At 41.2% G+C, this 70188-nt stretch overlaps 5 protein-coding genes across 8 annotated transcripts in view; 4 read left to right on the top strand and 1 right to left on the bottom strand.

The window, feature by feature from the left end:
- foxn2a (forkhead box N2a) overlaps window positions 1-18227 on the top strand; it is a 22039-nt gene extending 3812 nt beyond the window's left edge. For both annotated transcript variants that reach the window (XM_004556034.5, XM_004556035.5), the window contains exons 2-6: window positions 7131-7705; window positions 10051-10175; window positions 11035-11084; window positions 11712-11780; window positions 14306-18227. In XM_004556034.5, the coding sequence (XP_004556091.2) occupies window positions 7145-7705; window positions 10051-10175; window positions 11035-11084; window positions 11712-11780; window positions 14306-14730 (1230 nt within the window). In that variant the 5' untranslated portion in view covers window positions 7131-7144 and the 3' untranslated portion in view covers window positions 14731-18227. The remainder of the gene's footprint in view (window positions 1-7130; window positions 7706-10050; window positions 10176-11034; window positions 11085-11711; window positions 11781-14305) is intronic.
- Window positions 18228-20838: 2611 nt separating this feature from the next.
- ppp1r21 (protein phosphatase 1, regulatory subunit 21) lies at window positions 20839-34590 on the top strand. 2 transcript variants are annotated; one of them, XM_012920430.3, is made up of 22 exons: window positions 20839-21537; window positions 22719-22787; window positions 23042-23188; window positions 23363-23440; window positions 23562-23726; window positions 23828-23886; window positions 25167-25261; window positions 25480-25532; window positions 25701-25850; window positions 26339-26440; window positions 26534-26622; window positions 26709-26845; window positions 27047-27139; window positions 27549-27676; window positions 28225-28374; window positions 29303-29395; window positions 29698-29952; window positions 30292-30327; window positions 30445-30561; window positions 31019-31117; window positions 31226-31354; window positions 33046-34590. In XM_012920430.3, exons 1-22 carry the CDS (start codon window positions 21478-21480, stop codon window positions 33073-33075), a joined length of 2334 nt encoding a protein of 777 aa, XP_012775884.3. In that variant the 5' UTR covers window positions 20839-21477; the 3' UTR covers window positions 33076-34590. The 2 variants fall into 2 exon arrangements, with proteins under 2 accessions (XP_012775884.3, XP_004556090.3); XM_004556033.3 differs by having other exon boundaries at window positions 23339-23440.
- An 826-nt stretch (window positions 34591-35416) lies between these two features.
- Window positions 35417-46819, top strand: ston1 (stonin 1). The gene is made up of 4 exons (XM_023153064.3): window positions 35417-35580; window positions 41737-43672; window positions 44196-44398; window positions 44514-46819. Exons 2-4 carry the CDS (start codon window positions 41821-41823, stop codon window positions 44577-44579), a joined length of 2121 nt encoding a protein of 706 aa, XP_023008832.1. The 5' UTR covers window positions 35417-35580; window positions 41737-41820; the 3' UTR covers window positions 44580-46819.
- Window positions 46820-47668: 849 nt separating this feature from the next.
- On the top strand, window positions 47669-52509 carry gtf2a1l (general transcription factor IIA, 1-like). Of its 2 annotated transcripts, none has more exons than XM_023153065.2 (9): window positions 47669-47827; window positions 48257-48358; window positions 48519-48639; window positions 48839-48888; window positions 49916-50009; window positions 50105-50598; window positions 51341-51574; window positions 51787-51876; window positions 51977-52509. In XM_023153065.2, the coding sequence occupies exons 1-9, from the start codon at window positions 47804-47806 to the stop codon at window positions 52082-52084; spliced, it is 1317 nt and encodes a 438-aa protein (XP_023008833.1). In that variant the 5' UTR covers window positions 47669-47803; the 3' UTR covers window positions 52085-52509. The 2 variants fall into 2 exon arrangements, with proteins under 2 accessions (XP_023008833.1, XP_023008834.1); XM_023153066.2 differs by having other exon boundaries at window positions 47772-47827; window positions 48464-48639; window positions 51977-52508.
- Window positions 52510-52794: 285 nt separating this feature from the next.
- On the bottom strand, window positions 52795-67180 carry LOC101467798 (lutropin-choriogonadotropic hormone receptor). The gene is made up of 11 exons (XM_004556031.2): window positions 66773-67180; window positions 66372-66443; window positions 63379-63453; window positions 63054-63128; window positions 59877-59951; window positions 59515-59592; window positions 59259-59327; window positions 58849-58923; window positions 56974-57162; window positions 56756-56809; window positions 52795-55201 (listed from the first exon to the last, which is right to left on the bottom strand). Exons 1-11 carry the CDS (start codon window positions 66940-66942, stop codon window positions 54052-54054), a joined length of 2082 nt encoding a protein of 693 aa, XP_004556088.1. The 5' UTR covers window positions 66943-67180; the 3' UTR covers window positions 52795-54051.
- Between the last annotated feature and the right edge of the window lie 3008 nt (window positions 67181-70188).

The raw sequence follows: 70188 nt of genomic DNA, 5'->3' as shown, positions 1-70188 counted from the left end.
TGCAATCCCTGTCATTACCAAGTACTTTGACTTTTTACTGAACATTTTAAATAGTTGGTGCTCGGGTGCTGTATTGGAAAAAGCTGAACAACTGATAACTGGCAGAATAAGGAAGTTTGGTTTCTTGAAGTGACTGTGTTACCACGATGCTGCTGTTGTGTGCATATTGCAAAGTTTAATCACATTTGAAAATAGAATATCTAAATTTTAGCAGGTGTTCTGCATTTTTTGTTGTTGTTGATTGATTTAAAGCCTAAAGTAAGTCTCCAGTAGTTTCAAATTACTTCTTTGGACCATTTTTTTTCCAACTTTAACTTGTTCAATTAAACAAATAATTACTTGAGATTAGCCACTAATCAGTGACCTTGAGTTCTGGCTGTTGACAGTGGCCTGCCTGACTTTATGCTTCATGCAGTTTTGTAATGGATAGCTTGAGTGATCACTTAACCAGAGCCCCTGATTAGTCATAAAGGAGGGGCATCCCCAGGAGTATGCTGTGTGTTGTTGTTGTTTTGGGTCTGTCACATTCTTCTAATCAAACATAGGGGGCTAGCTCTGAAGTGAGTTGTAAATGTCAACACCTGAAAAGACATGTTTCCACTCACACGCCCACTCGCTCCTGTGGCCTTCCTGGTCATTATTTATTTTTTCTGTCCTATTTGGGTGATCAGCTTGTCTGCTCTTTGCGATGTTTCACATTATTTAGTCTCTCTTGAGAGTTCACCGTGCAGCTAAATGGCATCTATTTTTATGCCCTGAGCTTGGCACAGCTGTTTTACAAACTGGCGTCAGTGTTGTAATTAATGTCACAAGCTGGCAAAAAGACAAAACAGGTTGATTCTGCGTGATCTGAAAATCAGTTTTTCCCTCTTTAAGCGTCTGTTTAGACGTCGCATACTGGCAGCGGTTATCTCCTTCTCGCGGTGCCCCTCTGTCTACTCTACTTATTGTTTTACATCTCTTGATTGACTCTATGGTGAGTCGCCTCCCTCTACAGCCCCCCACCCCCTGACTGCTCCTTTGCCTGTCTCATTTCTGACTGTGTGGACTCGAGACACAGCCCATTAGGGCCCGCCTCACTGAAAGCAACAACTGATGTGGCTGTTTCCTTGATTGAGAGAAAGGAAGGGGTAAGGACGGCCGTGTCCTCTGTCACAGTGGCTCTTTGTCTCATTTGCTTAGGCAGAAATAAAAAGATTTATTTAATTGATACGACAACAACAACACAGGCTTACCAGCTTGTCTGTAAATCCTCACTAAGTATCATATATCAGTGTCAGTTTAAGTGTCTCAGAATTTCTACAACTGTAGCTTAGGTGTTTGGACAAAGTCAAATGTAAATGTCAAACAGACTGACCGCCTTTAAATAAGAATTTTATACTGGGCCGTGTACTTTAAATGACTCAATCATAGAATAATTGATGAGCTTGTATTACTAGACCAAATCTTTGCTCTTTCAAAAAGCTGCATCTCAAAAAGTAAACGGCATTGGAATAACTAGATTTCTACTATGCCCTTTCACCATCAAGAATGTATATTCATTGTTTATAATAAACGGTAAATGATTACACTCGGTAGTTTCTCTGCTGCTGAAAAAAGCAAGTATTTTGTGACTTTTCACTGACCATTTTAAGTAGTTGGTATTCAGTGCTCTAATGGAAAAGGTTGAATAAGTGATGATTGGCAGAATAACGAGGTTGTTCAGCACTAATTAAGATGCAGTTATTATAATACTGCCTAATAACAATACTGAGTCGATAGTAAACAACTCTTGGTGACTATTGTTGCTGTTACCATATGGTTCATATTTATAATTTGATGTTAAACAGCAACACATGGAAAGCAGAATTTGTAAAGTCTGTAATGTATAAAGCAAGAGGTCAGCTTTTTAAGTGAAGGGTTCAAAACTTCTTATATATGGAGCGGGCAGAGCTCAGTAGCTGTGTGCTTATATTTGTTTGCCACGTGTGTGTGCTTTGGTCGATTAAGTCAAATGGGGAGATTCAGTAAATATTTTCATTCTGCTGGAGCTTCGTGGTTGACATGGATATCTATCATGGTTTTGTCAGAGCCCAATAATGTTTTATTTATTTATTTTGTAAAATCAGGAAAGAAGTCTTTCCTCATTTGAGTTCCCCGTGGGGCTTTTTTGGTGTTTTCTGCGTTTCATTTGCAAACACTGTTGTATTTTACTGCACATAGAAAGTTTTCTCATACTCAAGGACTGACCCTTGACAATTATAGAAACGTTCTAATTTCAGCCGTTTCCTACAAGACCGTGGAGCTGTGTTTGCAAGCATACAGCATGAAGTTGTTTTTTGTTGTTGTTGTTGTTTTTTTGTTGTTTTTTAATATTTGAGAGGAACTGAGGTTGTTGTGTGTGTCGGTATGCTGAACTTACAGGCACATGACTGGAAAGATAAGGTTTCAGTGTTGGCTAGGGACTGGCATGTACTTTGGAAGGCCTCACCTCTGTTGACAGTCAAAGTGCAGTCTTGAGCGTTTGACTCTGAAGTTGTTGGAGGAGGTTAGTGTCACTGACGAACATGAACCGAGCCATTGCCCGGCCTTTTGATCGCTTGTTTTTCCCTGAGTGATTTCATTAGTTGATACATTAGGTCCAGCCAGGGTGTTTGCCAGCTATCTGTAAGCTACACGAAGATGGAACTCCTAGATTGGCCGAGTAAATACTGTTGCTTCAATAGACGCTACCTTGTAGCCTCGTGCTGCTCGATTTCACTGTTTTTGTCGTATAGCGGGCCTAACTGTCTCTGTGTGAAGTCTGAATTTGTTGTCTGAAAATGAACTTCCTCAACAGGCAGGAGGTGTTTCCTTCCCTCCCGGTCCTCTGTTTGAAAGTGCGAGGTGAATACTGAGCACTTCGGAAACATGACTAGAGCAAAAACAACTGCTCCTTTGTGCGAGCAGAGTGTGGGGCCAGTTGTAATGCTTTGTGCAAGCTTTTTCATTTGCTTTCACCTCGGACGCTGAGGAGATCCGTTAAAGTCTTTGACAAGTTTTAGTCAGAAATGTATCGTTAGGGCGTGCTTTAATAGTAGCCTAATTTACCTTTCAAAGTAATAGATTCTTTATTTATTATGACACGGTTTAACCCCCACCCTTGTAAAATAAAAGAGCAGGCCACTTGGCTAACCCGCTCTGGAACAGCCTCTCTCTCTCTGCCTGCTTCTCCCACTCTAACTCAGTCCCCCCTCCTTTTGTTTCATTCACATTTTTAGAGCTCCAGCCAGACTGGGTAGTTGCCTAAATATCAGTTAGGGTTTCGAATAACAGCCATCACAATGGGGCTTTGCGGCACACCTTTGTGTATCTGTTGTAGAGGTGTAACTGGTTTGTGTCAACTGGTTTGTTTCTTTGGAATAGGGTGTGGTGTCAGCGTATGAACTCGAGGCTGTTATCTATACAGAGGTTGTTTTTCCTTTTTCTTTTTGTTTTGCAGAGGAGAATCGTATGAAAGCAGTTTGCTTAACAAAACAGATTTTTTGGGAGCATAATTTCTGTGTTATATGAAGTAGGCCTTAATAGCTTAGTCAGTAGTGCCGTGACATCCAGGTTGGCAGTGGCCTTTCTCGCCGCTCTTTGTCAGACAGGTTTGTGGAGAACAGCAGCAGACTGCTGCTCTCAGCATTTTCCGCCTGTATTGATCTCCCCCACATTAGCCCTCTCTTCATGCACAGACATGAGCACAATTGCTTCCCTTACAGCATTGGCTGCCGTGGCAACTGAGTCCTAATTGTGAGATTCGCTCCCAGAAAACATCTCAAAGCAGTATCTCTGTATTTTAATGCCACTATCATCTCCTTTAAATTCCACTGTACATATCTGACATCTCAACGGTTTGATTTCCCACTTAAAGCTATCTCCATATGTCTTTGTGTATTTTTGAATGGGCTAAGTGCTTAACAGGATAAAAGAGCAATTTGAAAGGGGAGAAAAATGTGCCTTGGCACCTGCTGTTAGCCTGCCTGTTTGCACATGAATATGATGAGGCTGGCGGATCGCACGGCTATTTTAACTTGCAGATGAGCCATCAGGTCAGCGCCATTGCAGCTTTGGTGTATTTTCAAGGATGAGTAGCAGTCAACAGGCCAGTCTGGCTTATTAGCTCCCTCTCCCCTCTCTGCTCTTTACATACTACTATCCCATTATTCAGTGGATTCCCAGCCGCCTCTCTTTGATGCCTTTTCATAAGAGCAATGATAACTGCAATCATTGCAGCAGCAGTGGTAATTGACCAGCTGCAGTCATGGTAAAACACTTCCTGTGTTTGGCTGGATGCACGACAGCCCTCTCATCCGTCCACTGTGCCTCTGTTGATATTCAAATGGCAAGTCATCAGGAGGAGCTATTTAAAAGAGGATAAGCTCTCTTTGGCACCCAGAGGCCCAGCTGAGAGGTCAAGTTTGGGAAGAAGAACTGAGGTGAAGCTCTGTTGTGCTTTAATGTTAATCCCTGATCTGATACTTTAGCTATATTACATCTTCTTCATGTCTCTCTGACATAAAACAGAATCGGGCTATCAAGGGTTTACAACCAACTGTGGCATATAAGTGGCCACACCTTTTAGTCAAACGAGCTGACGTATCTTTTTTTTTTTTTGCCACACCTTTGCTGACTTCTTCCCTCCTGTGACCTATATATTTATACTCACAAAAAAGGGCTTAGTTGTTGGTCAGCAGGCTGTTTTCCATTTAACTACATTTTAAAAAGACTGGGTTTCTTGTCATGAAATCCCCAAGTGTCCTTTCTATCACTCCTGCATAAGAACATACATAAATATTGAGAATCTGCTAAAAAATCTGCCCCAAATTGTTGCCGTTCACCTAATTTGTCTAAATGAACTAGATATTTGGCCCAAACATGGCTAAATGTATTTTAAGATGATATGTCCCAAAGAGCTTATCCTGAGAGAATAAAGTCAGTATAAACATAGTCTGTAATGCTTTTAGGAAGCATGAATAATATTTTCTTCTGAACATGTGCACTTGTCTCTCTGCTTCTTCATTTCTTTCTTGCTTGTTGACATATTTAATAACTTTGCTTTGCTGAGAGCTGTGATTCAGCCTAGATTGACGATGCCTTGCACAGCCTACCTTACTACCTCTAAGCCTCACTTGCCTCTCTCTCTGTCTTTCTCACATGTCTAGGTCTCTCTGTCAAACCTTCTGTCACGCTCGGTCCTTTCAGAAAAGTCTTCTCCCTATTGTTATCTCTTTCTGGGTTGATGCTGCCTGACACTTTGCCTTTGGCCTGGAAAACTTATTGACTTGCTTCCTTTTTTATCTGTAATTTAAATCGCAGACGTTTATGTGATGCACTAGAGCAATTCAGCTGCGCTGGAATATCCACTACCCGGGGAAAGAACTGAAATCCAGAATGCATGATAAATCTAAGACAATGTGCTGTTATAACAGGAGTATATACACATACACTGAAATGCACACTTTTATTGTGTAAGAAATCACAGACGTCTAGGCCTAGCTCCTCTCCTTGGCTCGAACACCTAGCCCTGCTCTCCTTGTGTCATTTCCCCCCCCCCCCCCCCCCCCAAATGTCCACTTGGAAGGCTAGACTTTTCTTCTTTTGAGCCCCAAAAGAGAGGGTCACAGTCATGGCCAAAAGGAGAGAATTGGGGCCATAACCAGAATAGTATCCATCTGCTGTAGGTTTATCTGCTTATTGAGAGTTTAAAGGTCATTTTTTAAATGCACTAATGCCTCTTTCCCCCCCTCCTGTCCACACTGACTGGGTTTGACAAACTGATTTGTGTGTATGTTTGTGTGCGCGCACACTCTCACTCCTGTCTTTGCCACTGTGCAAACACATGAGTTTGACCCAGTTCTTATCACAGAAATGAAAAGGCATGCCCATCCACCACCACGCTGCGACTTTACCTCTCTGACCGTCCAGTCTAATTCCCATCAAAGTCCAGATCCAGAACATCCTAGACCTTCCCAGAATCGGGACATGCTGTAGACCTCAGTAGAAGCATTTCTTTTCAGAGGCTTTCTTTTCAGTGATTTGAATGTGCCAGAGTCAGCTCAGGGTGGGTTAATTATTTTTCTTATGGATTCTTGCTTGTGGGATTTCTGCTCTTAATTGAAGGGATGGCAGGGTTGTCATGGTGACACCCAGGACATAAAGCTTGTTGTGAGCTGACACGCGGAGTGATCTCTTTGTGCTCTTGGCCTCAACAAGCAGTTCGATTCAACATTATTCACATAATAACAAATCACAATAAGTACTGCACACAAACTGCTGCTTGTATTTTATGGGGACAAAATTTATTTTCAGATAATGTGATGCTTAGTTTAAATTTCCAGTAATGTAGGTTTGTCTGTAGCCCAGATCATTTCTCACTCGAGCTTCAACTTAAACTGCGACAGGAACTCTGGTGTTTAAGATAAAAGGCCTCTTCAGAGCTCATGTTAAAAAGTATTGATAAGTGTACTCAGGTTCATTTTGTTAATGATAAAGTGCTCTGGCATTTCCCCGTGCTCCTAAATGACTGACAACTCTTAGGCTTGTAGCCTCTTTACACAACTTAATATGCCATGCGACAAATGCAGACTTGATCCTGGCTGAATGTATTTCGGTCCGTAAGAGCTATCCAATCTGTAAGATGGAGTCCTTGCACTTATTCCTGCAGTCGCTGGCTGGTTTCATGCTCATTTACACATAACGAGCAGCTGGGTCTTGTCTGAAACGAGGTAGGCGTTGAGGAGTGGAGCCTTAAGTCAGTTCACTTACTTGAGAGGATGTCCTCGAAGGTCCTCACGTGGAGTCGAGAGGAGGAGGAGGAGGGGGGCTGAGAGCCTCTTGGTCCTCGGCAGGGATGGATGAGAGAGGCAGTGAGAGGGCCATGAATTGCAATAGAGGCCGACAGCAACAGGGGGTGTGCCCCCAGGGAAACTTAAGAAAACAAGGCCAACGCTTGGAAGAGCACATCCTTCCAAAATGTCACTTTGAGTTATTTCATACTGCAAACTTTGCTTTTAAATTACTTTGAAATCTTCCTTTTTTGATGGTAATTTTTTTTAAAAATGTACCTTTTTTGGTCTTGTCTTTGCTGCTTGATATTAACAACCTTCTTTTTTCTTTCTCTCCAGACCTCTTTGATTTAATGGGTCCAATTATTGGGATGTCACCAGATAAGAAAACGGAAATTCCGGGTATGCAAGAGGAGCGGGCAGGGCTCAGAGGTGTCTGCGGTGTAGGAACGCTGCCCGAGGCGGAGTGCGCGTCCAGTCCGCTGGCAACTAGCGTGGATCGTACCGGAGGCACCGAGGATGAGGAGCTCACTAACCTCAACTGGCTCCACGAGAACCTGCTTCAGAACTTTACTCTCGGGGGCCCCGAAGCTCAGACGAGCGGCAGCCCCCTCTTTGACATAGAAGGAGACTACGGGTCGAACCAGGGCCCGTCGTCCTCCTCATCTTCGTCACACAACAGAGGCAGGGAGAGGGATTCGATGAAGTCGAAACCACCTTTCTCATTTTCCCTGCTCATCTACATGGCCATCGAGCAGTCTCCCAGCAAGTCGTTGCCTGTCAAAGAAATCTACGGCTGGATACTCGAGCACTTCCCGTATTTCTCCAACGCTCCCACTGGCTGGAAGAACTCAGTTCGTCACAACTTGTCCCTGAACAAATGCTTCCGCAAGGTCGAAAGGAGCTTGGGAAAGGTAGGTCTCAAAGTGACTTCAAACTTTTATGCACGTCACTTAGATTTACAGTTATCCTTCTGTAGTTGTCAGCATGCATCTGTTTGATGATGTGACATTTACAGTTACAGTGGCTTTGTTTAGCACTGTTAGCAAACAGTGTGCTAGAGTGTGAAGCTGCCACATGGCTCATGTGACACACAGCTGCACAGAACTCTGACTCGGCTATGATAAGGGTGGAATCCAGTCAAGGTCAAAGATCCTCCTCCTCCAGAGGATATGCAAACACCGCACACCGAGATAGGACAATATCTTTAGAAACACGTCAAGGTAGTGCAGCTAGAGAGAAGCCTCCCACAATCTGAACCCACACTGCACAAAGGAAGCAAACGCGACCTTAAGTCCTGAAAGTGCACAAAGAACAATCTTTGTCTACCTGGTCCTGGCAGACATACACATCATTTATGGTAGCTTGTGTTTCTACAAGTAGTGGCGACAAATAACAAGGGGAAAAAAGAGAAGCTGGCCTACTCATGTTCACATGCTTGTAACAAAGGGAAGAACACATACTGCATATAGTGTGCACACATGTCTGTGAATTTGAAAAGTTAGTAAAGCTGTGAATTTACTCACTAACGGCTGTTATTACGGTTTAGTCTGAAAGGGGGTGTGTGTGTGTGTGTGTGTGTGTGTGTGTGTGTGTGTGTGTGTGTGTGTGTGTGTGTGTGTGTGTGTGTGTGTGTAAAAAGTGTGGAGAAGTAGATTCCTGGATTCTTCTGTGTAACGGTAAACAGTGGCGGTGGCACAATACCCTCTAAACACCCAAGAAGTCTGTGTATCATGAGATTTTAACATTGTGAGAGGATGTGGTTTGAAGCCCCATGTCATGGCTGTATCTGGCTAAAACCTGATATTTGCCCATCTAGGGTGGGAATGGCAGTTTGCACTCAGCGTGTAGCAATACAATGCAGTATAGTCCGCTTAGCATGCAGGTGCATAGCATGAGCCCTCCGTCTGCTGAGACACTAGCACCAGTTTCACATGACACTGGCTGGTGGTTTCCGTTGCTATGGAGACATTTCCTTCTTCCTGCATCAGAGCTGGTTGGTAATCTGAGTCAAGGTTATTCTCCTCGCTGTATTCTCCCAGACTGGGCAAGAATACGCCACCATCAGATAAAGTGACACACACATCACCAGCAGATACAATTATTCTTCACAGGGAGCTGTTGAGTAAAAATTTCCTCTCATTGTAAAAGCGTTTATATTGCAAAGTTTGGTATTTGCTATTTTTCACTGTGGGACTGTAATGAAATTTGAATCATTGCTGCGGTCACTATAGTCCCACCAGCTCTGACAGCGAAACATTTCAGGAATTCTCATCATTTTTTCAACATTGCCATTTGAGCGTGTTGTGTCTAAAAGGTGCTGTGAAGCTTATAATTGAAAAGTGATTTGGAAATGAAGTGCATTTCCACAGTGACTAATCTCTAAAAGGTTTGAGTCACACTTGACTTTTTTCCCTGATAAATGATGATCTTGTCATTTGTAGTTTTGTGCAATTACTCAGCTGTACAGATCACCCAAATTGATTTTCAAGTCCTCATTAAGTCTTTAAAGGTACCCTGTGGATTATTATCTCCACTAGTTGCGGGCCCTGTTTTGTTTACATCTTGCATGAGGATACACATACCAGCCACATGTGGGATACATGGCCACACTGTTCTGCAGCAAAGCGGTGAAAAGGATTGTGAGCTACCAAACAGAAATATGAACAAAGCTTCCATTAAAATAATGATTATGTAAAATTTGCTGAGGTGGGAATTGCATGCAAATTGTTTGTAAGGCTTCAGTGATTCAAAATTAAAATTGTGTTCATTACTTACAGTTTTAATTGAACTCATGTGATCAAATATTTAATCGTACAAAGTGACAAAGCATGTTATTTTTACTAAAGACCTAACTCACAAACGTTTATAGCATGTTTTCGCTCTGATTTTTATTTATTTATTTGGATTTTTTTTCTGAAAGCCAGACCGAACATACTGTATTTTTGGTGTTTCTTTCAGGATAATGTTCTGCCTGCTGCTTTTCTTTTGTCAGTTTTGTTCTCTTGCGTTGAACCAAATAAATGACGTAACAGCTTTTGCTTAGTTCATGGGGACTGGGAATGTTTGGGCAACAGGATAAGACGCCATCGTTAAATCCTCTGAAAAGAAGATCATATGACAGGGTTTTTATTGTTTAACATCAACAGATCACCTCCCCCCTGACCTCTGCTCACAGTTTCTTATGTGGACTTTCTGGCAGCTTCATTACTTTGTAACAGGGGTTTAGAGATTTGACTGTCCCTGCTTTGTCCTACAGGCCAATGGAAAAGGGTCGCTCTGGTGTGTTGACCCTGAGTACCGCCCCAACCTAATTCAAGCTCTTAAGAAGCAGCACTTCCCAGCCGCACATGCCTTCTGCACACCACCCGCCTCCCCACCCAGGTGAGCGGTCATCACTTTAATCATTCAGTTCAATTTGTTGCTTATGATGGTCAAGGGAATTATTATGTCTCAAATATATTTTGCAGGGATTTGTTTTGGACATAAAAGGAAATACCTGAACTTTATTTAGAGCAGGCTTGTATTAGCGATTGGCTTTCAGTATGATTAAAAAAAGTGAACTTGGTCACATACCAACTCCAATATGCTTCCATTAGCTCCTTTAGACTTACAGCAATACACTTAGTGTACCATGGTGAGTGATGACTCACCCGTGACAGGTAGGAGCACAACAGTTTGAAACTCTCTGTTGTTAGTTTAACAACAAGAAGAGCATTATTCTCCTCACACTCGGATGTATATCAAACCAGCTCCTCCCTATGGTCACAATGCCACAGCTTTGCTAAATGTAACTAACACATAAGACGAGCAATTGAACCGTAAACATAATGGGGAAAAACTGAGAACAATTCATTTAGACAGAAACATGATAATGCCCAGAAGCTTCTGCAAACCCAGAACTTCCCCAATACTCACGCTTCTGGGAAGCTACAGTACAAACACTTCATGTAACAGTTTCATATACACCACCATAGCATTTTAGTAGACAGAACCCATATCTTCTGCTTTTATTGTGAAACATGGAGGTGGAGGTATACCATAAGGAGCAGCCTTGATTTCTTTCTCCTGACTTTAAAATCCCTTTTTTTTAAGCTGAGGAAATATTTTATCTTAACAGGTTTGTAGTCATTTGTAATTATTTGATAACTAATTCTTAATAAAAACACAGTTTTGAAAGGGCAGAATTTGGCTCTTCAAACGTATCATCTGACTCTTGGTGTCCTTTGTTTACTTTCTGCAGTGCCTCCTCACCCCCTCGTCATCTCTTTATACAAGGTTGCTCATTTAAAGGTGAGAGAAAAGCAAATTGATCAAAGTTTTCGTATTTGTAAGCTGTTTGCCCAGCAATGTGCAGATGTGTAGTGCAGTTTTGTTAGCGTGTGTTTGTGCACTGTTTTGATTATGTTGCCTTTGCACATTTCAGTCCCAGAACATTCAGCATCACTGTGCTTTTATGCTCAGCTCTTGGTTTGATTTGTTGCTTTCAAGTCATTGATGCCTCATGTTGACCATAATGTTGACAGCTCCCGTCGATGTCTCTCCCCCCCCCCCTTGCCTCTTGGATTTGTAACCTTGACGACGAGCAGAGGTTCTGCTGGTGCTCAGTATCGAGCACTCAGTCTCACTGTAATCATTAATAATTTAGAGCCCTAGAAGTGAGCTGTGAGGCTTTCAGACACTTTGTCAGATCTCATGAGATCAGATGCATTCTGAAAATCATGGGCTTATATTTACTCTGATTTGTTTTTGCGAGTCCTCTGCATATCCCGTGCGTTCTGTAAGCACTGATTGGATCGCCGAGTGTATAGCTTAAAAATAATGGAGCCCAGTCGGTCAAGCCAGTCCTAGTAGGGATGTCATGCTACCATGCTTTCACACCGTAGGACTGACCATCGTGCATGTTCTCTCCTCTTCCAGAGTCTGACATTGATGCTGCCACTGCCATGATGCTCTTAAACTCTGCCCCTGGGCACCACGTTGACCCATGTAAGACAACCTACAAGTAGCCATACTTTCACCTCTTCTTTTAGCTTTGTGTCCAACCCCTGACATACCACCCGTCATTGCTTAAATTTTCTTTGATGTTGTGTGTGTTCAATTCTGATGTACACAGCTGCAAGAAGAAGTTTGAATGTCTTTGAATCATCAGAATATCTGCTTTGTCTAATGATAGACAATGTGTTTTGTTTTTTTTATCTTCATCTAAGCTGCAGTAATAGACAGACAAAATCTCACCAAACTAAAACCACACAAATAGTTGTAGTTCACACTTTACACACTTAGTAATGAAAAATTAGCAATGAAGCAAAATGGATTCATCCGTATCTCCAAGATGTCTTGATTGAAGGGCCCTCTTTAGGTCATGTCAGTGTGTTTCAGATGGGCTAAAGTTAGGAATCAAAAGGTAAAAACATTTGTATATAAAGAAAAGGTAGATGAAGAATAAGGGTTTTTGTTAAATTTTAAAAGGGCTTTCTGTAAAAATAAGTTCTGAGAAGTGATTTAAAATTGGATATACTGATTTTGGTAAGTTCCTCTGGTAAATAGTTCAACACTCTGAGAGGAAATCAGAAAATGACGCAGGCTATAGGGCGGGTTAGGAGGCTCTGACCTGAAGAGCATAACCAGCAGCTTGGTTCATAAAGTCTGTTGAAATCTGATGTAGGTAGGAGCAAGCCTGGGTAAGGCTTTAAAAGTAATGAATAAGTTTTTAAAATCAATTCAGTATCTAACAGGAAGCCAGTGCAGTGTAGCCAGGATAGGAGTGATGTAGTCTGGTCTCTTTGATTTTGTTAAGAATCTGGCAGCTGAATTTTGAACAAGCTGGGGGCGGGAGATGAACCTTTGGCTGAGACCCGAGTTGAGGGAATTACAGTAGTCTAAACACGATGAGATGGTGGCATGGATGACTTTTTCAAAGGCCGCTTGAGATGGAAACAAAAAAATGTGTAAACTTTTGTAAAGTTTCTTAATTGTAGAAAGCAGGATTTTGGTGATTTGTGAGTCAAAAGAAAACTTGCATTAGAACCAGGTTTTGAGTGGAATTCTTGAAGTTGTAGGGCAGATTTAAGTCGCTTTAATTCAAACTTTATATTTAAATAGCACCAAATCACAATGGTCATTTCAAGGCTCTTTATATTGTAAGGTAAAGATCCTGCAATATTAAGAGAGCAGAGGGCACTAAGAAAGAGGGCCAGTGTTGAATAATTCAGAATGATTAAATGCAATAGTGGTGTACAAATGGGAAGTGAAGAAGAAACACATGGGAATCATGGGAAGCCCCCAGCTGCCCGGTTCTATTGCAGCATAACTATAGGTGGGCTAGGGTCACCTGATCCAACCCGAACTATAAGTTTTTTAAAAAAAAGAGAAAGTTTCAAGCCTGATCCTAAAAGTAGAGATGGTGTCTGTCTCCCAAACTGTCATAGGCTCTTTAGAAACTATAGCAAACGCAAGCAAGTCAGCAGTCTGAGAGCAAAGTGCTCTGTTAGGATCGTAAGGTACTAAGACGTCATTAAGATATAATCAGGTCTGATTATTCAAGATTTTAGATGTGAGTAGAAGGCTTTTAAATTAAATTCTGGATTTTACAGGTAATGACAGGGAACATAGTTCCTGTATTGTGACATCTATGATTTAACGTCAGAGAGACTTCTTAAGATTTGAGATTGTATTTATGTTGATACTTAGTAGAACAAACAACTGTGTATTATCTACATACATGACGGGGAAAACGCTTTATTTATGGATTACCTGACCCAATCGAAGCATGTAGATGGGGAATAAAAAAGGATCAAGAACAGACCCAGGGGAGGTGGGCTGAGGATGAGAATTCTTCCATTACAACAGAAAAAGGATCTGTTTAATAAATAGGAGTGAAACCTGGACATTACAGACTTCAACATACAACTGTTTGTGTTATTAGTTCATTGTTTGTCTATAACAAACAATGAACAAACTCAACTGAACCTCTAGCTCAGGCTTTTTTTTTTTCTTTAAAATGTATAGCAAGACAGCTTTAGGAAGTGATTTTAGTGCTTGATCTTTCAACAGGGCAAAAAATACCATAACAAATAATTTCATGTATTTGTTAAGGTGTATTTATTGAAATCACAGTTAATTTTAAAATCTCTCGTTTAGATTTTGATTTATTTTCTCAATGCAAAGTTTATATTTCCTCTTGCAAAGGTTCCCACAGAATCATTAAATGTTTACTTTTTCTAAGTTTCTACGTCTTTTACGTCCCCCCCCACGAGTTTTAATTCTGCTTTCACATTCATGCAGCAAGCTATTTTAAAACTACGTTTTCACTGCTGGTCCTAGACAAATCTTAGTTCTGCTTTAAACTTGTAAACAAAACAAGTTAAAGCCCCCGAGTGTCTTAATGATGGTGTCACTTTTTTTTTTTTTTTCTTTCAGAAATCTTATTTCAAACCAGTCATTTATCTCTCTGTAACAAGACATCCTCATGCACTGAACGGTCACTTATCAGGCTTTCATCCTCTCCTCAGGCAATTCTGACAGCCCTCTGGACCTCTCTCGGCCCGACTCTGTCTTGGTGAGCAGCGATCCAAAACAGGACCACAACTACAGCAGCGCAGCCCTGCAACGCTGCTCCTCTCGCTCCTCCTCATCTTCTCTTTCCTCCCTGGACGAAGGCGGCTGCGAACGTAGGCAGTCTCGCCGCGCCGGCAGCGAGGGTTTCCACAGCGACGAGGACTCCGACCTCTGGGACGAGAGGGGCGTTCACCAGACTTCTCGCCGTCCGCTCGCCGTCAAGTGGCCCCTTAGCAAGAGGGCGCGACGTGAAGTCAAGCCAGAGCTGGACGAGGAGCTGAAGGAAGCCGCCGGCTCCTTGCTGCACCTCGCCGGTATACGCAGCTGCACGGAGGGCTCCAAACGCACTGTCAAGAGCACAAAACTTAGCAGGAAATGAATTTTCTTTTACCCCCATAAGACCCTGGACCCAGTGAAACCCTAACCTCTGACCCCCTGTGTCCCAGTGTGCCTCCTTCTCCTAATCTGATCGTTCACTGGCCATTTTGAGCCTTTTTTCTTTTCCTTTTTTTTTTGGTTTGTTTGTTTGGGAGTATCTCTGTCCAACAAAACAAATGGCAATAGTATCGTTCACACAGGAGAACAAAGCCATATACATTAACTCGGGGGTAACTTTTGAGGGTGGGTGTTTGGGCTTATGGAGAACCATCAAGATACCTATCCAAAACGACCTGCCTGCTTTCTGTTGGATTAGAGGACTGTGATTCAAGAAGTTTCCTCTCAAAGACAAAAAGTGACACAAGAAGAAAAAAATAAATAAAACAAAAAAAAAGCTGAAAGCTGGTTTTATAACTCAAAGCGTTGCATGCTTCCTCTTCAAACCCGTATCCTCTTCCAAGTGAATCTATTTATGAAGCGAACGAGTGCATGTTTGTAACAGATGAAATCTAACCTCCTGGTGTTGACATTTTCTCCTTTTATTTTTCCTTTTTTGTTGGTTTTGTGCTAAAGGAAAAATAAATTACCACTGTTTGGAAAGGAGTTCCTGCTCTTGTAGAAGAAAAAAGAAAGAGATGCAATAATTAATCCTCAACCTTAACTTTCTGACATTATTCCATGGTGGCATATATCAGTCAAGTATGCTAGTTAAACTTTACAATTAAGCGAATGAACGGAGTAGTATTATGATCTTGTTATGCGATAAACTTACTACACGCGAGCCGCGTCTCGTTTTCAGGATTAGCAAAATGTGGATATAGTATTACTCTGCCACTGCCAAATTGAGTTGCAAAGTTAGCTAGGACTTTGCTTGATTTTGCGCGGCCATTGCAGCACAGCTGTTTTCTTTCGGTTTGTGTTTGTTCGTTTGTTTTCTTCCCAATCCACTGTTAATGGGACATCTTTTCTCATGTTTGGCGACAACCTATGCAAAGGGTACATCTGCCTTGTTTTGCCAGGTGTTCGCTGCGTGTTCATAGGTTATCCTCCATAAATTTTCTTTTTTGTGTGCACATACACATGTGCGTATCACAGTGCATGCTGACATCAGCTGGACCCTTGGATGACAGTCACGAGAAAGAGTTTAAAAATTTTTTTAATCCTTCTACTGACAAATACAATGAATATAATGTACTATCGTAATGACACATCTCCCTGCTACTGCTGTACTGTAAGAGCTGCTCGGTGCTCTGCTTGCTTTTGGGCTTTCTGAATGCAGAGTTGGCTAATAGTGAGGCGAGGGGGAAAACGGAGCGGATGGTAAATGACCGCCACGTCTCACGCCAATATTTGGATTTGCAGTTTGATTATATCTCTGGCCTTGTTTATGATACCTTGTACTTTAGATAATTACTAAGTTATACAGGTAATTTTGAGTTGGCTGATCTTGTGGCCAAGTTAATTCACATCTTGAAGGAAGGTGTGTGTGTGTTTTTTGTTTTGGGGTTTTTTTCTGTTCTGAGACCCACAGCATAGAGCATCCAAATGTAAATAACAAGAAGGGGGACAGTATAGTCACAAAGAAGTCAACTCTGTACACGCAGTTGCTCGCAGGCGAGATGCTGAAGACGCTTGTTTGTGCTCTGTGCTGTGCCCTCGGTTTTGGCTGGCTGCTAGTTTTTCGTCCTTGCTCTTCCTCCTAGAACAAAATAAGGAAGTGCACGTTCTCTTCTCAAGCTGTGAAATGGAGTGTTTATTGTCAGTTGATTGCACGCGGTTCTCTGAGGGGAAGTTGCGAGCCACTTGCATAGAAGGCCACAGTTTTCTGTTTTTTAAAAAACAAACAAACAAAAAAACCCAAATAGAAGCAGCGTACAGTCAACAGTAGCATAGATGAGTGATAGGATAACAAGCTGGAAAATGTATTCCCCCCCCACTGTACTGGATCACATGGTGTGACTGGTAGTATAGCGTGCATGGTCGGTGCCAAACATTTTGTCGTGCCACTGATGCAAAACTGCAAACTGGCTGCTTTGTTTTTTTTTGTTAATATCTATAAACCCCTCCTACTGCCACACTGTAATTGTGATCTGGAGTTTTTGAATCAGGAAACGGGCGATGACTCTGGTCAGTACGGTGACATAACCAATCTTTTGGTTTACATTTGTCGCTATGGAGTGGGAACTGCTCTTTGCAGACTAAGCCGCAGTTCTCAGCTGATAACCGAGTGCATACACTGGTCTTGTTTAGCTGTGGAAAAAAAAAAAAAAAAAGAACAAATTGTTGTTCATTAATCATCACCTTATTTATGACTTTAATTTATGGGACTTTTTCCCCCGAACGCATCAGACACTGGTTATTTAAAATAAATGACTAGGCACAGTAATTTTTTTCCCTTCATTCTGTGAACTTCCTTTAATAAGTATTTTTGTTTTTCTCCTTGTTTATTTTCAGCAACACACCTTCCTCCCCCTCCCCCCCCCCTTTTTTTTTTTCTGTCTTGTTACAGTGATTAAGTATTTTGCCAATGTCTGTTGTCTTTAGAGCGGGTGTGTTTTCAATTTAACCATGACTGCCAGGTTTTCTTGATGTTTTTGTTTTGCTTTTTGTTAGGTTGGATAGAAAACAGTTAATTAACATTGATCCTGAAACCTTTTTCTGTTGCCAAATCGATGTACAGCTGGGGTGTAGATAAATTTAAGATTGATGCACCCAATTCCCCCCCCCCCCCCCCCCCCCCCCCCCCCCCCCCCACACACACACACACACACACACACACACCACCCCATGCGCACCCCAAGTTCTTCTGGGCTCATTTAATCATATGGTTTTGTTTAGGTATTATGACTTAAGTAGTCAAAGAAACTGGAGATTAGCTGTAAGACTCTTTTATAAAAGTACTGCCACCCCATAACTCATGCTTCCAGGTTTTGTTATTGAATGTTTTTGAATATCACTGTAAAACTGGATCTGAGTTACTCAGTCTTCAAGCAGCTGCTGTGTAGTTTTCAGACCTACTCTTGAGTGTCGGGACAGCCGCAGAGAAGTTTTGGAGAGGCTAAAAAAAATCAGCCTCATCCTTTCTGTAGCACTTGAGAAATAAAAGAAATGTTTGTCTCAAGGTGACACCGAGCCAGTCGAGTCGATCTGTGGGTGAGCTACCAAAACATTTCTGGGTCCCAGGACTTGCACAATTCCAAACCCAGTTCCCTTATTGCTCAACAGCTGTTATAAAATATTAATTATGTGATTCTGTTGCATTTCCTAATTTCTTATGGGTGTGCTGAGCATTTTTTTTTTCTTGCATTTGACAAAGCTGCCAACCCAGTATGAGTTTGTGTCAGTTGTCTGCCATGTCCATTGGACCGACACACCTTTTTGGTTTTTGTATGCTAACCTCTGTTGATAAAATGTTTATAAGATTTATTTTCGCCAAAGATATGCAATTGCATTATATATGGTATTACAAAAATATTAATAAAAACCTGTTCTTGTTTATTGCCGTGTGCATCTTTTGGTTTCTTTGTGGAAAATGGGGCTTGACTTGAGTGGGTTTTTTTGGTTGATTTTTTTTTTTCTTTTTTTCCTTCTTTCTTTTTTTGTCTGTAAGAATTTTTTGGATCGATCTTGTCACCTGCTGCGAAAGCCACAAGATCAGCGATCCTTGACTCTGTGGTTCTCGGTTTTCACATAACAGTGCTACAGCTGGGAGATATTTCCCACCAAGTCCAGCAGTTTCTTTTGACTGCGCAGGCTTTGCTCAGCACTAAGTGTGGCAGCACCATGACACTTTCCCTTTCTGTCTTCTCCTTCATGTTTTTTTTTTCTTTTTTCTTTTTTTAAATGGCCGGCTGCCAGAAGTGCACCTCGCATTAATGTAAATTCCAGGGCTGCGCCAGTGATGGATGCATCATCAGATGTGCTAACGACACTCTTTGCTGTAAGTTAATTAGTCATGGAGGACTGTGGGATGAACACAGTGTGACCCTGAACAAGGGCTTGTCTGACTAGCCTCAGGCCCACTGGCACAGCTCTATTGTTCAATAGAGTCCTGTGTGTCGATGGGGAAGGGGAGGGGATGGGGATATTGGAAGGAGGGGGGACTTCTCCCTACTGACTGCCTCAATTCAGCTGGAAATCAGAGCAGCATCACCTCCCCTTCCCCTCTCCCACACGCCCCTAGCAACCACGCCACGCCGACAGTTGCCAGGCAACCAGACAATGCTGGAGCCACTGGCTGTGGTGTGGTGTGGTGTACGTGTGAGAGAGTTTGTGTTTGTGGCCGTATACATACATTTAAGATCGCTGATGGTGGAGACGACGACAGAGGAAAATAAAGAAATAGTATGCGGCCGAAAATCTAAAAGAGATTATTATGGATTAGGTGAAATTAATCGTGTAGGATTTGCGCAATGATGGGTGCATTAGCAACATGTCATTTCACTTCTAGTCTAAATGAGGTCATGTGTGTTTTAAGGGGGGAAATCACATCCTTGACAGTGCTACAACCCGCTTGTGATTTCTGACCTTGTTTCTGTTAATGCGACACACACGGAGCTGGGAAAAAACCAAAACAAAGCGAAACCGAGCAGTAAATAATTTATCACATCATTTTTATTGTAAATGGCATTAGGTCTCCTAATGGGAAAGCTAAGAGGAGAGGAAAGGATGTCTTAATAATGGAAAGTGTCTGTGTGTAGGCTACTGTAGGGAGAAAGGAAATGTATCCTATTGAAATAAATGATATTTAAAAAGAAAATACACTTAAATACACATTTGTACCCTTATAAATGAAAGCTTACAGTTATACACCATTCTGAATTTAATCATTAGTTATTATTAAACTCTGGCTCTCTTCCACAGCGTGTCTTTTGTCCTGTCTTCCTTCCATCACCCCAGCCAGTTGCTATACATGGCTGCCCCTCTACTGTTTCTGACCGAGGTCTCTTCCTGTTACAAGGGAGTTTTCGTTCTCACTGTCACCAACTGCTTCTTCATATGGGTTTGTCTGATTGTTGGGGATTTCTCTGTACATAAAGAGCTTTAAGACAATTGTTGCTGTGGTTTGGCACTATATAAGCAGAATTGAATTGAAGAGAAAGGTGGTTTAAACATACTACATCTACCTACCTACATAGGTGTAACAACCCTGTGCTAGCTCCAGGGCAGATATTTTTGCTATAAACTCACACCATCTTTCTCAACTAGACTACCACACACCCCAATCAGATTTAAACGGCTTGGTAAAGTAACATAACGACAACTCTGATGTATATAAGCACAGAACAAAGAAGACAAGCCCATTAGCCACAGGTCTTCACAAACTGATTGGATTGGGAGACTCATTTCTAGAATTCCTCATCATTTTCAGAGGACCAACTTCCAGACATGCCACACACACAGTATTATAGTAAGAGTATCTAATTTCAATGTTTGAGAAGTAACAATATTTTAGTCCTTTACAAAAACGCCAAATACAGTTTCATCATTTGGGTTATGTGATCAGCTGCTGATAGCCAAAGAACTGGCAGTATGCTGATTCTGTTCTCTTTCTCCTTCCTCTTTCCAGCACCACTTTTTTTCACTTTGCTTGCTAAACATAATTTAAAAAGCTGCTGCACCAGCTAATTACTTTTTAAGACACCCAAAAAAACATACTGATGCATTGTTGATGTCAACTGGTTCACAGTCATTTTGCGAGCTGACAGGAAGTAAGGTCAGGAAGTACAACTAATTCATTTGCCTGCATGCTCCTTCGTCATCAATACTTTTCACTATAGAAGTCTAGTTTAATCAATGGAGTGTGAAATGACTGAGAAAATCTTTGAAGAGCTATAATCAAATTAAAAGTCATTCAAATATATACTTCATAACAAAAAGAAAAGAAAAAATAACAATACAGTGTGCTACAATTTAAATGACAGTAAGTAAATGATATCTATCTATCTATCTATCTATCTATCTATCTATCTATCTATCTATCTATCTATCTATCTATCTATCTATCTATCTATCTATCTATCTATCTATCTATCTATCTATCTATCTATTTCTTCAAACGCTAGGTGGCGCCCTGCTTTCTCCTTCTCCCTTCTTCTCTGTTTTCTGCACTTTGACCTCGGTGCTCGCCTCTCTTGTTGGCTCAGACTTCAGGAGGATTTTGCGGGTTAGCTAGAAAATGAAAGTATTCCTTCAAATGAATGGGGATTTAGGGCTGTTTTGCTAGCCGAGCAGCCGCTACCTTTACTCTCTAATAGGATTTGCGGACGCCGCGGGTCACCGGCTCCTGTCAGATAAAACCACATACATGTGTCGCTCCTCGTCGGGGTTTGTTTTGCTACATAGCCTCTTCGCTTCGCTTAGCTAACAGGCTCTGTCGGCGTTACTGGTGCTAACTTGGAAAAAAAGGGGACATTACTGTTAGATCGGAATAAACACGTGTTTTGGGAAATGAACTGTTGACCACTGTCCGTTTTATTTTCCGGGACTGATGACAGACCTACTGTCATAATGTACCCGAGTTCAGTTCTCACAGGTAGCGGAAGAAGCCTTGTTGGATTAAGAAATTTTACCAGTGGGCTAACCGACCTGAGTTAGCCAGGTTACAGCTCACCGTCTCCGACGTCAACCTTGCAAGTAACTGACACCGTGAACTACATACTAAGCTAACCGGACAGCCTTTGGCCAGTCCGGCTACTGAGGATTAACGTTTCCTAGCATCACCGGTTGGCGACTAGATAGCGTCGCCATGGCTAACGTTACAGACCTGCAGACAAAATACAGCAAACTGGCACAGGAGTATTCAAAGGTAAAACACCGCCTCTGTTTACTGCTAACGATACCTGTTACCTGTTATTGCTAACAAGGCTACTACACAGAACCTGTCAGTGAGCTATCAGCGTCAGCTACCCGGTGTTTTGTGCCTTGCGTGAACTTGAACTCAATGGAAAACAACACCTGAGATATTTATGATTAGTAAAGTGAAGTGAAGCAGATCAGCTTGTCAAAGACATACACATAACTTAGACCATAGAACCTACTTTGTTGGGTATAGCAGAAGCTAATACAGTTCACCTGGAATAAGGTAGATTATCACAGATGTAGGCTAGCCGCCGAGGCTACACACACAGGTGTCATTATCAGCCTGTGTGTAGCTTTAATGCTTTGTTTGGTGCATTTTCCTTAGGCTGCGTGGGAAAATGTCTTGCATGCTGCATTAGAAATAAGCGGTGTTCAAAGGATGTAAACTATTGTTTAATGGTTAAACAGTTTAGAGACAGTAAAGCCTGTGTGGCCTTTGTTTCTGTGTCAGCTGACAGCTCCGGGAGCGTTATAGCTGTTTCCTGTTCCACTCTGCTCCTCCCCACCAGCAGCCAAACAGTGTATGATCCTCAGGAAATGCTGACTGTGTGATTGTTGCACAGACTCTTGCTGTAATAAGCATGTCTTTAGAGGCTACTGATCATACAGTAAAAAGCACTGAGTTCGGGTTTCTCCTGTATGGTCAGTACTCATAACTCATTACTTATAAATGTGGAAAAGTCACTCAGTAAGCAAACTTTTCTTGACTTGAACTTGAAGTATATTAAAAAAAGAACTGACACAAGCATGCCACAGTCTGACAGACAATACGTTTCTTCTTCATATTTATCTCAAACGTAATATTTTGGGCTTATAGAGAACGGTAAAAGTCACATGATTTATAACAGAAGGCAAAATGAGAGCAACACTGAAACACACTAATGGATTCATCTCAATTTTCTTGTTTTTGGAGTCATTAGGAGGCAAAATTGCAGCGGAGACTATTATTTGATTACCTGCTCTGATCTTGTCTACATAGAATTGAATAAAAAATCAAAACTACACATAATTATTGAGCAGAGATTTGCCGTGTACTCTTTATTTTAAAATTGCATTTGCATCTCAAACAGCAGTTTGTACTTTTTACATCTGAATGGTTTTTTTCCTCTGTGTGTGTGTACTTCACAGCTACGTGCCCAGAACCAAGTGCTGAAGAAGGGGGTTGTGGATGAACAGGCCAACTCTGCCTCACTAAAGGTACAATGATGTATATTTAAAAAAGAAAGCAAAGTATTGAGAAAGCAAGCATTGAAATGACATTGTAAGCAACTCTGTTTTTCATATTTGCAAACCAAATGTGATCACCAAGTCTGACCTGTACTTGTTGCAGTGTTACCATGAATTATGTTGCTGTCGCACAATGACAACAGAATGACTTCATGTTGTTTTAAAGGCTGTGATTTGCTTGCATGTGTTATTCATCAAAGTCATTACTTTCTTTCTGCCATTAGGAGCAGCTGAAGCAGAGAGACCAGAGTCTGAGGAAGCAGGAGCAGGAGATGGACAGTCTCAGTTTCAGGAACCAGCAGCTGGCCAAGAGGGTGGAGCTGCTACAAGAGGAGCTGGCTGCTAGTGAAGCTAAGGGCAAAAAGGGGAAGGTGAACATGAGGGGAAAGGGGGAAATGCGGGAGTGGCTACACAGCAGCATATATTTATTTATTTTTTTGTAGTGGTCTTAAAGTTATGGTAGTTTCACAGTAATGTTTGTCTGACAAGTTGATAGTTAATAGCCCCCCAATCTCCTCCAGAGTAAAGGAGACTCTCCTTCACAGCACGGCCTGCAAACCCAGAGTGTTTTTGATGAGGACCTGCAGAAAAAGATAGAAGAAAATGAGCGACTTCACATCCAAGTAGGCAGCCACGCGGTGCTTAGAGTGCATGTTTAAAATACAAATTTTACAGTGAATGTGTCTAGGATACGAGGGGAGGTCACGTATGTGACAGCTGTGCTTCCTGCTGTGTCTTTGTCAGTTTTACGAAGCAGACGAGCGGCACAAGAAGACGGAGGCTGAGCTGAGGGAGCGACTAGAAAAGCTGGAGAAGGATGCAGAGCAGCACCATGGCGTCGTGGACGGGCTCACCACAAAGTATGCAGAAACGATCGAGCGGCTGCAGAGTGACAAAGCACGTTTAGAGGTAAGGGCTCAGTGGGAGAAACATTGAAGTTGTTCACACAATTGCCAATTTTGATAACATTTAATTTTTAAAAAATTATTTTTTTCCCCCTGTTTTTACAGGTGAAAGCACAAACTCTGGAACGAGAAGCAAAAGAGTGCAGAATGCGAACAGAAGACTGGTAAATATACATTTTATTCGTAGTTTGAATGATTTAATTCTTCTATAACATTGTTCAGCATAGTAACTGTAAGTAACCATGTGAGTAGGGATGGGTATCGTTTAGGTTTTATCCGATACCGGTGCCAAATCGGTACTTTTGAAACGGTGCCGGTGCTCAAACGGTGCTCAAACCGGTGCTTAAAGAATGGAGAACACAAAATTGGTCCAAAAACCTCTCATGTTCAGCTGGTTTTTGTAAAAAGATAACAATGTTAGCCTTTTCTGCAGCTATGGGGCATATATGGCATCACTCTTGGCTGGAAGCAGTGCTTAATCAATGGAAAAAAAACACAAACTTTGTCCTAAACCTCTCATGTTTAACTGTTTTCCACTTTTTCTTTGGTCATTTTAGCCTTTTTTGCCAGGGTGAAGGGAGTATCTGCCATCAAACAAGAGGACAGCCGCATGTAGCTATGATGATGTTTGCTAGTTCACCTTACATGCATTAATGTAATAACGTGGTTAGCCTACTCAACGTAAATTAGCTACTCACGCAGAGAAGAACGGCTGCTGCTGCCATCATCATCCGTCATCATTTCTGCTACACTGGCAGGGCTAGGGGCCAGGACTCTCCTCTTCGTGTTTTTGGGGGATGTTGCATAACAGGCAACCCACCCGCAGTAGATGTGCACGGTGTGAGGTCTCGCAGCAAGCTATCAAATACGGCGCATTTCTGGGCTTTTAAAAAAAACGCTATGCGTCGCCAGGTGTTTCATCGGATTTGAGGTGTTACCTCCTTTGACAGTATCACAGTATCAGCTTAAAGCACTTGTTGCAGGCTGCTGAGTTTGCATATTTTGCTGTGAAGTACAGCCAGACTTTTGACCGCTTCGCCTTGGACATTTTTAATCTGTAGCTCTGCTCTAACAGAACGTACGTACCTGGCCCCGCCTACTATCCTCGGAAACGTAAAATGATTGGCTAGAATCTAAAGTGTATCACAGCTCAGGAAAAAAAAGCACCGAAATAAAGCACCGAAATGTGCGCTGCTTTTCGGTCTGGTTACTACCGTTTATGTCAGAACCGGTGCCATCATGGCACCGGACACCGGTACCCATCCCTACATGTGAGTGTTGAACTGACTTTGACAAATACAAGATATGTACATAATACATTTTGTAGAGCCATGATGCAAATCTTGCAGTACACATTTCTGCACATTGCATTTTTAAACTGAATTACACAAACTTGAAATGCATGTTGGGAGCAGCTCAACACTTCTTCGATCTCCCTCTGCAGCCAGCAGCAGCTGAGGCGGTGCCAGTCGGAGCTGAACAGACAGGTGAAACAAAGCAGCAGTGTTATCCAGGAGAAAGTGCCCTTTAATGACACCAGTGAGTATCTGGTACTATTTGAGAACATTTCCATCCTTGTCAGTGATACTATAACTACACGCTACCCTGGAGTAAGCACTGTAACGCTACACACGACTGTAACGCTGCGCCGACGCAACCAATTAAACTGTGTTTGCAAAGTTAATAAAAGTTCATTGCGGGGGTTGAAGTTCTGCTCTAGTTTACATGCTGCTTTTTTTTCTCCTCCATCTCTGCAGAATTTAGTGACTACAACAGCCTAAACGTGCCATCACACAATCGAAGGCACCAGGTAAGTGAGAAAACAAACACATTCGGGTGTATTGCAAGTACAGATTCACATCTCAAGTAACCACCTTTAAAAATATTACCTGTACAGCAATGTAGCGATAACACACTGAGTTGCCTTTAGGTAGAAAGGGTGGTAAAGTAGCGATCTGTGCACTGTGCCGCCTTTCAGCTGAAGGCCCGGGATGTAGCAGGCCAGGCCATGAGTTTCATCCAGGATTTGGTGGCTGCTCTGTTGAACGTCCACTCCTACACAGAGCAGAGAGTACACATCTACCCCCTGGACTCCTCTATTGAGACCATCTCCCCTCTGAACCAGAAGGTGAGGCAGCCATACAGGGAAGGTACAGGCATTCTGTCAAATACAATGCATGCTGGTGTTCAAAGCCATTATAGTTTTGCATTTTCTAATCGGCTCTTATTTTTTATTTCATTTTGACTTTTTATTTTAATTCAGTCGGTTTCCCGAGTGGGTTCCTTTGTTTCAGTTTAGTTCTCATTGATTGAAAATGTTTAGTTTTAGTTGAGTTTTTATTAGTTTGTTTTTTTTAATGACTTTTTAATGATTATTTTATTGAGGGTGTATGTCAGAGGCAAGATTTTAGGAAAATCAGTCTAGGTATTACAATAAAAAAGCAGTCTTGCAAACATACAAGGTGCCAGTAAACACATCCATCTAGGAAGTCGCAATAATTTTTTACCAGACTAACAAAGACTTTTCACATCTGGTTGTAGTTAACTATGCTAGCCTTATTGGTGCCAGATAAGGAGGTGCATTTCGTTTAATGTATGTTCCTTCTCTTAACCCAGTTTTCTCAGTATCTGCATGAGAATGCAGCCTATGTGCGCCCCCTGGAGGACAGCTTTCTCCAGTTATACCAAAGCATCACAGAGGACACTGTCACAGTACTGGTACGTTTTGGATGGAGGGTGTGGAGGTCATATGTTTGTTTAGAGACAGAAAACAAATTGACACTAATTGTGATTTTCTGTTTTGAATGAAAGGAAACTGTGGTCAAGCTGAAAATTTTTTCTGACAACTTCTCGTCATACACCCACTTTCTCCAAAAGATTCTTCCCTACCAGTTAAAAAGGTCAGCAGTGTGTGTGTGTACACGTGTGTGAGCTAGAGACAAATAGAGTGGAGGAGGCTATTGTGATGGGTGTCTTGTGCTTTCAGCCTCGAAGAAGAGTGCGAGGCACCTCTTTGTACTGCTGCCCTTAGTGCGAAAAACCAGGAGCTGCAGAGTGACATCAAGCGAGTGACATCTGTGTTTGAGAAACTGCAGAACTACATTAACCTTTTGGCCTTACCCAGTAGGTTATCACACAGCATTTGAACTCTTTTTGTCTAAAAGCTCTCAGTCAGTACTGTGCCAGAATAATTATATACATACATATTCATTTAAATGCTGTTTTTCCTGAAGGAATAGAGGAATTTGGTAGTATGTAAATACAGCAGAGGGTTTATGAAGTGACGAGCAGACATGTCTGACGAATGTGCGCGATGTGTCTCAGGTGTTCGGCAGGATGCCATGCCACACAGCAACACGTCAGCCGTCTTCACCCAGCTGGCCGCCTGCCTGCACAGTCTACATGATGCCATTAAAGGTGGGTGGATCTGTTTTCGTACACAGATTTCTTTATGTACTTCATTCATAAATAGTACAGCAAAAGCAGCTTTTTAAGGACTAAATATCCAGAAGATTCAGTGTAAAGTTTATTCAAATGAATCAGCAGACGGAAGCATAATTTTTTGCTCTTTGGAGAAGAGTCACTTTTGTAGGCAATTAGCTGTGAGAATGGGTTTCTGTAACAAGCGCCTTTGTTTGGGTATTTTAGTTAAATGTTCACTCAAATCTTGCAGTTTTAGTGTATGAGAATATTGTGAAAATCTGTTGGTTATTGTTAAAAAAAACACCGGTCAGGGAGCGAGGCACTGATTGAGCCACGTTTATTAAGCTAAATTTGGAACATAAAGCAAATCCTGCTGTTCTTTTTTTGCTCCTTGTGTGTCCAGAGATGTCAAAGCATTACAACCAGAAGGCCGACATTGAGCGGGAGCTCCCCACCGTCACCCAAAAGCTCTGTACCACCACAGAGTGCCTCCTGGGATCTCTGGGTTCTTTAACTAGCTGCACCGGCAAGGTATGGCCAACAGGGGGCAGGCAGCAGCCAGGTTTATATCTCCTGTAGTGTATGTTTAGCTTCAATACATAAAGGCGTAATTGTAAGTAGCAGTGAGTTGTCTCTGCAACTGGGTCACATTGGTAAATTGCCACAAATGGAAGAGCACAGAAGTGCGGGACTCAGGTGGGCAGCGGTTAAACGTTGAAAGACACAGTCCAAATTGCAGTCTGTACAGCTGCTCCCCAGCAAGAGCACAGGGATGAATGATTTTTGTGAATCGAGCGAATTGTCGGCTGAAGTGTGTGTGTGCCGATTGGATGACACTCCACTGGGTTGCAGCACAGCCCACGACATGTGGAGTGAGCTGCATTTTGCAAGCAGGCAGAGGCTTAATTGCTCCAACATTTATCTTCCTCAATACTTGGTGGTGGAATTGGCTCTCTGCTGTAAACACAGCGGCTAATCTCAGGGTAAACAGAACGCTGAGTGTCAGGGTTTCTTCAGCTGAGGAGATATCCGTTTTGTTTGAGAGATCTGACACGTGATGTCGCTGTAACTTGCTGCAGATTGCCACCTTCTTCAGCAACAACTTGGACTTCTTCACATCATCGGGCTACAGTCCGAGAGGCAGCACGGCAGCTCTTAACCCCGTGCAAGCAGAGAGTATGCTGGCCAACAAAAAGAAGGCAACAGCCTATATCCAAGCTGTCAAAAAGGTTAGTGTGTGTAGCATGCTATTTCCCACTTTATTCCCTTTTCCCTTAAATAGACTTTACTTGGGCTGGCTGAGAGGTTCTGTCTTTCAACTACTTTTAGTATTTATTATGCCTTTAAATTCATATTTCATGTTTTTCCTACTGGTTGGATCGTTGCAAGTGCTTAATATCATTTAGCCGCTTCCCAAAAGGGGATCTTGACTTGCGTTCGGAGTGCAGCTCCTCCGTCTTGTACTGCAGTTGGCAGCACAGGAGCAGTGGTCCCCGCCCCCTCACGTGCCCTGGAGAACCGCCCTGAGTCGGAGGGCCGCTTTAATCGACACCTGCAGCAGGTGGAGAACTGGTTCACGCTCCTCTGCGCTGACTTGCAGAGCAGAGCGAGGGCTACCGTCACCAGCTGCAGTCCGAAACAGTGGAGTTGATTCGCAGGAGAAACCCTCATCGGAGCAGCAGCTGATTATATTGCTGAGTTATTTACTTGTCACAGAGTACTTGGCAAATAAAATGTATGCAGAGGGGGGGGACGAAATGAAGCGCATATATGCACACACACGTCTCCCAACCACAAACAGGATTTGAATCAGTAGGAAACACTGAAGCCTTTCAACTTACAGCTCACAGACTTTAGATCAGTGTGCTTAGTGAGATTAAAAACACTGATTTGTAATATCTTTTCAAAAGCATTAAGAAAGTCTTTGTAAGTATTTCATCTCTCAGAGAGTCTCATATCTACATTTTACATCTTATAAATGTTTTGATCTGCTTTTACGTTGTTTTTATATTTTATAATTCCATTTTTTCATTTACTTTTAATCAATTTGAGTGTTATTTTAAGCCTGCTTCTGCAGAATTCAAATTCTTTAAAAATATTACATGGATTTTTAAAAATGATAAATGACTAAAATAAGTGTTTTATTCACCCATTAAGGCCAAGCCCCAGTCTGTTCCGTACAGAGAAGCCCTGTCAAACCGTCGCATACTAACCAGCTCCACTGAGAGCAGAGAAGGTCTCACTCAGCAGGTAAAAATACAGAGATACGGATAAATTGGTGATACAAGTAGAGAAAAAACTGTCCTGTCTTAACACAGTCGTGTCATGTATTATCTGAGGTGTGGACAGCTAGCAAAGCTGTTGATGTTTTACTTTTTAAAGTGCCCAATGTTTCACATAAATGTGTCACTTTATCAAAGTGCGAAGCCATATAATAAAACCCAGTGAGGATTATTGTATAGTTTCCTTCTTACAACTCCTAACCTTTGCTCGTTTCCGTATCCACAAGCTCACTGTCCACTTCTCTCCTTCTCCCCATTGGCCTCCTGCAGGTGCAGCAGAGCCAAGAGAAGATTGCTCGTCTGGAGCAGGAGAAGGAGCACTGGCTGCTGGAGGCCCAGTTAGGGAAGGTGCGGCTGGAAAAGGAGAACCAGCGCATTGCGGAACTGGAAGCGCAGCTAGCAGCAGCTCTCGGGGGAAGTCCGAACTCGCAAACGGCTGCAGCCGGCGCACTCACGCGGGGCCACGAAGAAGCAGCGGCAGAACTGAAAGCTGCAGAAAAAGAGCCGACGCTGTGCACGAGCCTGGTACTTCTCCGTGACCGCTCGGTCTGCTGTTTGCTTTCACTTTGCAGGGGAAATTTTGTGTCCTTGGCACTGATTTGTTTCAACAAAGGGAGTATTATTGTTGTTTTCTTCTGGCTTCCACACTAAGCCGGTTAATAAAACACAGACGTCCAAGAGCTGATGTGGCAGAGTAGGAGAATGCTGTTGTTATTCAGTGCTGAGATTGCTCTCATAATGTTTGTTTCAAGTAGCTGTAACACGTGTGTTGTAGTTAGTAGCTATATCCTGCATGTCTGTTTTTGTGTTTTTCTTATATATTTTACATTTGTCTTACTTTTCGTTTCTTTTTTTTGTCACCAGGTTGGAATGTTGTGCACAACACCTACAGATGAGCATGTGAGTGTCCGTACATCTGATTAAAATATTTAAGTGCAGAATTTGTACCCATCTAATAATGCTCCCTCCAAGGACAACAAAATCTTGTGTAGCTTGATGTTGTGTCTGACTTTGCAGGTGGGAGACGAGGAGTCTAGGGAGCAGCTGATAAAGAGCCACTACATGGCCAGAGTAGGAGAGCTCACCACCCAACTCCAGATTTCAGATAGCAAAGCTGTGCACTTTCACTCTGAGGTGAAGATCTTACTGAAAGTTGTTTATCAAAGTAACTGTGTGTCGTAAGAAAGACCGTTAGTTTGCCTTACAAGTACATATTCTCTTTGTGCTTTGAAAATGGTTCTCGAGTCGGGGTTATTACCATCTCCACTGAAAAACCGACACTAAATATTTTAAGTAATATGTTGTGTCTTACCCTCGATGTAAATGACTTGTTAAAGTTACTGTCACTTGCCTTAGTTTGGCATTATAGCAACAGAAATGCGCCTGATGTCGAGTTAGACGTGACGGTTTAACAGCAGAGACTAATATTGTGGATTTCTTGCAACTTTGACACTCTTCTTAAATAAACCTACTTTTCAAAGAAATCCTTCCTGTTATTGCAGCTTTTGAAACCGATCTGTAAAGCCTGCCAGACATGCTTTAAAATCATCAGGGCACAGCAAGTTGTTTACTTTTCTCTTTCCCTTTGTAGTGTCGAGCTTTGGCTAAGAGATTAGCCATTGCAGAGAAGTCGCGGGAGACTTTCAGTGAGGAGGTCAAACTGGCTAATCAGAATATCACACGCTTGCAGGTATGATGCACTGCCAAAGAGCTTCCAGTTATAGCATAAAGTGTAAACATTAGCGTCCTTTCAAGTCAAAAAGCATTCACTTTGTAACTGTTTGGGCCTGACACGCAGGATGAGCTGGCTACGACTAAGAGGAGCTACGAAGACCAGCTTAGCATGATGAGCGACCATCTGTGCAGCATGAACGAGACTTTGAGCAAGCAGCGAGAGGAAATCGACACGCTCAAAATGGGCAGCAAGGTATAACCTTTTGAATTCCAGCTTCTTTTGCAATATTTTCTTTTTAAAATTTTGGTTCCCTCTCAGGGTTTGCTCTCAGCTGTGAGGTGCTGCCAGTCTCCAGTTAGGTTTCTGAAATGTTTGGGCGGTGATATCATTTGAATGCGTATGTCAACGCAACAACATTAATGTGTAGACTTTGCTTACGTATATACATTCAATTTGGCATTAATTAAGCAAGTTAAAGTTAAATAATTTCCCCCAGGGATCAATAAAGTATTCTGATTCTGATTCTGATTCTGATTAAAGTTCTGGAGTTGATTCTAGTTCACGCTGGCATTTGCACTTTTCTGTGAACACTAAAATGTGTGGTCAACGTCAGCTGGTCCAAGTGAAGAAGGTCATCGTTACAATGAGAAAACAACACAAATCCACCAGCCGAATAAACAGTTCGATATATTTTTGAGAGGTTAAATGGTGGATGATCACAGGATCATTTCCATAAGCAGAGGAAAAAAGCCTTTAAACATCCTGCTGAGTGAAAAACACTCTTCCAGGAGGTAGGCGTATCGTTTTCAAAGTCTGCCATAATGAGAGTAAAAGGGTTCACCACAAGGAGCAAACCGGTGATTAGCCACAACAGTAGAAGGTGCAGATTAGACTGCCAAAACACATCTATAAAAGGCCGACCAGCTCAGGAACAATATTCTTTGGACAGATGAAGCTAAAATCAACTTGTAGCAGAATTAAGGGGAGAAGAATGTAACGGGGCGGGCTGGGATCAGCTCATAATTCAAAGCATTAATGTGTGATGGTGTGGTCACGCTCGGCTTACAGTAACGATGGGTCACTATGGTTTATTGGTGATGTGACAGAAGGTAGAAACAGCTGGGTGAATTACGGAGTGTATCGAGCTATACTCTCTGCTCAGATTCACACAGATGAAGCAGGGTTGATTGGATGGTGCTTCACGCTACACATGGACAGTGACCCAAAACATACAGGAGTTTTTTAAGGTAAACAAGTGGAATATTCCGCAGTGGAAATCCGTCACCTGATCTCTACGAAAGTGAGCGTTCATGTCAGCGAAGCAAATGTGTTTGGCACGTGAATAAAGCTGACAGTAATTCCTCGTTGAACATTTACAGACCAAACCGTACCACCACCCTGTCCCTCCAAATCTCGAAAGAGAAGCGATACGGCCACGTGGAGTGTGAAGGATCAGCCGCTAGTGAAGTGTGACATTGTAAAGTTTCTCAGTTATGAGGTGAAGTGGGAGGTCAGCGGTGGCGTTGCGGTTGTTGCGAGGTTTAATGGGAAAAGCACCTGCCGCAGACGTCTGAAAAAGCCATTAAGCTACAGGAGCAGTAAAGGAGAGGGCTTTTTTTTTTTTTTTTTTTTTTTTTTTTTTTTTAAAAGAAGAAAAAACGTGCATGCCCCTGCTTGTGCGCACACGGATGGCTGCATGCTGGGAAGTTTCAGGACCCGGCATGTTTGTGATCTAAAGGGGCGATTTTTCTCTTGAAGGCCAGCACACCAGCCTCAGCATGTTTTTCAGTTTTTGAAACTGAATACGAATTTTGTCTGTCTTAGTCACTGCACTGAAATGCAACACAGAGCGTTAGCTTTTGCACCAACCCTGGATATGGCTTGCTTTGAGTTTAGAGGACTGAGCTCACTTTTTTGTGTGTGTGTGTGTGTTTTTTCTTTAGGGAAATGCCAAAAAGAACAAAGGCCGCTAGTGCTGCTCCTCAAAACTCAAGCTCCATTTGACGCCACTATAAAGGCACCCTGGGAGAAAACCTGAACCTCGAAGCCTCCCTGCAGCGTCTTGGTACCAACACTGTCACCAAACCACAGGATAACCACCTGAGCCTGCAGTTCCTCCACTTGAAGGCAGTACAAAACTGTTTGGAGGCTCAAACACATTTGACTGAAAATGCTTTGTTTTTCCTTCCCCCCCCTTTCCTCGTCACAGAAGTACATGAAACAAAACAATTTGCTAAAAAACAAAAGCTTTCCAAAACTGGACCAGAAGTTACTGCTTGACCTCTGTGTCAAACCACGCTGCTTTCCCAACAGAAGGAGCAGAAGAAGATAAACAGCTGCAGCAGCTGAAGTTTTTAATACTCACTGAAGTCAAGACTTGAAGACCAAACCCTGTTAATCAGTGCGTGTAGTCGTCCAGCTTAATGTGCGTATGAGAGACGGTGGAACTGTGCATTTTTTATTGCTTATCTGTAACAGTACGTGTGTGTGTGTGTGTGCGCGCTTAGACTGTTGTGTCCTCGTGTGACTGTAGCACCAGGCTTTACAACGTAAGTAATGTTTTACAACTACCTTTTTTTTGTTTCTTAGATCAAATTTGAGATAATAATCCCCCCACGTCCCTTCTGACACTAGCATATAACACAAGCTTCTGAAAAGAAGGGCTTTAAAATCCCAACCATAACAAAGATATGCTTAAATTCATTCCTCATTTTTAAGAAATCTTCAGTCGTCTAGGAGTGGAGGAAAGAAAAGATGTCTGCCTCGAAGCACTGATTAACCGTGTTTACTTTAATGGGAAGGGACGGACAAGTTGGAGCTTGTGAAATGATGTCAATTTATCTCTGTGAAATTATGCTGTAACAAGTCATTTTTATCACCAAAGTAAGTGCGGATGTGCACTCAGAAGCCTGGCGGGGAATGGCAGTCTCTCGACGTTGTATGACGTGTGGATAAAAAAGGGTTTATGTGAATATAACCTCATTTAAAATCATGTAATTGTACTGTACAATGAGTAAAAAAAATGATATAGGCCTATATACAAGAGGCATTTATTCAGAGGTTAAAAAACTTTTATTTTCCACAAATTTTACAAACTGACATCTGTGGCTAGTTTAGTGTGTGTCTCGTCTAAGGCTACAATACAGAGATGTATCGCAGAGGGATCGGCCCACACTGGAACTGGTGCTCAGAAAACTTTTGAGTCATGGCAGAGGGCAGTTAAAGTTTACACTAAAATTGTACTTACATGAGGTAAAAGGAAGAAAAGCCCAGAAGTGATTGTGAGCAGTTCATTTAAATCCTTTTGTTTGCCAGTCTACAGCTGCCAGCAGACCAGCAGACCTTTGATCTGACAGGTTTGCCAACGCCCTCTAAACATATTTAAAAAAAAAAAAAAAAGCAAGAAACTTGTATTCTCACATTGTAACTTGTTGAAAAGCACACATCAAATATGTGACGCAAAATAAAGAGCTTGCTCAAAACATAAATGTGTCATGTATTTAGAGTCACTTGGTTATTAATCACTCCTAAAATTGACCTAACTTTACCTGCTGCGTTTATGGGGGGTGAGGGAGACTGGGAATTGTAAGTTGTGTATAATTTAAAAAGGCGAAAAAGCAGCCGCTAACACACCCAAACTACTGGGAAATGAGGCACAGACGTGGGGACTAGAAGAGCAGTTTCTGATGCCGTCACTTGTTTTGAAAAGAAAAACGTCGTTTTATAGAAATTCGCGATGCTTTCAAGTACTCTTGGTACATGACTGAAGAGTACAGTAGCTCTAATAAGAAGTTTGTATAGGCTGCAGAATTACTATACATAATACCAAAGGCATTTATATTACTGTAAAGTTAGGCGATTTAAACACCCTGCTTGAAGTTGTGTGTTTTATACAACTTAAGTTTTTACGTGCTTTTGTTTTGTAAACAGCGGTGAAAGGGCAGACGAGATTCTCTTTTTGTGTGTGATGAAATAATGATCAACTTGTCTTTTCTTTTTTAAAATTATTTTTTTAATCTTTTGCTAAACTGAATAACTATCACAAGGCCAAAGGTTGTAATGACACACTTTATATAAATGTGGCAGTTGGGTGCTATGTTTATGGTTAGCTTTGAAACATTGTCAACCGTATCTGAACTCTGATAGTTACTGAGTGAGCATATTAACATTAATTTGTCGAAATATGAACTTAGTAAGTTAACGTATGTCCAGAAATAGCCAATATTCTGATGTGTCCCACCGCAGTGAACGCAGCACTGCTGTGTTCAGTCCCACAGTGTCCCGTCGGAGGACAACCATCAGTCTGAACTCGGGAGGGGGAAGCGCTAGGCTGTGCAAACTCCCAGGATTTACACTCTGCCATTTTGATCAGGACCGGGCCGACGTCGGAGTTCAGACGTGTCCATCAAAAAACAAACAAAAAAAAACAAAGCAACAAAAAGTCATGGCCTGAATTAGTCACTGCTGCTGCTAAGTTTGTGAGTATGTTTTCCTTTTCGCTTGTACTCAGGGAGCTGTGTTTAGTTCAGGTCACGTTGTATAAACCAAATAAACTGTTTTAGTGTACTCTTTTTTTTTTTTTTTTTGTAAGTGTCGACCAGGTGTGCTGTCGTGTCGTCGCTCGGTCGAGAGTGACTGGCGCGTGTGGTGCTCACCTAAAAGTGCGCAAAGCCAGAGCACGATAAAAGTAAACTCAGGGTGACAACTTTACTCCTTCGAGCTCGTGCGTCAAAACAAAAGGCGCGGAGCTTTATCCCAGGATTGGGCCTCTCTGTCCGGGACGCGGGGCTGCCTCTGTTGTGGATGACAGCATGCTTGGTACTGTTTTGTGTGTCCAGTCTTGAGTTGCCATGGGACGAAAAGAAATGTTGTTTTCCAGCAACTAGTGTTTGTGTCTGGCAGCCAACTGACCGCGCGCTGGGTGTGACAATGAAACAGTGTATCAAATAAGTGTGATTTAACAGGAGGCATACAGTTTATCTGCGCATGTAGATGATATTAATAGGAAATGTGTAGCCTTTTTTTAATACAGTAAACTTTTAATAAGTATGGCTAAATGTGAGATTTTGTAACTTTTGCTGGACTGTAGCCACTTTAGCAGTGAAGAGACCAGTGCGAGAGTCATAAAGACAGTAAAGTAGCCCAATCATAGTCTACTAACATTAGATAACATCCTCTAGTAGCAATCAAAGCTGCTACAGCAGGAATGTTAAACTCATTTTACAAGTATTTTGATTACATGTAAATCTTCCCGTTTAATTTTGTTACATAAGTACAATTTATAAAAATAAATGCATTTGGACAAGTGAAATGTACTTGGTAGAGGGATTTCCAACTCATTTTACAATGTAAGCCACATACAGCCCACTTTGATTTGAAGGGGAAAGAAACTGTTTAACTATACATTTAATCTCTGAGATATTTTAATGTAAGAATAAGAAGAGCAGTTTAAACAGGACATGCCAGATTGAGGAAAAAAAATGCTGCTCTAGGTAATGAAAGGCATCTGTTAGCATGTCTTTTTGGGCTTACGTGTAAGAAATGAAGGTGTAAAATTAAATAAAAGGTTTTGGTTGCTTTTGCTCAGAAAGTTTTTGTTAATTCACAGTATTTGTTTCCTTGTGGACTCACTGTGAAATTTCTATAGTAGATTGTGGGGGGGGGGGGGGATGGGTTTTTTCCTTTATTGAGTGGTTTATTCATTACTCAGGAGTAATGGAGGGGGTCATTATCAGTAGGAAAAGCTGTAAAACCAATGAAAATGCAGTTAAAAAAAAAGTTCAAAATGTATGCTGTCTTTTACATTTTCCAAAGCAGTTCAGTGGGATAGATTTGAGTATTTTCCAGGTCAACTCTGGCCTGTGGGGCTTATGTTTGTCAACCCTGTACTAGAGACTGCAGCTTAAACCCCCTGTGTACTAGAACTAATATCTATACATTTTAATTTATTCTATTATTTGTTTTCATACTTTAAGCACAAGTTTATAATAGTTTATCCCTTCATTCCAGATGAAAGGAAAGCATAATTAAATGAGTAAACTACATCCACAAACATCCCCCCATTCATTCCTCCTCATTCTGTTCCCAGTCATGCTTGTCTGAACTGGAACAAATTTCCACAATAAATGCGGCAGGGAATCCCGGGATTAAAGTGTATAACTAACATAACGCCGATTCATTCAACGTGTGAGGAGACAAAAAGAGCTGCGGCACCCACACTCGCTCCTGTGCTTTGTGTTAATGGGAGCTCACTTTGCACACGATGCCACTGCTGCCACTGGAAATGGGTCATCACATTTTCAGCTCTGCACTAGTCCATGCTCTCATTGTGGTTACAATGGTAGCAACCTGCCCTCTCATTTTAAAGTGTCTTATTTTGTTTATTTATATATACAAGTTTTATTTCGAAGGAAAAATATTCCAGGCTGTGGTGTGAATGTACAGGAAGTGGCCAGAGAATCCAGCAGGAAAGTGTCTTCTTTAATCAGGAAGCATCTGTCTGCTGAGTTCAAGCCCTGGTGTGTGTGTGTGTGTGTGTGTGTGTGTGTGTGTGTGTGTGTGTGTGTGTGTGTGTTTTCAAATTCAGCAGTTTTGTTGAACCACAAGACTTTCCACTCAGTCATCATTTATCAGTAATTAACCATATAAGCAATACTATTTTCAGTTGTTTCATGGCTGTTCCCCTTTGTGGATTGCATGTTCTCATGCTCCATGCTTAATTTTTCCACTATCTGCCAGCTGATCTGTTAGCGCGTGTATTCATCCTCCCATGCAGTTTTGAAAAAACCAATATCAAAATGCTCTGCGCGACTGGCGCCTTTTAAAGCTTACATTTTCAGCAACTAGCGAGGCCAAATAGCTGTGGTTAAGCAGCATTAGACCTTGTTAATGTCCATGAGGTGTGCAATTTTTTTTTTTTTTTTTTTTTTTTTGCCTACCCTTGGTTTAGCAAGCAATTTAAATAACTACAGTAATGATCAGTAATGATAAACTTGAGAAGCCGGATGGTCTTTGTTGGCTGTTTGTCATAACTGCAGGGCTGTAATTTAAATGCAAACCAACCTGTACAGGGAGCCTGACGTTGCCCGGCAGAATTACAGGTCTTAACTTTGCATTGGTTTTTAGCTGGTAGAAATCTGATGAGGTCATCTTAAGTCTCGAAACAATAATAAGTCAGTGTAAAAATCCTCATGGTAGTTCCGACTTGTTTTTGTTTTTAAAGTACATAATTAGTTTCATAAGGCTCTCTTAATCCCCAGTCTCTTTTCGCTGCGCTTTGGCAGTAATAAATAATCAGACCAATCCAAATTTATGACCTGTAGAACTGGTGGATTTTTGAAGTGTGATAAACTGACATTAAGATAATATTTGTTGTCAGTTCACACGAATACAGCAGCCTGCTATTTCCTGTGTGCAAAGCGGCTTGTCCCAGAGGAATGTGTGGAATGTATTCTTTTGTCCTCTGTTGATTTAGCAGAGTCTCATTTCTGCATTGCCTGCTGGAGAGCCCAGGAAGAGATGGCTGGCTTGGAAATGAGTTTGAAAGACTGTCAGTAACCCCCTGTGGAGATTTCCTCCTCCTCTGTGAATCGAAGCAGATGGATTCTATAAGTTGGAGAGACGGATGAGCTCGTGGAAACGTCTGCGTAAAACCTCGCAAACATCCTCTCATTAGAAAGATGTTCTTCACTGTTTGACTGAGGAGTTGTCAGTCCACTCTTCTGAATCAGAACACCCTCCCTTACTCACACACACACTTCCATGTTTATTTGTAGCAAGAGGAACTTTCCACTCCATGTCTCCTCCATGCAAGTCATGGCTGCGTCTTGGAGCGCAGAGGGAGCCTGTAATTGAGGCTTTCTGTCCCCCTTTTTTTATGGGAAGATGAAGCGTCTGTATTTTGTAAGGGGGCTTCACTGAGCCGGATATTACTGAGAGCTGAACTGCCAGCGCATCAAAAGGCAGATTGTGATTGAGTAGCTGGAAAATTAACTGCGAGATCGCATAAAGATTACAACATGTTTACTCTCTAACCACTGGCAGATTAGCCTGAACGTCATTCCTGTTTAGCAATATCGCCATACTTTTTCAATATCTCATTCATATATTAAAATACCATCCACCATAAAGATGCCATGCACACTTTGTCCCTTTTTGAAGCCTCGTATGGAACTAGATGAGCCCCAGTGTACCTGCTTCTCTCATCTGACCTCATGGTTTGTTTTTTTTTTTTTTTTTTTTGGTTTTTTTTTTTTCCTAAATGACATCAGAAACAGCAGTATGCGACATTACGTGATGGCAGAGCTTCAGTTCATCCTTTGTCATTTTTTTTTTTTTTTTTTTTAATAAATAGGACAGGGGGAATGAATGAGAGAAAGAGGGGGAGAGAAAGAAAGAAAACCAAAGGGGAGAAGAGACGGTGAGAAGGGGGGGGAAGAGAGAGAAAAAAAAAAAAAAGAACTCCTGGGTCACCTGTATGGAGAAAAAAAAACAAACAAACAAAAAAAACAAACAGAGGAGACAGCAAACAACAAAGAGTAACATAATAATAGAGAAAACAAAGCACCATCACAATAAACTAGCTAGTCATAGATATCAATATTTACTAAATAATAAACGATATTGTGCAGCACGCAAGATAGACAGCGCACAGTGTGCTTTGAGGCAGCAGCCAAGAAAGCTTTAGTCCGCGTCTGTGAATACCCATGTGTGCATACCTGTGTGGATCAGCATGCTTGCATTCCAAAGGTTTCTCCATGTAATGATCTGCTAGGGAGTGTGGGGGGGCCACAGCCCCGTCCTCCAGGGTGTGAAGCGGGTATGGAGGAGATCAAAACTCCAGACATCCAGAGGCCCCCAGAACACAAGAGACCATGGAAGACCAACAGAGGGGCAGCCGCGCCACTGTTCCAGTAAGAGCTGAGGAGAGTCCCAGATGAGGGCTCGCCCAGCAGCCGCGGAGCAGAAGTCAGGGGGAGTTGCAGTGACGCGCCCGTGAGCTCCGCCGGCCCCCAGCTGTGCCTGAGTGACCGAGCCCCAGGCCGAGAGGCCGGGGGCACCCCACCTCCAAAGGGGCCCGAGCGAGCCCCAGGCCCCGACAAGCGGCCGCCAAGGAGTGAGCCGGTGTGTACCCGGACGCCCACCCCCAGACACAAAGAACCACCAACACACCGACACCTGAGGGAGTCCGCCACCGGCAGGGGAAGTGGTGGTGGGTGGAGATAGGCCTCCAAACCTTGGAGGGCCTGAGGTGTCCCCAGAGAGGTGGCGTCTGATACCCAACCTGACATATAGACACAGACATACAGGCACACACAGACACAAACATCCATTCCCACCCTCATGCTCTCATATGCACTCACTCCACACTCAACCAACGTGGAGACAGACATAAAGAGACACTGTACACACAATCACACTCCCCAAGCGTACTCTACAAACCGGGTCTAGGTACCCTTGCCCCTGGAGGGGGGAATTGCACCCAGACCCAGGTGGTGTTACCCTTTTCCCTGCGGTGGGGAGAGGCAGACCACCCCGACTCCGCAGCAGCAGGGAGGCCCCACACCCCAGACCGCAGTCGGACGGCCAACTCCTCCTACTAGCCCTCCCGCTCCAGCAGGCCGCAGAGAATGGGGGTGGGAGAAGACTCCAAACCTCATGGTTTTTTAACGAGGCTGGACTTTTTCTGCCATGGCTAACTTTTCTCCCACGCAATTTGGAGCACGCTGGCTTTGAAATATTTAGACAGCACAGCAGGTCTAAAATACACCTTTTTACATTGCAGCAGCTTTGAACTGCCACATCTCTGAAGTCTTTTGCTTTATCCTCTATGCATTTAAAAAAATTCTGAGCTACAGAGAGAGAGATTCTAAAAATCCTTTGAGAAACTGCGATGCAGTGTTTGGTTTGCATCGACAGCTTTCCAAAGTCTTGCTATTTTGACTAAGAAGAACAGATTTCTTCACCCATTTCTCAGGCTCACACTTTGTATTGGGATATTGTTAGAAGAATAAAGACTGTATCATTTCTTGTATTGCTTGCACAACTGATCTAAATGAAGGAGGTGGTCTATGTGTGAGAGTGAGTGAGTTTATTAAAGTTGCATAAACATGCATGAAATCCCTGTTACAATTACCGGTGTAAAGACGAATCTGTCAGTGCAAGAATTCCCTGCAGTCTCCTGTCACCATTCCTTTAACCCTCATCTTTATAGCTAAAAGATAAAACTCCGGGAATGAGTTTTCATGTTCTATGATGGAATTACTTCTGAGAGTTTCCAGTTAATAAATGTCTATAAAAAAAATAAATCTGTGGTGTGAGAAACTCGACTCCCTCTTCGCCAACACTGGGCTGCAGAATGCTTATTCAGCTGTCACGTCAGCGAACCTTAGGTAATTGTAATAGAGAAAAAAGAAATGAACTTTTTCCGGGTCAGGTGTTGATTAAGCTTTAATGGAGTACTTTAAAGACATGTTTTATTTATGTCCTCGAGGGCTCTCTCTTGTACCGATAGCAAAGGTTTCAGTTGTTCGTGCTTTGACATGGGAGCTGACTTTAGAGATTTGATCTAAATTAGTTTTACATTTGAACTTGGGTCAATAGTGTCTCATTCTTCTTTCTTTTTCTTCTAACAGAGAAGAAGACTTTTGAATTCGGGGACAGTTAATCCAACAAAGGAGGAGCTGTCGTTTTGAACCGGTCTGCAGACCTCTTTGGCCATGTGCTCCACAAATCACTCAAACTGGGTCACGTTTGAAGATGACAGCACACCGCTATCGTCACCTCAGAAGCCTCTGCAGTCCCCAGGACTTATCAAAGCATCAGTGCCGCGTCCCAACGGCCTGAAATTAGTGCTTCCTCCAATCAAAGATACTTCCTGGAGCTTTAGTAGTTCCCTGGAATCGCCTCAAAGTCACTCAAGTCTTAGCGGAAGTTCCTGTGTACCATGTAGCACACCGTTTAGCACTCCTGAAGGTGGGGTTCCTAGCAGCGCGTCACCATTTTACTCCAAAACATGGGACAAGAAGGACTTCTCAAGGAGTTTTTCCAGCCCAGTTACCACCTCTGTTTTCTCTCCTGCACCACAGGCCCTGAATCAAACATCAGATGGGCCAAGCCCTTTCCCTTCTTTCAAGGGTAATTCAGGACACTTTAACCCGTTCTGGGATGGACCTAGACTAAATACGGATGCGGGTAGCTCCTCCTCAGACTCTGAATCGGACAACAGCCTTCCACGTTTCTTTATACGGACCAAAGATGGCAGTGAGCCTCAGCGTGACCAGCTTTCCTTCTCTGTTGTTTGCAACAAACTGGAAGGCCTACATACAAAAACCGACAGCCAGACAGAGACAGACAAAGAAGGGCAGAGGCGGCTAAGTTGCAAAAGTGAGGTGTTAAGTGAAGGTACATCTCAGTTTGCACCTCGTGGTTTGTTTCGTAGTCAGAAGAGAGACGGTTGGTCTATCATGCTCAGGATTCCTGAAAAAAAGAACCGCATGTCCTCGCGTCAGTGGGGACCGATCTATCTCCGCTTGTTGCCGGGAGGTGTGCTACAGATGTTCTATGAGAAAGGGCTTGAGAAGCCATTCAAAGAATTTCAGCTTCTCCCTCACTGCAGGCTCTCGGATCTTAAACTGGAAAGCTACAGCGAGCCCCGCAAAGTCCTCACAGTCAAGGTGGAACATTTCTCCTACACAGAAAAGAAGCGCTTTCACCCAAAGTTCGAGGTTAGTCACGAAGCTGAGGTAGAGCAGCTCCTCAAGTTTGGCTCCACAGTGCACGATGAGATCGAGGACCTGGTGGTCTCCATGGAGGAGGAGATCTTCAAACTGAGTGTCCCCCACCAGCAGAGGCGGCACTACGAGGAACAGGAGCTGTCGCTGCAGATCACCGATCACATCTGGATACAGCTAGATAAGTGTGGGGGCGTAATGGAGCAAACAGCCTTCACCCAGATTCACTGTCTTGCTTTTCTGAACGGACTAGGAGACTGTTTTCTTGCCCTTAATGACCTCGGGTTGCTGCACTTTGACTCCAGCTATGGCTCAGAGGAGGGCAGTGAACTCTGGATGGAGATTGCAGGCTACCATTTCCACAAATGCGTGAATGAGATGGAGTTTCAGAGGTCGCGACTGATCAAGTTTTTGCCTCCTGATGCATGCAGAGTGGAGCTGATGCGCTACAAAACAAGGGTCCTAGGTTGCACTGAAATTCCCTTCTCAATCAAAGCTACGGTAACGGTTCAAGGTGCCTACGTGGAGCTCCAGGCCTTTCTCAACATGTCAACCACGTTCCTTTCTTGCATGAGGGAGTCTGACACTCACTACCCGCTGTGTGAGAATGTTGTGATCCGCGTTCCGGTGCCAGGCGACTGGGTCAAAGTGACACAGACGGTGGCCTTACTGCGACAGAGGTCTTTAAAGGCCCGCATGAACAGAAATGCCTGCTTGGGCTCAGTCACCGCTGCAGATTCACAGCCTGTCATGCAAGTGTCGATTGGCACCGTCAAGTACGAGAATGTATATTCGGCGATCGTGTGGAAGATCGACAGACTGCCTGCAAAGAATATGGGTAACGCTTATGACAGGTCAAAAAGGAACCTGTTATACTTTTCCAGCTGTATATAGTTTTAAGCTCTGTCAATTTGGATAGTTTTCTGTGATTACATGCTTCATTGGTGCAAAGTCTGAAACATGCTGTTTCCGACCCTTTTTAGCTAGCTTTCTTATGATTGGCTGCTCCTTGTAAACAGAAGGTTTGAACAGCAGCTTTAACTTTAATGTCCACAGCCAGGGCTCTGTGAGACAAGAGACAGGACACCAGTTAAAAAGAGTATTTGGTGCAGTCTGAAGCTTTACACATACATTGACCTCATTATTTGAAAGTGTAGCCATGTTTAATCTGAGACTACTGTAACAGTACATAAGTGACAGAAATAATGAGGAGCATGATAGGTCCCCCTTAACATTTAGCCTTACACATCCTTTTCTCATACTGCTTTTTACTCTTGCCTCCTTCTGCCTATGCACAGTATGTTTGTCGTGCTGTGATGTACGACGACAGCTGCAAGTGACCTTTCTTTCCTGCTTTGCAGCCTTGGATCATCCCCACTCATTTTCCTGCAAACTGGAGCTGGGATCTGATCAGGAGATCCCAAATGACTGGTACCCTTTTGTCACGATGGAATGTGAAATTGTGGGCGCGGTTGTGTCACAGACCAGGGTTAAATCCTTGGGCACTGTGAATGACATCCAGCCGCAGAAACATGTGACCAGTTGGACGCGCTATCACTGTCAGGTGAGATGCTTCAACGGAAAAATAAAAATATCTTCATCTGTGCTTAATTGTGGATCGATTTTTTTTTTTTTTTTAATTTATTGGAACTAACTTTTTTCTTTCTTTCTTTTCTTAGGTGGAAGTGGAAAAGAAATGGATTGAAACAGAGTCACAGAGGCAGTCTGGCTGTATGACGCAATGATGATTAAAGACACTTAGTAGAGGAAGTTATTCCTATAAAATGTTTTTCAAAATCTTAAAGGTGAAGGGATATTAAAAATAGCAGGATGAAGCGAGACTTTCTGCTTATATCTGGTTTTAGAATTCATAAAATCATGCAGTTTGGTAGCATTTCTGATGGAGGTTCTATGATTTTTATATCCTTTAACTGAGACTGAACTTGTTTAGCCCTAATAAACAATTTAACACAGTCCTTATACCTAGCACTTTACATTTAATAGATTTATAAATTGTATGAGATTTACAGCTTATACGATTATGCTTTCATCTGCAATATCTGCACTGTCCTCCAGAATTATCAACATCAATTAATAAATGCACGCCAAACACATTGTCTAATATAAGCAACTTAAGTAATGGCCTTTTGAGATCATTACTTTAGAGAGAGGTTAAATATCAACCGATGCTACGGGTGGTGCTACTGTGTTGTCCATCTATATTTAAAGTTGGCACACTTTGAATTTTTTTTTATTTGTACAAAATCTTTGTGGAAATGGCACGAAAATGTTGGATCGTTGTGTTTAAAAAATGGTGATGTTTAGGTAACGTCACAACATATATTGGGTACTGATAATATATAAAGTGAGATTTCTTTTTGTCTCAAGCAACAAAAGTATTGTTTATCTTGAGCGGACCCTTTGACTTTATACTGAGGTTGTGTTGTGTTGGAGGACTGTAATTTTATTTAAACAAATCAATTCTGTATCTTTCTGCTCTCTGGGTTGTGAATCGGGTTTATATATGATAATAAAAAAAGGGGTGAAGGGCCATACTGAACAAAAAGGTGCTTATTGATAACTTTTATGTATGAAGTACCTGGCTTAAGCTGGATATTATATACATCAAAAGTAAAAAAGAAAAAGCAATTAAACCAGAATGAGTCATGGTAGTACTTCTTTCACAGCTGTTATCTCGCACTCGTTTTTTTCTCCACACTTGGTAATTTACTCAACACGGGGGCAGAGCAGTTATAAACCTGCACCTCACTAAGATTCAAAACAGTGTGAAAATTAAATGCTTCCCATCACTGCAGGCTTTTGCTGAGACGTATGATTTGTAGGCCATGATAAACTGCTGCAGGCAGCTGCATGAAGTTGCTCAGAACGCCGGTACAGACAGAGAAGTCAGTAAGTTTCAGTATTGTTTCACTACACTGCTGGTGTTTTATTATGCAGTATGTTTTATAAGGGCATCTGTGTTTATGAGTCATTCTCAACCAATGCCTCAACATGCAATCTATTAAGTCTCTCCCTCTTTAAAAGAAAACGTGTTCTTCTTAAATCTGTAAAATGAGTTTTACTGCCCTTCAGCAACACTTAAAGTCCAGTTATGATTTTTTTTTTTTTACAAATTTTGTCACTGACAATCATAACTCTTAAGTATAGTCTTAAAATATACACTCTCTTTGTTAGGTACAATTGTTCAACTCCTTAATCCAAATGTCTAAGCCAATCGCATGACAGCAACTCCGTGTGCTGAGGCATGTTCACACTAAGCAAGGTGATTTATGTGACTTTGAATGTGGTACGGTTGTTGGTGCCAGACGAGCTGCTCTGAATAGTTCACAAACCGCTGATCTAGTGAGATTTTTCTATAAAACCATCTCTGGAGTTTATAGAAAATGGTCTAAAAAAGTGAGTGGCAGTTCCCTGGGTCAATATGGTTTGTTGATACCACAGGTCAAGGAAGAATTGCCCCATTCTTTGATAAGAAGGCAACAGCATCTAAATTAACGACTATTTACAACCAAGATGTGCAGAAGAATGGTGAATGGACTGGATCTTAAACTGTGCTTTTCTACTTTGCCTGTGCTTCAAAGCACTTTATATTATTGAGCTCATTCACATGCTGATGAACATGTGGAGAACAACTTGGGCTTAAGCATCTCACACTGGATCAGCCACAGATCAAACTACCAAGCTCCTTGCAATTAGTGGATGACCGCAGAAGACCATTCCAGGTACTACTCCTGTCAGCTAAGGACAGGAAGTTGAGAGTGCAATTTTCACAGGTTCAACAGAAGATTGGAAAAACTTTGCATGGTCTGAGGAGTCTGCATGGGTGCAGAGGAGGTGTTTGTGGTGTCATGGTATGTTTTTATTTCATTGGCACACTTTGGATCCCTTAGTACCAACTGAGCATTGTTTAACCGTCACAACACGGCCTGCCTGAATAAAGGTTTTCCACTGAATAAATCCAGTCTCAAGTTTAAATTACCCCATACTTTCTTTGTCTAAGGTTAAAAAAAAAAAAAAAAAAAAAAAGCTCATCGGAGAGCTATTGCAGCAATGCCTCATTTCAATGTGGAAACAGGGCCTTTATTTTCTTTTAGTTCAGGTGAGGGCTCTATGCGAGTCCACAGTAGCTTTGTAGTGAAGTGACAGCTAAACCGCCTGTTTACTTCCAGCAACTGCAGTATCCACAAGGGTGTCTCGTGTTGCTGCTTTTCAGCTGCATCGCTCTCATCCTCATCAGAGCTGTCAACCAACAGTGTTGAAAGAGTCCCAGCATCGCCAAAACAGACAACTTGCAAGAAGCAGGGGTCACGGCTCCCGCTGCTGCTCTGAATCTATTGAACACCAAGTTCAAACAGTGTTTTGTAAAGGGTGGAATATTTTTAACTACCGGCATTGTGCACTCCTGGGATCAGGAAAAGTGCACTGATTTCCCAGCACTGTGCCAGCTGTGTAACTTTTCTACTGAAAGTAACCAGGAAACTAGAGAAAGAAGAGGTTATTAGTGCTGGACAGGGATATTTAAGGGACTGCTGACAAGTTAAGTCACCTCTCCCATTTAATCTTAGATCACAGGACTTGTGTGCTCAGATTTTAGAGTTGTTGCCATAAAACATGCTATTTGAGGTCCAGCAGCCACCAGCCCCTCAACCCAAACCTCCACTGAAATAAACCTCTAATATGACAAGTGCACTTAGGAAGCCCTGAACCTTCATCTTGTTTGAAGCAAGAACCTGAAATCACATTTTAAATCAATCACTTTCCCCTCCTGGGAAAAACAAAAAAGAAACCTCACGTGCTAACGCACCTGTCTGCGCGCCTGATGCTGATTGCGGTCACCTGCGCGTGTATGCCTCGTGTAAAACAATGCGACTTAATCACAGTTAATTGTCTATTATGTTTCCAAATGGGTAGAAGTCTAGTGTGAAAGTTCCCCAGTCATTCTCCAAGGATGCTGACCGACACAGGCCCAGTGGTAAGAAACGGAAACGTTTTAGTTAATCGGGTCGAACTGATCGCGAACTGTGAGTTAAATTAATGCGCTCAACAAACAAAAGGCAGTTAAGATCAGCTAGGTTTTTGTCCAATAAGAAGCCTGCTCATAATATTGTTTTACTATTTTATTTTATTTTTACTTGACTATATCTGCAGGGATGCTCAGTAAGATGTGCAATAGTGCGTTTGTTATGGCAAATGGCAGATTTATCTCGCCTGTTTATGTCACACGGATTGAAGAGTGGCGTTGATATCCTTAGAAAACCACCTCGGGTCTATATTTTCCAGCACTGAGGCACAGAAAACAATCGTTTTTGACTTGTTATGGATGTTTTCATAACAACTAGTTTCTGTGAAGGATTTTTAGCCACCGACACCTTCTGACTTGCTCTTTCGTAAACAACTTCAGGCCAAGCTCTACTTGTCCATAATCGATGACGTGATTGACAGCGTGAGAGAGCTCTTCTTGGATGAAGGAGTTGAAGACCGCGTCCTGGATGATTTAAGACATGTGAGTTTAAATAACCCTACACTACTACTGCTATTTTTCCTAAAAGCATAAATATAATGCACTCTTGACTCAAGTTGTCAGTGACAGCAAAGTTAATCCATCTAGTGAGGGAGTGTGCACCATACCTGGAAGACATACTGCTGTGTCTTCTGCTGTTCAGCTCTGGGAGTCAAAAGTGATGCAGTCAAAAGCAATGGAAGGCTTAAGGAAAAACGCCAACCCATCCAACTTTGTGCTCCAGCTTCCTGCCAGCTACACTCAGAGTGATCAAGAGCTCACGGGTAAGCTTAAATTGCTCACCAACAAAAGAAGCACCTTAACTCTTCTTGTAATTAATACAGCTGCAAGCTTTGTGCCTTGAATATTACGGGGGGATCTTAAATGAAGACAAAGGTCAATAAATTTAATTTGAATGGCTTTTTGTACTAATATGTACACAATAGCCAAAATTACTCACTTTTTTGGTAATATTTCTTTCAGCCTCAGTTGTCATCCCTGGAAATCAAAATATCCGCAGCTTCCCGGTCAAGGCAAGTGTGATTGAGATTTACATCACCTCCATAACGTGTAATAATTACTTGCATGAGGGATGCACATGACTTGAAAGGCACTCAGAAAGGCAGTCCTCCAAGGTCTTATCTTACACCATGAAAGAAGGCAATCATACTGGCACCAATATTTAGTTTGTTCTTCCGCTGCCTATCTCCACCTTTTATAACATGATTCTGCAGACACACCCTAAAAATTTTTTAGTTTGACAGCCTCTGAATATAGTTTTCTCATTTGGATGACATGTTTGGTGTTTCATAGTAAAGTTCTATTAATGTAATGTATCTAAATTGTAATGATTGAATTGTTATTTTTCTTAAGCTGAATTCTTTGATTTTTATGTCTAAATTTGAAAACCAAAAAAACCCTTCTCATTAGTTATCACAGTTCCTCTTTTCGAGTATTGAAATGATTTCCACTTCACTGACAAATTCTCAGAAAAGTCCAAGGAACTCGGTAAAGATCTAAAAAAGAGAACTGTAGATTTACACAAGATGGGGAAAGTCTGAAGGTCTCCTGGAGCTGTTTCTCAACAACCTCAGATTCCAAGATCATCAGTTCAAACAACTGTACGCAAATACAAGTTACCTGGATGCATCACTACTTTTCCAAGGCCTGAAAGAAGACCCAAACTGTCACAGTCAGATAGGAAGAACTCCATGTGAGCTGTCAAGCGTGGTGGTGGTATCATGCTCTGGGACTGTTTTGCTGGACCCTGTGTGTGTGACCCTGCTGTTCAATCATCTAACCTGGAAAAAAAACAGTTCATAGAAATCACTGAAAGCCCTGAATTACTATATTTATGCCCATGATGAGTGTTGGTAAACTTTTGACCACAACTGCAGGTGGTTTTATAATGAAGCAAACCTCAGTATTCGTTAGTTACTTCAAGAGATAAGACTCGCAGTGTATAATTATTAAGTCTATATTTTGGAGGTGATTGTACAAAAGCTGCTATTTAATATACTTAGTCTTGTATTTTCCTCACAACATAATGTTTTATTTCAGAACAATTCAGAGACACTTGCTACCTTTTCCCTCCCTGCTGGATTGGCTTACCCCGTGCAGATACCAGCAGGAGTCACTCTACAAACAGCCTCTGGTATGGAATGACTTTACAGCTTAAATCAGTTTTTATTTCCAGCCTGGCCAGGCTTCTCAAAATAACATTTCACTCTTTTGTATCACCTCACTAAGGTCAACTTTACAAGGTCAATGTTCCTGTTGTGGTTACGCAGGCCCCAGTGGGTCAGCAGCCTGCAACCCAAGCCATGCAGAAAGTCACTGAATGGAGGGAGGCTTCTGCCCCCCAGCCCACTGCAGTCCCACCAAATCCTATTGCTCCCCACGAGGTAGAAACATCCTCTGTTCCAGCTCAGTCTGTCACACAGCCAAAGACCATTTTACCCTCCAGTAAGGAGGGCAGCCTTCCCCTGCAGTCTACAGAGCCAGATTTCCCACAGGAAGAAAATGAGCCAAATCCACAACCCAACCTCAGCACGACCGCCTCACCTTGCACTCAGTTATTAGACTACCAGATCAGAAGAGAGGAGGCTCTGGCACAGATGGCTCAGAGCAGAGACATTGATGACATCCTGAAAGAAGTTATTGAGGAGGAGAGAGAAAAAGCAGAATGGGCAAGGAAGCTAGCTCCTGTGGAGTCTGACAGCCAGTCTGAAGCGACTCTTGGGGTAATTTGGAAAGAATTCTCAGTCTAATATAGCAAATATCACTTTAAGGCATAGAAAAGATCAGGTCATTGAAGTGTGGATGTGTATTGTCTAAAGAGTAGTTCTACATTTTGGAAAATGCACTCATCACTCTGTATGCTGGATAAGGCATATAGGCTTGACTACAGCTGCAGCTTTATGCTGTTTTTATGTAACATTTAATGGGCTGGCACAAAGTACTGCCACATGAAATCAAAAAGGGGGGAATGTGTACAAAATATCAGACTCTTAGGAGCACTTTAAGTGATTTAATAAAGTGGTGAAAAGTTTAAGATATAGCTATTTGTAAGCTGGAGAGGGCTGTAACAGTTGTAGTATTTAGGATGCTTGACCCACAAGAGAGACTCAAAAAATGTTTTTCTGGTAGATCAATATTTTGAACTTTTAAAAGACAGATTTTGGAGTGCCATTTTCCTTAATTTGAAATAATGGTTTACCTTGTATTTTAACATCTGGATTCAGGTAGCATCAAGTTTATCAGCCTCTCCCCAAAGCTTCTAAATCATCAACGTAGTCTGCATTCGTATCTTAAATTCATTAGCGGTACAACACAGATTGCTGTGCTGTCAATTTGAGACATTTTATGTTTCTGATATTAAATTACTGAAGCAATAGTCATTTTATTAGGACAGTTGCTCCCTTTTATAAGCTTGATTTCTCCGAATTCACAACTGTGATGTTTCTTCTTGCAATTCATTCTCAGTTGGATCTGGGCTACAGCCAGTTCTCAGACATCGTTCAGCTCGATGGGCCTGCAGGCAACTCTGACCTCGAGGAGGAAGAGGAGGTTCCCCTGGAAGAGAATGACTTTCTGGGTATAATCAATGCAGAGGCCATGAAGGCCCTGCAGGAAGGAAATGAAAGCAGTGATGGCAACAGCATCTCCTCCAGCAGCGACGGTGAAGGTGCAGATGAACTCGCTAACATAGAGGAGGAGGTGAGAGAGTGAGTTTGAAATGCATTTTCATGAGTCATGGCTTATTTCTTTCCATTAAAAGAAAACTTTCTTTGGAGAGCTCCAGTAGATTCGTGCATTTCTCCCTAAAATTACATTTTTCAGTTATATTTTTGCAGGTGGTTTTCCAAAGAGCATATCTTGATTGCATAACTTGACTATTTGTTTCCTCCATTCCGCACTCTGTTGATTAGGACCCTCTGAATTCAGGTGACGATGTGATTGAGCAAGACATCCCTGACCTTTTTGACACTGACAATGTCATTGTTTGCCAGTATGACAAAGTAAGAACTGCTGTCTTTTTATTAGCCATTATTTTCACCTCATCAAAGCCCACTGCTGAATTTTAACTGAATATTGTACTCACTGCTTTTGCATTTGCAGATTCACCGCAGTAAGAACCGTTGGAAGTTTCACCTGAAGGACGGAGTGATGTGCTACGGCGGCAGGGACTACGTGTTTTCGAAAGCAGTTGGGGAAGCAGAGTGGTAATGAACCTTAGTCCCCCTGAACAGATCAGGGAAAGAGAAACTATCATTTAAAAATGAATTTAAAATTCTTAGTTGTAGTAATGTGGCTCACAGAGCAGTTTGTGACTACTGTGCCAGATAATCATCAGAGCAATGCTACAAGTCACTTATATCATCCAGTTGCATAAAGCATTCCTTATAAATACTGTTTACTGAGTCAAACAGCATGGATTTATGTTGTATTGCACTTTGTGAAAATATTCTTTACAAGCAGAGTAAACCTTTTATTTGACCTCCAATGATTGTTTGAGGATAACAAACGTGCTGTTTGATTTTCAAACATTGTCACGTCTCTTTAATTATGCTCCAAATATACTGACCTGTACTGTGGTGCTGCGTTTAATGAGCCCTCTTCTTTCTGTGAAAACCACTTCAAAGCCTGTGACACATTTATTATTATTATTATTATTATATATATATATATATATATATATATATATATATATATATATATATATATATATATATATATATATATATATATATATATATATATATATATATATATATATTTTTTTTTTTTAAGCAATTGTATTTTTTTAAATTAACAACAGATTATGTACAACAAGATGAGGAAACAGAATTTTGGAAGACCTGTGTTCTTTTTTTTTTTTTAATTAACAACAGATTATGTACAACAAGATGAGGAAACAGAATTTTGGAAGACCTGTGTTCTTTTTTTTTTTCAGACTCAGAGAAAAGATTGCTCATAGGCATATATTACAAAGCCCATACTCTTACAATCTAACATGAAGTGGTTAAAATTCACAGTAGTGGTTAAAAAAAGACAAGTCCAGTATTTATTTATTTTCTTTCCTTTTTAAATCATGTAAAATATCAGAAAGAAATACAAAGTGGAAAAAATATACAGGAAAGTTTGCAATGATTATAACAAAAACACATTTGTGTACCATTGATTGATTCAGTCATAAAAGCCAGATTAAGAAACATTCAAGTTTTCTTAAAACATGAACAGAAAAGGTGATCTGACATTTAATATTCTTGACTAGTAGGCCTAACAGTTGTTGCTAAATCAAGAAAAAATGAAAAAGATTTTAGAAAAGCACACATGATTTAAACAATTGTAAAATAATTTTACGTATTAACCTCCTAGGACCTGGCGTCCACATATGTGGACATCACATTTTGGGTTATTTAGACCAAATTACTGAATTTTGCTCTACAGGGGCCTGATATCCACTTACGAGGACATTATACTGCTACTGTTCTATCGAAGTTTTAAACGAATATCCTCATATTTGGCTCTTTTCTTAAAAACAAAAATAAGGTTAAAAGAAAAATCTGGTAATTCTTTTGTTTTTACATTCATCGGGTCCCAATATGCCCAAATATCAAAGAGAAATTAAAAATGTATGCAGTGGAAGAGTTCGGGTCTTAGGAGGTTAAATATAAGTACCATTTATTTGGTCTTGGCTCTAGGTTCAACTGAGTTGCTCCTGCATGTGTGCAGTCTTTTAACTTTCCAATCCAAATCTGTCCTGAGTACAACAAACCAAAAGGTGGCACCAAAACTCATCTCTGACAAAATCAGTCTTCATTTAATTACTTTCTAATAACTTGAAACCTCAGTCTTATAGAAAGCAAACAATAAATATTTTTCATTTTTAATATAATTAAATATAGAGTAGCTTTAATAAAAATAAATTAGCTTATTTTGCCATCCGTGCTCCATCTGTCTTCTTTAATGTACCATAATACATTTGCAGAAATGAAGGATGCGGCACCTGTTACGTTTGTCTGATGCAGTTTTTAGTTTGCAAACTAAACACGATCAAATTTGATCTGACGCTTGCCATGCACACAACTGACAATCTTTTCATGAGATCTACATTATGAAGAAATGCTACATTTTTAGTAAGGCGGCAGATGTTGCCTTTCAGTGCATTACGCAGTTGTGTATGTGGTTGGTCATGTGGTTCCCTTATTTAGAAAGCAGCCCTTCATCTTGATGTGATAGGCATAAAAGCCGAGTGAGTGAGGTTCTCTTTTGGACATTTTCTGGGTACAAGTCAGGTGTGAACCCAGAGTCTGTGACCTGTAGAAGTCAGCGTGGGAATTGCAGCAGCCACAGCGACTCAGCAGCAGACGCACGTCTTTCCTGAAAGCTTGTGTGAAGATGGTGTACAAGAAAGGATTGCAGAGGGAGTTGATAGGATAGAAGAGAATGAGCAGGATTTTCGAGTGAGACACAGTTATGAGGGGCATATGCAGGGCTGCAGAGATGGCGAAGAAAGAGATCGGTGCCATGCAGAGAAAGTCAGTGAAAATGAGCACAGCCATGCGCTTGGCAATCTTGGTGTCTCCACGCCGGGTGGAGTGCTCTGGGTTGTGAACACTGAGATACATGCATATGTAACAGTAACAAACCACGAGGAAAGCAACAACATTGAGAATGAGCACAGCCACCACATAAACCTGAGCGCCGAGTGTGTTGATATCCATGGGCAGACAGATGCTCACTTTGCTGTAACTACTGACCCCCACAAGAGGGAGCAGGGCAACCAGCAGAGAGAAAGCCCAGCCTCCTACCATTATGGCTGTGACATGATGCATGCGCAGCCTCTTGTTGACATGCATGGCATTGGTAATGGTATGCCATCGTTCAAGACTAATCACAGTCAACGTGTATACCGATAGCTCGCTGGCAAACACAGTCAGAAACCCTGCTATGCCACATCCAGGACCGGTCTGCCAGTCTGTGGCGTGATTGTAGTACTCATGACGGGAATGGTAGTCCATGAAGGCAATTAGGATGAGATAAAGCCCCATGCACAGGTCGGCGAAGGCCAGATTACACATGAGAAATCTGGAGACTGTGAGCTTATGGTGGCCAATTAGCAGGATGACCAAAACAGCCAGGTTACCGGCCACAGCGAAAACCGTAATGATCCAGGTGAGACAGCGCAGGAAGGAAAAGCCCAGTAGGTCCTCGCAAGGATTAAAAGCATCTGGCTTTGGGGAGCATTTGACAAAAGGGTTGCTAAGACAGTCAAATTCCAGGTCTTGATACTGAAAGTTGATGCCATTGATAAGACTCGTGTCATCAGCAGTCGGATCTCTGAAGAATACACGTTAAAATTAGCATCAAAATCCTAGAATAACAGACAGTAGAGACAGTACGCGTGGTACAGTTGGGATCAGAAGTTTACATACACTCATCGTGGGTGTGAATATCATGGTGATTCCAGAGTGGAATGATTGAACAGCATACATCTTTAATGACAGGTTTGAATCTATTTAGGATTTCCTCTAATCCACCCAGAGTGTATATACATACACCCGAAATAATAGCTGTCTGTCTTTTAAGCATAGTCCACATATTTTCAATAGGGCTGTGGTCAGGGCTTTGGGAATGCCATTTCAGAAATGTATCGTTAGCCTGTTTTATCGATTCAAAAACCTGTTTTGATGTGTGTTTGGGATTGTTGTCCTGTTGGGATACCCAATTCTGTCCATGTTTCAACCATCTAGCTGTTGATTTGAAGGGATGCTGAATGTGTGAGTGTGATGCTACCATCACCATGTTTGACAGTTACTGCGGTGTTCTTAGGTTTGAAACCTTCACCTTTAGTACTCAAACATACGTCTTGTCATTGTGGACAGATAGTCCCATCTGATTACAAACCTGTCTAGAAGGCATTTGGCTACAAATTTCAGCCAACCTTGAAAGTGCTGATTTTGTCTTGTTCGACACACTTTGTGTTTGTGGTGATGTGAAACTTGCTTGATTGTGGAGAGTGACACTGGTTTTCCAGTGTTTTTCCACTGTTTCCGGAGGTTCAAGTTCATGGTCGGCCTGAGCCTTGTTGGTTTCTGAGTTGTTTCTGAACATCCTTTCATTTGAGGGTGACATTTTGGATTTTCTTCCAGACTTTGGCAAAACAGTGATCCATCTGAATAACTTGTTCTCAGTATTGGTCAATCTATAGAGTGCTGTCAAATTATTTTTATGCTGGCAAAGAAAAATGACCAGTTGGAGTCGATCATGATTACTAACAATAAGTTAATTAGCCTCGTCAGGTTAAAAGACATTGTTTTACAATCGGCAACACTTGTTTAAAGATTTAGGTGTGTGTGTGTGTGTGTGTGTGTGTGTGTGTGTGTATACTTTTGACCCTTTTTAATTTATTTTGGATTTTCTCAAATGCTCAAACTTGTGCACCAAATTATTATTATTTTTAAGTCATTAAATATGTATGCTGTAGAATCATTTAACCTTGGAAAAGGAACGGTTGAAAGAAATAAAAAGTCCAAAACAACCATCATATTCGATTCTAAAAACAAAAAGAACAAAAAAAAACCCAAAATTTTGTTGTACAATGACAAAGGGCTATTTTTCTATTTTATTCTATGCTGTATTCACCCATGAGTGCCTGTAAACCTCTGACCACCAACTGTATAATTGGGACATTTCTGGGAGAACAGAAGCAAGCTGTTGCTGTTGTTCTTCTTCCCAGACTTGGACTGTTTTTAAAAAAATAAAGCACACTGGCTTAATTGGGCTCCTGGCATATTAAGGGAGCATCTTCACATACAAAATGTGTAGCAACCAGTAAGATCAAGGTTTAAGACACAAAATGGAGACTTTCTAAGTGACTAGGGAAAAACTTACATTTCTGTATTCATCAGATCACAAAACTTGGTCAAGTTCTTTAAGGCACTTTCCCTAAAGAAGAGAAAGGAATAAAATGGTTAAACCCCTCAAAATATCAACAAGCTCAAGTGCAAATGATCCACCTACTGATGATCTGTATTCACTGGACAGAGCTTTCGACTGTTTATGCAGATGTGAATGGATTTGTTGAATCTCTGGGAGCATCTGTCGGTTACCTTTGTTTCCGCCGCCATGTGTGGAAGGCGCAGCAGTGGCTCGGGTACGTGAGCTCCGCTTCCAGCAGTTCAGCTAGACTTTCCAGTGGAGGGAGGCTCTTTAGAGCATAGGCATGGCTGGCTTTCAGAAATTTAACCTGCCTCAATCCATTAGGGGGGAGAGACCTCAGAGCCGTGGAGGAAACATCCCTGAAAGGCAAACCCGGAGAGAATGCAGACATACATTTCAACGATGATTAGTAAAACAACTATGATTAAAATTCATTGAACTACTTGCAGGCACTAGAAAAGCTTTCGTCTGTCTCGTTGTCTTTCATGGGTCATTTAAACTCTGCCGAGGGCTACAAAGCAACTCGATCCAAGAGAAGCCGTTTGTTGATGTAGACAGTGGAAGACATGCTTTCTGGCAAATTCACTGAATCATCCACAGGTGTTCACAGAGTTCTGGAGACTGTGGCAACAAAGCCCTAATTCATTTTCATATTTATCAGCCAACGAGTAAATCATGCTGCCTCTGAAGAGATGCGCTTTCACGAGAAAGCAACTTTATGAGAATAGAGGTTGCAATTACTGTCTGAATACATTTTTATCTTTAGCAAAAAGACATTCAGGATCTCCTTCCCGTCATTCATTTGACTGCATTACCTTTACCCAAATATTTATTACATCTATAGAACCCAAAAGATCCAAAAATTACTCAAAAGAAAGTTCGTTTTTTTTTTTTTTTTTTTTTTTTAAACATCAACCACAGAGTTGGTTGCAATCAGAGACCTTGCAAGCTGCATGCACCGCAGATTGAGCTATTTGCTTGCTAATCAGTATTCAGCAGTCCTGCCTGCCTTGTTGGTTGTTTACACAGACAGACTGTCACTACCCTAATGTTTATACAATAAAATAAGCACTGTTATGAATATCAATCTCGCTTTGTGACCTAGCTGAAATATAATCACTTTAACTCTCTTTAATTCTGTTGATTGAACACAGCATTGAAAAGTAAATACACTAACTCAAGTGCAATTTTTGAGGTTTTTATGCAATTTCAGTATTTTTCACAGGGAGAGGGGACTTCTTTGCACATGATTGCTGTACATCCAGTTGCAACTTGCAGCTTAAACTGCAAAACAGTGTATAAAATACATCAATTCAGCCATGTAATGATGAATAGCAACATTAAACATAAATGGATTGCATGCTAAATTGCTACTTCTCTGCTTAATCATGTCTTAAAAAAAAGAAAAAAATGACTGAAAATAAAGTAAAAGTGGTGATATTAATATTGTGATTTATTTTTAAAGATGTCATAGCACTATGTCACTCGAACAGAGCGCTTCTCCCTGACTGCTAGAATGGGAGGCAGAGCCTTCAGCTTTCAGGGCCCTCTTCTGTGAAACCATCTCCCAGTTTGGATTTGGGAGACAGATGCCCCCTCTGCTTTCAAGATTAGGCTTAAAGTTTTCATATAGAAAGGACTGGATCAAGTGACCCTGTCTTTTGTCTTCCTGGGCTTACCCCAAACATCTGAAACAGTTGACTGCCCCTCCCTGAGCCTGGTTCTGCTGAAGCTTTCTTCCTGTTAACAAGGAGTTTTTCCTTCCCACTGTCACCAAGTGCTTGCTAATAGGGGGTTGTCTGATTCTTGGAGTTTTCTTTCTATTAAAGTACAGTAGGGTCTTTACCCAACCATATAAAGCGACTATTGTTGTGATTGGGCACCATATAAATAAAGCTGAATTGATATATTAAAACAAGACATCAAAACAATGCACTGAAAGACACTTTCAGGCTGAGATGAGCTGCAGTCTATGGAGATAATTTTGTGTGGAACTGTCACTACCAATCCACTTGTGGGGAGTTTCATGAACTCAAATTACTTACAGAACAGTTGGACCTGTGGCTCCTTCAAAGGCATCTTCTTGAATGTTACGGAGATACCAGTTGTCTCTCAAAACTCTACAAAAGACAAAGAAACAGTATAATGCACACAACACTGAGCGAAACAAAACTTTTTGTTTGCTCAGCTTCACACTGACAGTGATGAGCATTGGGTTTATAAAAAGGGTGCCTGCGCATATCTCATCAACAACAACATTCAGCATTACTGGGACAAAGAAAACAAAGGAATGTAATCTTTGTTTAGTCTTACATTGTGTTTGTTCACTGGTACATTCAGTTTTCATGATTGGGGGGAAAGGAAAGGCCTCAATCTAAACGTTGCACTCCCCAACAGCGTACTGTCAAGCTCAGGTGTTTTTGTTTGTTTAAATACTGATGATCAAAATGCTTACAGCGTGTTGAGCTTTGTCCCATTGAATGCGTGCGATTTTATTTCCTTGAAGCCATTTCTAACCAGGTTCCTGTCAAGGACACAACATTTGAATTTATTTAGCTGTCAGAAGCACCAATCACCAAGGTCAGATAAATGAACATGAAATTTCAGAGACTTATAAATATGCATCAAGAAACATTCCTAGAGAATAGTAACAAATAGTTCCTTTTAGCTTTGATGTGGGGAAAAAAAAGGACTTTAGTTCCCTTACTCACATGTCAACATACTCCTCTGTGATACCCTGGAAGGAATTGGCAGGAATGATGTCAATCTCCATGTTGTCTGCCATGTCTCTGCACACAGAGAAGATAACGCTCACTCAGGCTGTTGGGTTTAATTATCAGTTAGAAAAAAAATATGTATATTCGTAGAAGAAGAAGAAAAAAGAGAGCAGTATGATGAAGTGTGACAGAGTTGAAGGATTTGTTACAGGGTTGGTGGCATCGCGATATCGACGGAATAAAAGTAAAACAGAACAAACAGAGCTAATGACGTGAAGCACCTGCGGTTTTGCAGCATGCAGAAAGACGCTAATCCAGTTTGGAAACACACTATTTCTTTAAACAGGATTACTTACAGGATAATATTTGGCGACAGGGAAGAGATGGTTGTGAAGTCTGGGAAGTGTGCAATGCCCGTGTTAGAGATGCTCCTGTGATGGCAAACAGCAGAGACAGATGATCGTGAGCAGATAAGAGGAAATCTTCAAAGCAAAAAAAAAAAAAAAAAAGACAGGGTGGGAGGGAGGAAGAGTTGCAACATTTCAGAAGACTCTTCTAGAAAACATCACTTTCTGTCCATGACCTTTGACAAGTTTCATTTAATTTGCGGCAGTGAATGCCAAATAAATGAAAAATATCTCCACAGTGACCTTATATTGGATAGAATAGTAATAGCAAAGCATAATAGAGGTCATGAGAGCTTCAAGATTAAAAAAACACAAGTATAATGGTGGTTTGTAGGTAACAAGAAAGTGTCACAATCATAAAAAACCCAAAATTACAAAGTAGGGATGTATGAACAATATAGACAAATGCTCTAATATCAGTGCAGCTGTATTATGTTCAGACTTACAAAGAGAAGTATTTGCAACTTTTTCAATTTCATAAAATTGAAGAAGTTGAAGTGAAAGACTCAAAACTGAATTTTGCAAATCTATTATTTTCTTCCCTAGTCAATAGTGGATTTTAGTGTCTTGTTCACCTCTTAGCCATAATTCTGTTTCTCACTGACAGCAGCAACATTTTCTACCCTCCCAACCTCCCCTAGCTTATAGCCTCAATAAATTGAAATTTACAAACAAAGCTTGTGTAGTTTCCCACTATACTGCTAGAAAAGCTTTATATTCTATATCCTGTGCTGCCTTGTGAATAACAATATTTTCCTGTCACAGTAAATAGTCTGATCTGGATACAAATTCAGTCCTGTGTTTATCAACCTGCCAGTACTTACACAGGACTTGCAGTTGCCTGTTCGGACAGTAATATTTGGATTATGTCTCAGAAGCCTGGTCACCCACCATGACAAACAAAACAATCATTTGACTGCTGCTTGGAAGTCATCGGGACTGAACAAAGATCAAACTTTTCTTCCTGCCTTCCTTGAAACACAACTTTTTAAATTGGTCTACAGTAGAATTATTTTCAGCGTTAACGCAACATATTGTTTTTTTTGTGCAACCTATTTTAGTTTGTTCTGTGATCCTGTAGGAGTGAATGTGAATGTGCTTCTGTAGGAGTCTGCAGTCGGTCAAGTGGATTATTTTTTTTCTTATTTGTTGTGCAAATGTTGATTCTGCTTCGGTTGAGCCTTCAACCTGTGTGTAGGTGTTTACCTACATGTATGCAAGGCTGCGCTTATACACAATGCAAACAAGCCGGATGCTTAGCAGGTACAATGTTTACCATGTACAGAATCTTAGCAAAGCTGGTTTGGAGGCTAACATGTGCTAATTAGGATGCAACGAAGGTGCAGATCAGTCAATAGGGAACATTATTAGATATTTTCTCATGGATTTAGGCATTATGATTTTGCTAATTGCAACAGGAACAACATAGTATCATCGTGAGGCAAACATGAGTGTGTTAATCTAACCAGCAGCTGTTCAGCCCCTCCCCAAATCAAAACAAAAAAAAGGCCTGGCCATTAAGCCATTGGATTCAACATTCAATAGTCTCAACTTTCTATAAAGTTTATATTAAAGTACCCAGAAAATGTACAGTGCCATGCAAAGTCTTGAGCCACCCGTTTTCTTTCTAGGTGCAGTGAATTGTAGAGGCATGTGCAAACATACAAATACAGAATGTAAGGAAAAAACAGAGTTTGCACAGTTCTAATGAGCTTGAAAGTCAGTATCGGGTATGACCACCTTTATTCTTCAACCCTGAACTGTCTTCTTGTAATTTCTTTAAGTAGTCTTCAAAAAGGACATTCAAAACTCTCCTTTGGATGCTGTCTTTTGTTCTGTTTTCTGTCAAGGTGATCCCAAACTACTTCAGTCATGTTGGTGTCCGGGCTCCGGGGAGGCCAAATCTTGACTGATGCTGTTCCACTGTGTATTTCTCTGTTCAGGTATGCTTTTACTGCATTGGCAGTGTGCTTGGGATTATCGTCATGCTCAAAAATCAAGCTGTTGCCAATCAAATGCTTTCCAGATCGTACTTTTCTGTGTTTATAAGTCCATCAATTTTGGCAAGCCCAGAATCATGGCAGAGCCTCCACCATGTTTTACAGATGGCTGTAGACACTCGCTGTTGTATCTCTCTCCAGACCTCTTATGTACATACTGACAACAATCTGAACCAGAAATTTCAAATTTGAATGCATCACTCCATTAGACCTGTTGCAAATGACTTTCATTCCAGTTCTTGCATAATTTGGCACATCTCAACCTTTTCTCCTTCTTTATGAATGACTCAACAGCCACTCCTTCACTAATACCATTTCTGATGAGGCTTGAGAGAATAGTAGATGGATCAGATGCATTTCTCTGATCCTCTGTCTGGGCTTTGCTGAATTTTTTCATATTTTGTAAGGACATGACTTTCAAATACCATTCATTGGCTATAGATATATTTTTAGGCCTGCCACTTTGGGAATCACTTTGTTGGTTAAAAAATATTTTGAATGATTGTAGAACTATTGCTCAAGACTACTTTAAAAAATACAAGACAGTCTGGCTCCTTGGAAGCATAATATAAAGAAAAGGGTTGGCATGAGACTTTTTCACAGTACTGTAGAGTCATATGAAATTCTTAGGTATGGGATCTGTGGTGTTGTTGGTTTCATAGTCAGTCATCTGTGAATTCACATTAATTTGATTTATACTGTTGATAACTGCACTCTTCCTTAATCTTAACAGTCCTCACACCTGAACTAGCACCCATGTCACTTTTATTTAAGGCTTGGTAACATTTGTGTATCACTTTCAACATGAAATAAGTAAGAGCTACACATCATTATTCTGCTGCCTCTTTGTGAGTTGCTCTGCTCACTAAATCACAATTGTTTTTATCAATAACATTTATGTAACATTATAGTATCTCATTGGCTCTCTTCCTATTTTGCAGCATTAAGCCATTTGCTAATTGTGCATTTATGGTATTACACAGTGAGGGAGCATCACTTGCTGCAACACAAACAGGCACAGACTTTAACAGGTAAACTCAGCAATGATATGAATCCCATGTCTGGTTCATATTTAACCACCTGCTAAGTTTATATGAAATGTGCACATAAAAATCAAGCGACTTACAAATATTCCAGCTTGGGCAGGTCAGTGAAGGCGCCTTTTTCAATAAATCTCAGGCTGTTGATATTCTGCACTGAGCTACAGGAAACATATCAGTAATCACAATTTTCTTGTCAGTGGCTGTCAACAAACAAGCATGGAAAAAAAAAAACCCCTCATTCATACGTCAGCTGCTCAAAAAGTCAAGGATTAAACACGTCGCTTTATAATGACAGACTAATCCCGTGAAACCTAAAGGAAATGCAAATCATTTACCAGCTGCTCAAATGAGTAATTGCTTTCATCGTGTTTGAATGGGACATGTGGTGGAGTGTAAAGTGTGACTTACATTTGTGCCAGGCTGTAGAGGGAGAGGAAGGCGTGTGTCTGTATATGTGTGATGCAGTCGCTCTGGGAGATCTCACTGTAGCGCACACACAAGAAAGGCTCTACATCCATCGACATATTAACAATATTTTTAGTTATGCAAAGTGACACAAGTGCTTGTTGCGTTAGAAATGGGACAGAGATGATTGATGGCAAAACAGAGGTACCACCAAGAGCTTCAGAAATACATCAGTGATGCATCTAGGCCAGGAAGACTAAGTGAAGATCTTTAAAAAGCAGGACAAAACAAAAGCGTTCCAAGACAAACAAAGTCAACAAGTCTTCCCGATTTGTCCTTGAACACTTTGTTTTCTGATGGCTGACTTCTTTTTACGAGACGCTCTCCATCTTCCTTTTGCAATCATCGTTTTACTCTGCGGCCCTACTGTAATCAGCCTGCGCTTTTCTTAAAATAACGTCGCTCGGCTTCCATTTCTAGTCGAGAAACAATTAAAGGACTCCATCTGTACCGCATATTATTTGTTTTCTTTTATCCCCTCTCCTGATTGCATTATGTATAGTGTTGTAATTACTGCTTACAGCTCTGGAAAAAAGGCCTCTGCGCATGATCATCTACATGAAGTGGTGCTGTGATTTCAAGGATGCGTCATCGGTGACAAAGGACGAGCAGGTCCTCGTGTCATTCCACCTTGACACGGGTTTTGACAGCTTTTACGACTAACTTCGTTCAGTCTCAAATTTATTTTATCACTGAAGACTACAGTATTTTGCGATGGAGGTTAAACTGAACATGAACCTATCACATGCGAGTACTTTATGTATCTGAGACCGATAAGGCTTGTCCCTGAGCAGCAGAGCAAAGTCAAACGCCCTCAACACCAGCCGGCTCACCCACTGAGCGCTCTCATTAGCAGCTAAAAATGTTTTTTACTTACTCATCAGACTGTTGTGAAATAAATAATAAAGCTCAGTCTGTGAACAACTCGGGATAATGCTACGGTTTTAAGACTGAGTGTCTAGCTGTAAATATGATCAAGTTGAGCCCCGACTGATGGGAAATAAATTCCCACATCTGTAGCAGACATCAGAACCTCTATTCTTCTATACCCACCTATATGCACAGCTTTAGGAAAAAGCAAGTTAAACCCAGTTAAATGATTTTTAATAAACATTTGAGTATCTTTGACAGATCGTACCAGTAAAGGTGGTATATATGAGCTTTTTCAGTCAGCAAACAAATATTCTTCTGGAGAAAAGGTAAGTATACCCGTTAGAACCTGCTGTTCTTTTTTTTAGAATAAAAAACTTCTTTGGTTAGTTGTGTACTGTTTTGTTTTGTTGTTGGCAAATTTCATTACCCCCCCTTATATTTCTGGGCACCCTGTGCTATCACCTGTGGATGAACTCCCTCTGGTGTGAGTGGGTATGATTTGTGGTAAGAGATTTTGGTTGTTTTTTCTAGAGCTGGATTATTTAGCGTTGTAGGTGCAACTTTTTATGGTTGAATTTATACAGATCTGGATCTACTGTGCATGAGGAAACTGATCGTGTCGTAGGTATAGTTGACGTTTTACCACTTTATTTTACACTGTTTTTATTACATGTTGCATTATTTTTTTTCAAATTGATAACTTTTTTCTGTTTTAAAGCTGTTATCGACTGTCTCCAGCTCTCCTTCTTTTTAAATTTAGTTGTAGTTTTGTTTTTGTAAGTCCCCCCCAGGTGTGCAGGCTTTTAGATGTAAACGATTTCTTCTTTAATTGTTTTTTGTGTTTGTTTGTGCCACTTCAGTGCATGGCACACAGGTGAAGTGATTGCAGTGTTTCTGAAATAGGGTGTGACTATACTTGTAGTGCCATTTGTTTGCACTTTTGGTCAGGTAGGTTTCAAGTTACAGCTGGGATATTAGTAGAATATTTGATTTGTTCTGTCTGGGAAGTTTACATGATTTATTGCTGAAATAAATGTTGCTTGGAAATTTATTTCCTTTGGGTATTTTTATTTTACATTTTACCAGCGCCAGAACATGTCTACATTTACGCTGGCCAAGCAGCTATCTTTGATTTGTCTCTACAGATCATGTTAAAAAACTCTCGTCTTTGTGTATACAAACTGTACTTTTTGCTCTTATGTTGTTTTTATACATCAAAGGGTTTTTCCTCCCATTCAGATTCAATTTTTACAGCATAATAGTAGATGGATGCACTTTGACATGAACAAGAGATGCATGGTTCTTTTGCACTAAACTGGGATCTGTTTTGTACTACTCTAAAGCATCTACCTTTGATGAAAACAGGACATTAGGATAATACGCATGGGACCACATGACATGAGCATGTGGTGAATGAACCCTTTAGTTTAGAGGTTGCTGAAAAGACTGATTTCTTCCCTCAAAAGTTTTCACTCTCAATAAACATGAGGCAATGATTTTGAGTAAATTGTAATTGAAACATATAAAATCAAAGGTTTATTTATTCAAATATTTAATCTCTAAGGAAAATGTGCTTGGTGTAAACTTTCATTTGATCATACTCCAATAAATGTTATAAATAAATGATACATTACACATTTTACATTGTATTTATGTAGAAAAAACTTACATGGGAAAATTGAATGTAATTACTTGTGCTGATTTTTTAAATGAGTTTGGTACATGTAGTAAACTCAACAACAACAGATCAAAGTGAAGCAGTTATATTAGGAAATAACAAAAAGATGTTAATTTTTTCCAAATTACCCTCCATTAACCCGGTAAACATGACAACATCTGTTGATTACCTGATAAAGAAATGATCAAAGGATTAAACACATCATAATTATTCTATCTTTATTTCCAAGCAAAAAGCATTTGAGTAATTTTGAAGTAAAACGAAAAAGAAAAAAGCGATGGATGTAATTGTCCTGTAGAACTAATACTGCTCTAGTCCTTCACTAAGTAAAGTACATAAATTTGCCCACCTATAATACCTCTGTATGAGAGGGAAAAAAACTTACATTATTGTAATGTTGATCAACTCCTTGAAGGCATGAGAGGGAACTCTTTTCAAGGGCAGATGAGTGAGCCTTCTGCAAAAGTCATTGGCAGTTAAATCCACATTTTATATGGCTAAGTATAAAAGAAAATGAGAAAACACAAAACTGTCTCTTTAGGTTATCCTTCAAAATTACACCCATTATAAACAAGTCCTTGGAGAAATATTACAGTAACAGTAAAGAGAATATATTCAAGTAAGTGAGAGGTCAGAGCCAATAAGTCTCAAAAAAAGAGGAAAAAAGTTAATAAAGTAGTATAATGGCACTGGTGGGGTCACATGAAACGCCACAGACCCTCTGCAGGTGGATTACAGTGATTTTAGACTCGCGTGGACGCTAGAGCATAAAGTTGGGTTACTTACAGTCGAAGCACGGATGTTGGTCCTGTGCGGGAGGCCAGCTGAGTCTCTTTGCTGCACTGAAACGAGTCGGCGGTGCACCGGCAGATGGCCGGACAGGTATAAGCGCAGCAGGAGCGCGCATTCAGGACACAGGACAGCGCGAACAGGAGCCAGACCGCCCGGAGAGCCATGTGTGACACCGGGCTACTCACAACGGGATTTAAGCAATATGTATAAACTCTGCTGAATTTTCTCACAGCTGAAGCTCAAACACCGCGCTGCACACTTTCATGCTGGTACAAAGGGAAGAAAGGCTAAATAATGTGCGCTTTTAGCGAGCTTCAGGATCCACTGCTCACTTCAGGTGCGCTTTTAATTGCGACTTACTGTCCGCGTGGAAGAGCCAACAAAGTGAAGCACAGGAGAAACTGTGTTTAACAGCCCCAGCCACAGGGATGTGACGTTTAGTGGGTGGGGGATCGTAAAAGCTCTGACAAATGTTAGCATTAAAAGTGATGCGGTGAAGTCACGCTGCCACTCATGTCGAACTAATCCGTTTATACCAGCGCGGGGACGATGACGTTTGGGTTTTCTGTTGTGAGCCAGGCTAATGTAAAGGTTTCTTTATCTCAGTCTTCCTTTTAAAAATTAAAAAAAATTGTGTTCACTCAAAATATTATTAAAAGATTTCTCTCTCTTTTTCACTCAGTCACACAGGCACACACACCCACTGGACCCCTGCAACATTAGAAATCTGCATTTATACAATAACAGGAGCAGTCATCTAAAGGTGAAGACCGTACAATTATACAGAGAAACCCCCACAATCAAACGACCCCCTTTGAGCGAGCATTTGGCGACAGTGGGAAGGAAAAACTAATAGAATTTTGAATGATGAATGTGGAAATGGAGCATGCAGCATGTTCTACGCTGTCCTCTTTAAACACAAAGACTCAGTTCTTGCAGTTTTTCCTCAGTATGATACCACAGACGATTATAAATCAAATTAATCCATATGTGATCAGAGTGCAGACTTCATAAAACTGACCAGAGATGGGCAGTAACGCGTTACTTGTAACGCGTTACTGTAATCTGATTACTTTTTTCAAGTAACGAGTAAAGTAAGGGATTACTATTGCAAAATCGGTAATTAGATTACCGTTACTTTCCCGTAGGAACGCTGCGTTACTGCGTTACTAAAACCGTGATTTTTTTTGCGAGAATGTCTCATGACAGTGACGTAAGCAAGTGCGACGTTGGTGACAGCAGCTGTGTGCAGATCAACAATGGATAATATATGGAGTGCGGGAGAGAGTATGAGCGTGCAGCGTTTAAAGTGTGGAAGTACTGACCTTACTTTGAGTTTGATTCCATAAAAAGTGACAAAAACATTAGCGTCCATCGTGCGTGGGAAGAAAACTTCTTTTTACAGCGAAAAAAACCCCTAAACTTCCAAGCAAGCACTGAGTAGCTACGACGTAATGGGAAACTCACAGAGACACTCGCGCGGATTCTTCAACTGACCGCAGCACACCTACACCAGGGTAACCCTCCGCCTACCCCGCTCCTGCTTTACAGGTGAAAATAGAGCAAAAGGACCGCTGAGTCTTTGACTTTATTTATTTTCTGCTGTGTTTTACTTGCATCTGTTTGAAAGAGTGAGTGAAAACACAAAAAATATTTTATTTTATGTGCTGGAATGTGTAGAAAATAGGTTTAAATGTTAAACTAATTTATTCAAGTCAGAGAATGTTGCATATAATTAAATGTTTTGCTTGATGCATAAAGTTAAAAGATTAAAACTGATAAAACAAGTTAAAAAAAGAGACTTTTCCATTTGATTACATTTTGTATGATGGATTATGTAGAAAAAGTAGAATTGGGCTGAAAGATCTATCACTTTATCACCTCTTCAGGTTGTAAATCGTGTTTTTAAAAAGTAACTAAGTAACTAAGTAATTAATTACTTTTGAAAATAAGTAATCAGTAAAGTAACGGGATTACTTTTTGGGGGGAGTAATCAGTAATTAATTACTGATTACTTTTTTCAAGTAACTTGACCAACACTGAAACTGACTGACACGCAATTTCATGTCCAGGTAAGGCACCTTGTTATTTCTCGATAAATAAAGTAGATATAACACTGGAAATTTATTCAAAGTGATGAACTTGTATTTCATAGCTTTTTTTTGTATTTTTAAATATGAGGGTGAACGAGAAGTTAGTGGCTGTCATGGAGGTCATCATTAGGCTGAAAAACCCAAACAAACCTATCAGACAGACAGCAAGAAATTTAGAAGTGCATTGTTAAAAAGAATGAATGTATTGACCAGCTCAGCAACATGAAAAGACCACAGAAGACACTCAGTGTGCATAGAAGTGTTTTCATGGATAAGAAAACGAGCATTATTTAGGAAGCAGGTGTATCACTGTGAAAGTCTACAAGACAGACACCTTCATGAATAGAAATACAGAAGGTTTACGACAAAGTGGAAATCACTGATTCGACCTGGAGCCAGCGTAGTTCTGGAAACTGGACTAATTAAACTAAGGAATGATGGGAAAGACAAAAGTATGAAAAATTAGAGAAACAGCTCACGATCTGAGCCAAACCACGCCATCTGACATTGTGAAGACAAAAGTATGGCATGAGCATGTATGGCTGGTAGTGGAACCAGTTTACTGGTGTTTATTGATGATGTGATTGCTGATAGAAGTAGCATGATGAACTGTGAAGTATCCCACAGTGCAAATTTTAATGGCCCAAACAATCAACCAAACAATCTATCTATACACTAGTACCAACTGCACATTATTTAAACATACCTGAGTATTGTTGCTGACTATGTCACAACAGCAGTGTACACATTAATAATAGCTGCTTCCAGCAGAGTAACACACTTCCTCACAAAGCTCAAATAATCTCAGACTGGTTTCTCAAACATGACAGCGAGTTTACTGTACTGAAATGACCTCCACAGTTATACAGATATTAATCCAACAGAGCACCTTTGGGAAGTGGTGGGGATTGGAAGATTCACATCATGGATGTACAGCCAACAAATCCACAGCAACTGTGCAGAGCCAGCATGTCAATATGGACCAAAATCTCTGAGGAATGTTTCCAGCACCTGTACTAGTAAGGTTTACCCAACACAATGTCTGTGAGTGTGTATATGAAGAGGTATGGAACCGAATATGTGGCAGAGCTGTTGTATTAATATGTACTTCGATTGTAGAGATGTACCCAGTAAAAAAGGCTACAGAGCTTGAATGCAATTTATCTGAGGAGAATTAAAAATATATGAGTTCAAACTTACTTGAAAGCAACATAACACACTTTCAGTGAAACTGTAAATAGTGCCGGGACCACTGGCTTTCATTTACACATAATGAAGGGTGAAAAAAATACAAAAATCTAATTTGATGGGAAGTCA

Source organism: Maylandia zebra, linkage group LG13 (assembly GCF_041146795.1).
Source record: "Maylandia zebra isolate NMK-2024a linkage group LG13, Mzebra_GT3a, whole genome shotgun sequence".
Classification (NCBI taxonomy): domain Eukaryota; kingdom Metazoa; phylum Chordata; class Actinopteri; order Cichliformes; family Cichlidae; genus Maylandia; species Maylandia zebra.
Note: the sequence above shows the minus strand (reverse complement) of the source record. Positions and strands in the feature narration are given on the sequence as shown.

Bases quoted from the DNA above. Each gene is read 5' to 3' on its own strand.
- gtf2a1l (XM_023153065.2), top strand. From the start codon at position 47,804: ATGCTGACCGACACAGGCCCAGTG. The intron at 48,640-48,838 runs GTAAGCTTAAAT...TATTTCTTTCAG, and splicing joins GAGTGATCAAGAGCTCACGG to CCTCAGTTGTCATCCCTGGA. The intron at 51,575-51,786 runs GTGAGAGAGTGA...TCTGTTGATTAG, and splicing joins TCGCTAACATAGAGGAGGAG to GACCCTCTGAATTCAGGTGA.
- LOC101467798 (XM_004556031.2), bottom strand. From the start codon at position 66,942: ATGGCTCTCCGGGCGGTCTGGCTCCTGTTCGCGCTGTCCTGTGTCCTG. The intron at 59,952-63,053 runs GTAAGTCGCTTG...TTGCCATCACAG, and splicing joins CTGCCCAAGCTGGAATATTT to GAGCATCTCTAACACGGGCA. The intron at 59,593-59,876 runs GTAAGTAATCCT...CTCTGTGTGCAG, and splicing joins CTGTCGCCAAATATTATCCT to AGACATGGCAGACAACATGG.
- ppp1r21 (XM_004556033.3), top strand. From the start codon at position 21,478: ATGGCTAACGTTACAGACCTGCAGACAAAATACAGCAAACTGGCACAG. The intron at 23,727-23,827 runs GTAAGGGCTCAG...CTGTTTTTACAG, and splicing joins GTGACAAAGCACGTTTAGAG to GTGAAAGCACAAACTCTGGA. The intron at 31,118-31,225 runs GTATGATGCACT...CCTGACACGCAG, and splicing joins AGAATATCACACGCTTGCAG to GATGAGCTGGCTACGACTAA.
- ston1 (XM_023153064.3), top strand. From the start codon at position 41,821: ATGTGCTCCACAAATCACTCAAACTGGGTCACGTTTGAAGATGACAGC. The intron at 43,673-44,195 runs GTAACGCTTATG...CCTGCTTTGCAG, and splicing joins ACTGCCTGCAAAGAATATGG to CCTTGGATCATCCCCACTCA. The intron at 44,399-44,513 runs GTGAGATGCTTC...TTCTTTTCTTAG, and splicing joins GGACGCGCTATCACTGTCAG to GTGGAAGTGGAAAAGAAATG.